This window comes from Setaria italica, chromosome V, assembly GCF_000263155.2.
Source record: "Setaria italica strain Yugu1 chromosome V, Setaria_italica_v2.0, whole genome shotgun sequence".
Taxonomy (NCBI): Eukaryota; Viridiplantae; Streptophyta; class Magnoliopsida; order Poales; family Poaceae; genus Setaria; species Setaria italica.
The window spans coordinates 19,434,661-19,505,510 of record NC_028454.1 but is presented as its reverse complement, the minus strand read 5'-3'; the positions used below and the strand labels follow the sequence as shown (position 1 = coordinate 19,505,510).

General features: G+C 47.6%; 1 protein-coding gene across 7 annotated transcripts; it reads right to left on the bottom strand.

The window, feature by feature from the left end:
- Positions 1-27,715: 27,715 nt before the first annotated feature.
- On the bottom strand, positions 27,716-63,461 carry LOC101781232 (piezo-type mechanosensitive ion channel homolog). Of its 7 annotated transcripts, XM_022826938.1 has the most exons (24): positions 63,151-63,461; positions 61,796-61,981; positions 61,146-61,226; positions 59,874-60,033; positions 59,588-59,733; positions 58,722-58,878; positions 58,449-58,635; positions 57,594-57,709; positions 48,746-48,830; positions 47,825-48,040; positions 47,568-47,745; positions 46,960-47,088; positions 40,721-40,894; positions 37,973-38,209; positions 35,661-37,205; positions 33,000-35,551; positions 32,483-32,878; positions 31,865-32,023; positions 30,886-31,398; positions 30,661-30,796; positions 29,965-30,109; positions 28,520-28,601; positions 28,094-28,260; positions 27,716-27,977 (listed from the first exon to the last, which is right to left on the bottom strand). In XM_022826938.1, exons 2-23 carry the CDS (start codon positions 61,854-61,856, stop codon positions 28,159-28,161), a joined length of 7,557 nt encoding a protein of 2,518 aa, XP_022682673.1. In that variant the 5' UTR covers positions 61,857-61,981; positions 63,151-63,461; the 3' UTR covers positions 27,716-27,977; positions 28,094-28,158. The 7 variants fall into 7 exon arrangements, with proteins under 7 accessions (XP_022682673.1, XP_004968794.1, XP_004968795.1 ...); XM_004968737.3 differs by lacking the exon at positions 61,796-61,981; XM_004968738.3 differs by lacking the exon at positions 61,796-61,981 and having other exon boundaries at positions 28,094-28,230.
- Positions 63,462-70,850: the final 7,389 nt, after the last annotated feature.

Here is a 70,850-nt window from a genome sequence, read left to right as displayed (position 1 = left end):
CAAAATGCATATTACTTTATCGCAAGACATGGTTGGATAGCCACCCTTGATTGATATGAACATTCCTTGTTGTCCTATGCTTATCTCTAAATATGACTCGCTCTGTTTAGTTGATAACCGCTGCTAGAACGCTTAGGAATCTGTTACTCAAATGCAATCATTATCACAATGGTGTATTCGGAAAATCAGAGGTGTGTGTGTGTGTCCAAGTAAGAGTAATGGCTTTTGGGTTCGGGAAAAAAGGAATGTGAAGACGGGATGGATGGGTGTTCCTTGTGTGGGATGCCCAGTTGTTGTGCTCGTACCTTGGTGGTTGAGCAATGTTGGCAGATATCCATCTGGTCGTAATTAAGGACCGAGTTAATGTGTCATCTTGCCTAATTCCACTATCGTGCAACCACTCGACCGTTGTATGGGCAACGGCTTAGCATAAATCCCACTAGCTGGATGGTTAGTCCTCAGGGGTGCTGGTGAGCAATGGAAACCCATGGAAAAGGAGTAAGATCTTGGTGACTTGAGTCCCGGTTACGGTCTCCTGAATCAGCCGTGGACCCCTTGGGTGTTCCGTGAGAACTAGCCAGTCTTAGCTAAGGTGGGTAATGGCTTTGTTAGGATCCGTACCGTCACTAAGGTGATTGTGCTACGGTACCCTACTTGTGGGAAAAGTGTACACCCTCTGCAGAGTGAAAACCTATCCGGGTAGCCATGTCCACGGAATTGGACGAATTACAGCCTGGTCACATAACTAGTGTTTGGGCAAGAATGTCATGAGTGTGTGTGTGTGTGTGTGTGGAGTTTCAGAAGAGTCCGGCAGTTGTGCCGTGCGCTATGACGGACGGGGAGTCCGATAGCGATAAAAGCTTGGATCCTTTGTGTAGGATCAACCCCACTCAGTATTTCGGGTATAAAAGGGAACTTTACAAAAAAACTTTCCGAAAACGATCCCCTGCATGCGTTAAAAATTAGCTTTTCCGCTAAATAAACCTTAGCCTACCCTTGTTATACTTGTGCATAATCTTGCTTGTATCCCCTCCGTGGATGGGGTTGGACTTGTTGAGTACGTTAGTACTCACCCTTGCTTCATTGCTACAGAGGAAGACCCTGAGTTCGTCGCAGAAGACCTCGAGTAGAGGTTGTGTCCGCACCCGACGCTGCCTGTGGTGTTGCCCTGCCCAAGATGCTGCTGCTGCCGTGTAGTCCCGAGTGCTGTCTTTTGGCAGTCGCTTGGTTAGCCGCCGTTATCTATTTGCTGTTTATCGCTGCGTGGCTTTCACGCCCACTCCCTCGGGAGTTGTACGGTAACTGAATTATCTGTCGAATAAATGTGTTATCAGCCTCCTGGGTCTGATATTTGTATCACATTTAGTCTCTACTTATGTGGGGACGCTTCAGGTGGTATCAGAGCCGTCGTTGGCTGTAGGACGTGACCTTAGGACCGGATTAGCCCTTTTTGACCAAAACAAAAGAATTACAAAATTTCTTCCTACCTTTGCTCTATTGTAAAACTAATTTGTGCCCCGGATCTTTTCCAGATGGCCGAGGAAGGATGGGTCAACAGCCACTGCCTGGAGGAGCCCGGTTTTCCCAGATTGCTGTTCGCCTGCATGGACCGCCTTGGGATTTACGAGCGTCCGGAGTACACCAGCAGGGAGTACGAGGACCGCGGGACCCCTCGGTGTGAGATGATTATCTACATCGGGCGGAGCAGCCGCCATCCGGATATCCAGCCATGGAACGTGACCGCCACCGGCTTCCGACACAAGGATACCTATCAAGTGGCAGCCCGGAAGGCCCTCCGTTTCCTGTGCCAGATCTATGAGAGGCACATTGGCCGCACTCCGATGAGGTTCTACCCGCCTGTCAAGAAGAACCGCCCGGTTTGGCTGGCCCGGGTTTGGACCTTGGAAGGACGTGGACAGCGCGAGGATGACCCCACTGTGCTACACATGGCTGCCTACCTTCTCACCTTGGATGAGCTCTACGATGAGCAGGCTGCTAAGTTGAAGCAGCAACTCCGTAGGGCCGAGGACGCAGAAATCATGGTGAGGAGGCTTCAGGTGAAGTTAGCTGCTGCCGAAGCCCGAGCCGCGGCCGCTCAAAGCAACGAGGCCATTGCCGTTGAGGCTCTCAAGGAGGCTGAGGATCGGCACTCCAAGGAGCTGAAGGATGCCCACCTCACCATTCGTGCCAGAAGGAGGATGGTGGCCATCGAGGATGACGAGGCCCCGATCCTCGAAGGGATCCCCATTGCCCCAGGACCCAGTAAGCGAAAGAGCCCGGACGCCACCCCGGCACCACCACCTTCAGAAAGGAACTCCGAGGTGTCGGATGGAGTGGTTCCTGAGACCCCTCCCACGGGCGGGACTCTGAAGGATGAGGTGGTGGCCCTTCTCCTTCCAATGGAAGACCACTCAGTCCAGGGAGAAGACTCGCCCCGCGAGTAGTATGCCCAACCCGGATTGCCCGAGGAATGAAGCCGTCATGGTCCGCAGTTAGAGTTGTACCCTCCAGTGGTGTCATTGTAACCGGTCGTGTAGTGCGTGTTTTGGCCTTACCCCAGCAGTGTTGTACCCCCGTGGCAAAATAAATAAAATCGTTTGTGTTTGTTGCTTGTTAGTCTGTGTGTTTGTCGACAGGAGGTGGATTCTGTCTCTTCGAAAATGCGAATTAACCACTTTAAAGATCACTAAAATCCAAATCATACTCTCATAAAAAGGTCTCACTCAATCTGCAGATGCCGCCCAAGCGTGCCACCAGGACTTCCCCAAGCTAGGCCCATGCCACCCCTAGTGCAGAGAGGCAGCCAGAAAGGCAAGAACTGCCTCCGGCAGTACTCCCTGAGGAGCAGGAAGTAAGCCAGCCAGAAGGAAGGGGAGAAAGCCAAGTGGGAACACAGCAGCCACCGCCCCCACCGGTCATCGATCTGGTTCAAGTGATGAACAATCAGACCCTTCTGCTGGAAGCTTTAGCCAACGCCGTGACTCGCCAGAGGCCCCGCGGGCAGAATATGAATGAGAAGTTGACGGACTTTCTCCGGACCAAGCCACCTACTTTTGGCGGGTCTGTCAACCCTCTGGACGCGGATGACTGGCTGCGCGTCATCCAGAGGAAGCTGGAACCCTTTGGGTGTGAGAGTAGGGACAAAGTTCTCTTGGCTGCCCACCAGCTCACTGGGACTGCCCTAGCCTGGTGGGAGAACTACTGCTCGGCTGCCCAGGATGCCTCCACTATCACCTGGGATGAGTTCGTGATGGAATTCCGTCGCTACCACATCCCCGCCGCCACCATGAAGCGCAAGGCGGATGAGTTCCGTGAACTCCGCCAGGGCAACCGATCTGTGGAGGAGTACACTTTCCAGTTCATGGAGCTGGCCCGTTATGCACCAGAGGAGGTGGTCAAGGATGAGAAGAAGCAGGACATGTTCAAGAAAGGCTTGAACGCGGAGTTAAGGACCCTGCTCACTCCTCAGATCTACCCTGACTTCAACACCTTGATGAACATGGCCATCTTGACTGAGAGGGCCAAGGCAGAAGAGCGGAGGGACAACAAGCGTCGGTTCCTGGAAAACAAGGCACACCAGCAGGACCGATTCCAGAAGCCAAGGAGCTTCGGTCATCCCTTGCCCAGATCCCAAGCTCCCATGCATTATCGGACCCAGTCCCAAACACCTGGCTCACATCAGACTGCTGCCCCATTCCGGAGCCAGAACTCCATTAAGGCCCCACAGAGCAGCGCCAGTCAGGTCACCAGTAATGGTAGGGCATGCTTCAACTGCAGAGAGCCAGGGCATTTCATCGCCAACTGCCCCTATGCCAACAAGCCAGCAGCATCAGCCTTGTCCAACTCAGTAGCTGGGCCCAGGACCGCATTGTCAGGAGCCAACCGTGTGCCAGTCCGCAGCAGTGGCAACCCCAGCAACAACAACATCCAGCAGATGAGGCCACCCCAGCAGTCATTTGGTCGAGCCCGCATCAACCACATCGGCGCGCAGGAGGCTCGCGACGCTCAGGGCGTGGTACTCGGTGAGTTCCTAGTCAGCTCAGTCTTGGCAACAGTACTTTTTGATTCTGGAGCATCACATTCCTTCATATCCTCAAGTTTTGTGGAGAAACATCATATACCTACAGTACTACTAAAGTTACCCCTATTAACCCGAACCCCTAGGGCCGACATTCAGTGTCGACTAGGCTGTTCCCAGGTAAGGATCAATTTAAGTGGGGTAGAATTTCTGGCGGATCTAGTAGTACTTAAGTCTAAGGGGATAGATGTGATCCTTGGAATGGATTGGTTAAGTCTACATGACAATCATATAGGGTGTGCTGATAAGGTAGTGCACCTGACCAATCAAGATGGTGTGCAAGTGACCTGTCACACTAAGGGAAGTGGCCCAGACCCCATGGTGTTCAGCATGGAGACTAAAATCTTAGGAGAGGTCCCGGTAGTGAGTGAATACCCGGACGTCTTTCCTGAAGAATTACCTGGAATGCCCCCTGACAGAGACATAGAGTTCGTAATTGACCTTGTCCCCGGAACCTCCCCTATAGCCAAGAGACCCTATAGAATGGCAGCCCCAGAGTTAGCCGAGCTGAAGAAACAGTTGGGAGAGTTGCAACAGAGTGGTTTTATCAGGCCCAGCTCATCCCCGTGGGGAGCCCCCGTGCTTTTTGTCAAAAAGAAAGATGGGAGTATGAGGATGTGCGTGGATTATCGCGCATTAAATGAGGTCACCATTAAGAACAAGTACCCCCTCCCTAGAATAGATGACTTGTTTGACCAACTAAAGGGAGCCAAGTATTTCTCCAAGATAGATCTGAGATCGGGGTATCATCAGCTCAAGATCAAGGAGAGCGACATCCCGAAGACCGCCTTTGTCACCCGCTATGGTCAATTTGAGTTTACAGTGATGTCCTTTGGATTGACCAATGCACCTGCTTACTTCATGAACCTCATGAACAAGGTGTTTCTGGACGAATTAGATAAGTTTGTCGTAGTCTTTATCGACGACATACTTATCTATTCCAGGAGTGTTCAAGAACATGAACACCACTTACGGGTGGTCTTGGAAAAATTGAGAGCCCACCGACTCTATGCTAAATTCAGCAAGTGCGAATTTTGGCTTGAGAAAGTGGCATTCTTTAGTCATATCTTGACCGCGGAAGGAGTAGCAGTTGATCCTAAGAAGGTGGAAGCCGTCTCCAACTGGCAGCAGCCCACTAATGTTAGTGAAATCAGGAGTTTCCTGGGTTTAGCTGGATATTATCGGAGGTTTATTGAGGGATTCTCCAAGATAGCCCGGCCCATGACCGAGTTGCTCAGGAAGGACAAGAAGTTCACCTGGACCGAGTCATGTGAGCGGAGTTTCCAGGAGCTGAAGAGAAGATTGACAACAGCCCCAGTGCTGACCTTGCCAGATATCCAGCGAGACTTCGTCATCTACTGCGATGCATCTCGACAAGGATTAGGCTGTGTCCTCATGCAGAATGGGAAGGTCGTGGCATATGCTTCCCGACAGCTTAAGCCCCATGAGCAGAACTACCCAACCCATGACTTAGAATTTGCAGCCGTAGTGCATGCCCTCAAGATCTGGAGACATTATCTGATTGGGAATAAGTGTGAAATCTACACCGATCATAAGAGCCTAAAGTACATCTTTACCCAACCCGATCTAAACTTAAGACAGAGGAGGTGGCTAGAGCTGATAAAGGACTACAACCTGGAAATCCATTACCACCCCGGCAAAGCTAATGTGGTAGCTGATGCCCTAAGCAGAAAGTCCTATGGACAGCCCGGACCCGAGAATGCCCGACTACGAGAGGAAATGGCCCAGTTGAATGTGCATATCATTCCCCAGAATGCTAGCCGTAGGCTAAGTGTCCAGCCCACATTGGAGGATAAAATCCGAGAAGCCCAGAGTTCAGACCAAGATCTAGTAAAAATCCGCAAGCAGACCGGAGAAAATAAAGCCCCGGATTTCAGGGTAGATGACAAGGGAACTTTGTGGTATAAGAACAGAATTTGTGTCCCTAAGGACGGAGAATTCCGGCAGACCATCATGGATGAAGCCCATAACTCAGCATACTCCATTCACCCCGGATCCACTAAGATGTACATGGACCTAAAACAGAAATACTGGTGGAACGGGATGAAGGCAGACATAGCTCAGTTTGTCGCCCGGTGCGATACCTGCCAAAGAGTCAAGGCCGAGCACCAGAAGCCAGCCGGCTCGCTACAACCCTTGCCTATCCCGGTGTGGAAGTGGGATGAGATCGGCATGGACTTTGTAGTAGGCTTGCCCAGAACCCAGAAGGGAAACGACTCCATATGGGTAATAGTGGACCGACTCACCAAGGTTGCTCACTATCTGCCCGTACGGACCAGTTACGGTGGGGAAAAACTGGCTCGACTCTACGTCGACAACATAGTGAAGTTGCATGGTGTGCCCAGCCGGATCGTCTCAGATAGAGGAACTCAGTTCACCTCTAGGTTTTGGAGGAGTTTGCATAAAGCCATGGGCACCAAACTGGATTTTAGTTCAGCCTATCACCCTCAGACCGATGGCCAAACAGAGCGGGTAAATCAAATCATGGAAGATATGTTGAGGGCGTGTGTCCTCACCTATGGAAAGGATTGGGAACAAAGTCTACCCTATGCAGAATTCTCATACAACAATAGTTACCAAGCCAGTCTAGGCATGTCACCATTTGAGGCCCTTTATGGTAGAAAGTGTCGGACCCCTTTGATGTGGTCAGAAGTCGGAGAGCGTTCCCTGGTCGGACCGGCTTTTATCAAGGAAGCAGAAGACCGTGTAGCAGAAATCCGAGAGAAGTTAAAGGCTGCACAGTCCAGACAGAAGAGCTACTCTGACAAAAGAAGACGAGAATTGTGCTTCAATGAGGGAGATTTTGTCTACCTCAAGGTATCCCCGATTCGGGGTACGCGAAGGTTTCAGGTGCAAGGAAAGCTAGCCCCTCGGTACATTGGACCGTACCAGGTGTTGAAGAGAGTGGGAGCCGTAGCATACCGTATCCAACTGCCCGAAGAAATGTCGGATATACACCCGGTATTCCATGTCTCCCAGCTAAGAAAATGCTTGCGAGTACCGGAGGAACAAGTACCGGTGGAAACAATAGACCTACAAAAGGACCTTCGGTATCAAGAAGTACCTGTCAAGATTTTGGACACTGTCACCAGGAGGACAAGGAATACAGCGGTCCGGATCTGCAGAGTACAGTGGAGCAGGCATGGCGAAGAAGAGGCCACGTGGGAACGCGAGGACGCGTTAAAGAAGGAATTTCCCCACCTCTTCAGGACTCAGTCGAATCTCGAGGACGAGATTCAATTTAAGTGGGGTAGGTTTGTAACGCCCGCAAAAATCACTAACTAAAATCACCCGTTAAAAACCGTCTTTAAAATCTTTTACCGCTGAGCTCCCGAAAATCGGAAACCTCCCCGGCGATTTCGCCGTCCCGGTACCCATGCCGACCCCCACCTATCTTTTTATCTGTGCCCGCGAATCTCGCCGCGTGCCGGTGTCAGACGCCGAGCGCGTGCTCCGACCGCGTGCCGCGAGTGCCGCCGGTCTTCCCCTTTTTCTTTCTCTTTTTCTTCCCCTTTCTCCTTTTTCTTTTTCCTTCTTTCTTCCTCCTTCTCCTTTCTTCTTCCTCCCTTCTTCTCTCTCCTTCTCCTTCTCTTCCTGGCGCCACTCCTGGCCGGCCCCAGCTCATTACTCCGGCGCCCCCCCCCGTTCCCTGGCGCCATACCGGCGGCCGACCCGGCCAGCCGCTCGCCAGGGGGGGGCCCGCCGCCCACGCCGCCGCCCCCTCGGGCCGTGCGCCCGACCCGGCCCCCGGGTCACCTGCGCCGCCGCCCCGGCGTCCGGTCGCCCGGTCCCGCGCGCCACCACTCCACGCCACGCCTCCGGCCCCTACCTCCCCGCCCCGGCACGCCACCGTGCCGTGCCGGCCACTGCCGCCGCCGGCCCCAAGCGGCACGACCCCGCGCCATACCGCCGGCGCCCCCTTGGCCCGGACCCCCACCCGCCGCCGGGCTATAAAAGCACCATCCTGCCGGACTCCAACCGCCGCACCCCCACCGCCCAGCTCGCCACCGCCGCCTGAATCGCCGCCGCCGCCGCCGCCGCCGCCGCAAGCCGCCGCTTCCTCTCCGCCCGAAGGTCGACGCCGCCCGGCCGCTCCTCTCCATTTCCCCCCAAGGTGAGGGGCAAAACGGGCCCCCCTCCTCTTCCTCCACCGCCCGCCGCCCCCGGCTCGCCGCCGGCGACGCCCGGCCGGCCGGCCGCCGGCCCACCTTCCCTCTCTCTCTCCATCTCCAAGTTCCTGGAGAAGAAGGAGAAGATTGCCTTTAATTTTAGATCTAACCCCCAAGTTTCCCCAAATTACACATAAGCCCCTCCACTTCCGAAAGAAATTACAAATAGGTCCCTGGTTTATTAAAAATCAGCCCTAAACCTCTGTTTAAGCCCCTAAACCGTGTTTAACCCGTCATTTCATGCGCCAAACTTTCTCCATTTAGCCCCAAATTTTACCACGTCATCCTCCAGAATACTTTCGCCGATCTATATCCAAATTTCCCAAAAATAATCCCTCTATCTATTTTCCGTTCGCGTTTCCTGTTCGGAGCTCACGGTTAAAAATCGTTTTCTCTTTTATTTATTCGTGTGCCTGTTTGTGTGTGCCGTAGATCGCAGATTGCCCGAGGAGGAGCCCGAGGAGGAGTTTGATCGCGAGCCCAAGCCCGAGGACCAGTACCGCGAGCCGGAACTCCCGGAAGGCTTTGAAGACGGCAAGTCCAATCTCACCCTTTTGATGCATACTTAATACCTAGTTTTTCAAACACGACCCATTGGCCTGTTTTACAAAATGCATATTACTTTATCGCAAGACATGGTTGGATAGCCACCCCTTAATTGATATGAACATTCCTTGTTGTCCTATGCTTATCTCTAAATATGACTCGCTCTGTTTAGTTGATAACCGCTGCTAGAACGCTTAGGAATCTGTTACTCAAATGCAATCATTATCACAATGGTGTATTCGGAAAATCAAGGTGTGTGTGTGTGTCCAAGTAAGAGTAATGGCTTTTGGGTTCGGGGAAAAAGGAATGTGAAGACGGGATGGATGGGTGTTCCTTGTGTGGGATGCGCAGTTGTTGTGCTCGTACCTTGGTGGTTGAGCAATGTTGGGAGATATCCATCCGGTCGTAATTAAGGACCGAGTTAATGTGTCATCTTGCCTAATTCCACTATCGTGCAACCACTCGACCGTTGTATGGGCAACGGCTTAGCATAAATCCCACTAGCTGGATGGTTAGTCCTCAGGGGTGCTGGTGAGCAACGGAAACCCATGGAAAAGGAGTAAGATCTTGGTGACTTGAGTCCCGGTTACGGTCTCTTGAATGAGCCGTGGACCCCTTGGGTGTTCCGTGAGAACTAGCCAGTCTTAGCTAAGGTGGGTAATGGCTTTGTTAGGATCCGTACCGTCACTAAGGTGATTGTGCTACGGTACCCTACTTGTGGGAAAAGTGTACACCCTCTGCAGAGTGAAAACCTATCCGGGTAGCCGTGTCCACGGAATTGGACGAATTACGGCCTGGTCACATAACTAGTGTTTGGGCAAGAATGTCATGAGTGTGTGTGTGTGTGTGTGTGGAGTTTCAGAAGAGTCCGGCAGTTATGCCGTGCGCTATGACGGACGGGGAGTCCGATAGCGATAAAAGCTTGGATCCTTTGTGTAGGATCAACCCTACTCAGTATTTCGGGTATAAAAGGGAACTTTACAAAAAAACTTTCCGAAAACGATCCCCTGCATGCGTTAAAAATTAGCTTTTCCGCTAAATAAACCTTAGCCTACCCTTGTTATACTTGTGCATAATCTTGCTTGTATCCCCTCCGTGGATGGGGTTGGACTTGTTGAGTACGTTAGTACTCACCCTTGCTTCATTGCTACAGAGGAAGACCCTGAGTTCGTCGCAGAAGACCTCGAGTAGAGGTTGTGTCCGCACCCGACGCTGCCTGTGGTGTTGCCCTGCCCAAGATGCTGCTGCTGCCGTGTAGTCCCGAGTGCTGTCTTTTGGCAGTCGCTTGGTTAGCCGCCGTTATCTATTTGCTGTTTATCGCTGCGTGGCTTTCACGCCCACTCCCTCGGGAGTTGTACGGTAACTGAATTATCTGTCGAATAAATGTGTTATCAGCCTCCTGGGACTGATATTTGTATCACATTTAGTCTCTACTTATGTGGGGACGCTTCAACCGCTCTTTCTCAATCCTGTGATTCAGAATCCCTTGTAGGTTAACTCTTAATCGTACGTAGCATGGCCATGCATTTTCGGATCCGATCACTCGAGGGGCCCATAGATATCAACCTCAATCAAAGAGGGGCAAATCCCATCTTGATTGACCATGTCTCACAGCATGCTTCTTGAGAAACCCGAAAGCTACCTTTTTAACTGCCCTGTCATGGTGTAGTGTTTGATAGCCCCTAAGTAAGTCGATCCACATCTTGAGTACATGCGACAATCTCAGGTCTAAGGACAAAGCGTACATGTTGTGTAAAGAGAGAACTACTTCTCGTGTTGGGTCAGTCCTAGCACATGTCTCCACATGTGTCTACATTATTAGTTTGACATCTCCATGTCCATGACTTGTGAAACATAGTCATCAACTAATACATGTACTAGTCTAATATTCATGTGTGTCCACACATGAACTCAGACTAGGGACAACTTTTAGAATAACCATACAAGTAAAGAGTTCCACATACAATTCACATAATTGCAGATCAATTCAAGTAGCCTTTAATGGATATTCAATGAACACATTATACAAATCATGGATACAATCAGACATCATCATCTCTATGATTGCCTCTAGGGCATACCTCCAACACATGGAGCCCTCAGCTATAACATCTTTGCTCCAAGGAGACACAACCATGGAGCCCCCATCTATAATATCTTTGCTCCAAGGAGACAAAACTGCCATTCTTCATGCTCACCTTAACATAGCTATAGTTTTGGATCCCGGTCCAATATTCCATGACCCAGCCTCGTGCATCCCCAAGGTTTTGTCCCTATTCATTTGCCTCTTTTTTATTGCACCTAGAAGTTGAAACTTTTAAATCCCTCACACATCAATCTACATGTAGGAGAAGGAGGTGCACAAACCACTTGCATCTTCATCATCCCGTGGTGATCCTTATGGGAAAGTGACATGTCAAACCAACTTATTTTAGTCAACCCCCCATGTCTACCTCTCATTTCCTGCCCATGGGTGGCAAGCTTCCCACACGAGGTGACAGCTCAACTTCGACAATCTTCCCCCGCCCTAGTCGTTGCCTAGGCGCTTCTCCACCACCCTTCAGTGAAGACCAACACCAAAACCCTGAAGGGTTAGAGAATTAACAACTTGGCAAAGCTAGTGGGGAAGACATGGCCCCCAGTTGGAGCTTCGAGGTCAAGGGGCGTCACGGGTGATGTGTCGCGTGGTCGGTAAGATGGAACGCGTGGGCCCCCACCTCATCCGGTCGTGTTGTGCCAAGTCACTAACAAAGATCGGTCGCATCATCGCCCAACTCTTGGCACAGTGACTTGTACTCCCACCTTGATCGGAGTTGAGCCAAGGATGATGCTCGGGTCACGCTTGAGTGGAGCTGGGAGAGATGCTAGGAGGGGGACCAAGTGGACCAAGCCTCGTCAGGGTCCACCACCGAGCATTGCTCCCAGTGCGAGGCATGGACTTACGCCGATGGAGACAACGACATCGGACCCTACGGGGTAGGATGCCAGGCCTTCACATCTGACCTCCGTTGGGTCAACTGCCCGATGAAGTTCCAGCACAATATCCTTGAGAAATGTGATGGAGCTATCAACCTAGATAAGTTCCTCTAGATCTACACCATCGCCATCCAGGTGGCAGGTGGAGGCTCAAAGATCATAGAGAACTACTTCTATGTATCCCTACTTCCATTGAGCTCAATCGAGTCATGGGGAGACTTATGCAATGAATTTGTGGCCAACTTCTCAGGTTCATTCTCACGGCCCGGGATGGAGAGTGACCTTCACATGGTCCACCAGCACGATGGCAAAATGCTACATTAGTCTATCCAATGTTTCAACCAAGTTCGCAACTCCATCCCCCACATCACCCCAACCTTGATCATAGTTGCCTTCTGTCATGAGGTGACCGACCAGCGCTTGCGGGGGAAGCTAGGGATGCACAATGTAGAAACCTTCGGAGAGTTGTTTGCGCTGGTGGAAAAGTATGTGCAGGAGGCTGAAGCTTAGGCTTTTCCTCCTCCATGCGATGCATCCCTGTTGATGCTCGTTATTGACATACTTTTAGTGCTATTTAGCTAGTGTTTTCATGCATATTCTTATACTAACCCTCTACTTGGCACCTGAAATAACCCCATATTCGCATATGTGTTGTGTTTTGGACTATATTGCAAAATCATAGGAAATATAACATAAATGAAGGATTTTTCTACAAGTTGGATTTGAGCCCAGACTTTGGATATTGGAAGGCCCAAACACAAATATTGACCTGGAGGAGGACCTAAAACTTGCATGAGCCATATCTTCCTCCGATTGGGGTGAATTTATAGGGAAAATTGCATGGCTCGACAAGATCTACAACTTTCGTATGAAGCGCTTGGGCATTGGAGGCCAAAATAGGGCAGGCCGATCGGCCTATGGGGTTCCAGGTCGATCAGCCCGGCCCGTTTTCAACTTCGTTCGACATCCCCTTTCACCAGGAGGAAGCCCACGACGTTCCTTGGGTTTTCCTCCAGATACTTCACCTCGAAGACACCCCAACCTACGCTGCTAATTATAAATACCAAGGACATTCAACAAGAAGGACAATCCTGACGAGTTTAGATCTAGCCGCCACCACCACAAGAGAAGAAATAGGGTTTATATCTAATCAGGAGCTTCGTCATGGAAGGGGACCTCTAGAGGAGGGAGGAAACCCCTAGGCCGATCGGCCTAGGGTGCTCAGGCCGATTGGCCTGAGGCCCTCGTGGCTCCCCTCGTCTTCATCTTCGGTTAGGGTGTTCTCCAAGTGCTCCATACCCCTTTTGTGCATTAACATGTGTAAGATCATAGGGGTAAAACCTCTATTCACCCATAGGGTTGATATGTTCCTTGTATGTAACTGCTACATGTTCTTTATGCCAATTAATGCATCATGATCTATGTCGTTGCAATGCTTCGTTTACATATGTGAGCTCTTGTTTTATATAACATAAGATCTTAGTAGAGTTTTTGGTAATCGTGGTGATTAGCTTAACTCTGCAGATACTTCAATATAGTGTGTGTGAGCAAGGTGGTTGAGTATCCCTGTGTAGTGACAGTATGCGGGAGGGAAAAGGCCAAGCGAGCACATAATTGCTGTGATAGCTAGAGAGGGTAGCACCCATCTGTGTAGTAGATGCATATTCTTGTGAACCTAGATCCTTGGGAGGGAACACTTATATCTATCTCTATCACCTATCTTGTGTTAATCTTTGCTATATTATCTCAATCTTTGTTATTAGTTTAGTTTGTCTCTTTACAGGATACATACAATCAGTTTCGTTAGCAAGATTGGTATAAAGTGAGAGCTAGCAATCCACTTGTTCCACGGATTGATAAGCCTTGGGAGAATACTCTAAGGGAAAAGCCACAACTGATCATTGCGCTTGCAGTTCACGAATTGGCATGCTATCTGCCGTCAACAAGCTTTTCTGGTACCGTTGCCGGGGAAGAAGTCAGTTTGCTGTGTTTGATCTTTGTATTGATTTTGTTAACCCACTAATACTTAACTTTCATGTAGATCTTTTTATTTTTATTTTCCTTTTTAGTGTCTAGATGGATCTGTTTGTCATACCATTGGAAAACGAAGAAATGTTGCTAAGGAAATTAGCAATGCCATCATCAGGGCACGCGGCTCGCCTGAGGGCATCATGTAGGCGACCATTAGCCGCATCTTGCTCCTTGGTTGAAGTGGTAGGCTCCTGCCTCATGATCGTCGGCGGCACACTTTTGGGTGTCTTGGTCAGCAGCGCGCATGCAGCGAAAGGGAAGTTGCACGCGGGGAGGAGAAGCATCATGATTGGCATGCTAGACAGCGGAAGGTGGTGAATCTGGTGGAACCTAGACTCGTGATACCATAAAAGAAACGGAGATTGGGTGGGAATAATAGATTGATTGATTGAGAGATAGAGGTTGCATATATTTAGGAGGAGGATATTTTGAGGTTTATAGAAATAGAACCAAAACAAGATCTCCTCATATCTCTAACCAACCATATCTAGGATCGGTCGAGCATTAAGCCCACGGGCACAGGACCCAAGCACGCAAGACACATATACTGCCTAACATGCCCCTGTAGTCAAAGGGTTGATGGATCGAGTGTTTAGCCTGGACCTAAACTCCATGAAGACCGAAGAATGCAGCCCCTTCATGAAGACATCAGTGAGCTGAGATGTTGTTGGAGCATGGAGAAGATGGACATCACCAGGAGCAACACACTCCTAAGAAAGTGTAGATTGATCTCCACATGCTTGGCCCGCTAGTGCAGAACAGGGTTTGAGGACATGTAGACTATACTAATGTTGTCACAATACACCAATATGGCCTGCCACAAGGGAGTATGCATCTTACCCAAGAGCTAGCGCAACCAAGTTGTTTCCACGACGGTGTTAGCAACAGCTCGAAACTCAGCCTCAGCACTAGAGTGAGGCAGTGTTCTGACACTTGGAAGACCAGGAGATGATGTTGTCGCCAAGGAACACAACCATAGCCTGCAGTAGACTTGCGCATGTCAGGACAAGTAGCCCAATCAACATCAGAGTAAACCACCACTTCCGACTAAGATAAGGGGTGCACAAGCAGTCCAAGGTGTAGGGTGCCACGGATATACCAAAGAATACGCTTCAAGGCAGCAAGGTGAGGCTCTTGAGTATTATGCCTGTGGAGGCAGACCTACTGAACAGCATATATAGTGTCTGATTTGGTGAAGGTGAAATACTAAAGAGCTCTTGCTAGGTTGTGAAAATCTGAAATGGGCACGCCATTTGCTGATAGCTTCGGATTCACATCCACCGAAGTAGTGCAGGGTTTGTAGTCAGCCATCCCAGCACGATCCCGAATCTCAAGCATGAAAGAGAGAAGAAGCCCATCATGATGAGGACATGACATGCTTAAATACGACCATTCGTGCTAAAGATAAGGTGAGCTCGTTCCTATGTATTATTTTTTGTTATTTTGAGAATAGATTACTACCTAAAGATATTACTATAATTAGGAATCAAAGGAGAAGTGGTGTTGCAATTGCAAGGTTCGGATCTTGCTGATTAGAAGAAAGATCATTAGTGTTGCTTCTCCACCAAATCGAGAGTTATCCTCACCTGATGGAAGATCGGGCACCCTAGTTCCCATCACATCACCAGTGCGCTGAACATGAATCCCTAGGAAGTGGTGTAGCTTGTTGAGGTCTTTCAGGGTGAACTGCTGAAGGGTGCCAATGGTACTGCGAAGTAGGGTGGTTGTGGAGGCGGTCAGTACTATGTCATCCACATACAGGAGGAAGTAGATCATGTCGCTACCACTGCAATAGACGAACAGGGAGGTGTCGGTCTTTACCTCCACAAACAAAAGCTGAAGCAAGAACGAGGAGAACCTACTATACCACGCTCAGGGCGCGTGCTTAAGACCATAGAGAGAGTGATTCAGCCAACAAACGAAATCCAGATGTGTAGAATCCTCAAAGCAAGATGGTTGAGCACAACAGACTATCTCGCATAGGGTACCGTGAAGGAAGGCATTCTTCACATCGAGCTGGTGGATCGGCCAACGACGAGAAAGAGGCAAGGACAACACTATCCGAATTGTGGTAGGCTTCATAAGTAGGTGGAACATCTCTGCAAAACCAACACCTGGGCATTGCATGAAGCTGCGTAGAACCCAACGTGCTTTGTAGCGCTCAAGGGAGCCATCAGCCTTGAACTTGTGGTTGAACACCCACTTGCCAGTGGCCACATTAGTGCGGGAAGGTCAAGGGATGAGATCCTAGTATTTTTCTCCTGGAGAGGATATAAGTCCTCCTGCATGGCTGCCCAATTGGGGTCGGTAGCTTCATGGAACTGGTAAGAGGAGCGCAGCCTAGAACAGGGTAGGCAGGCGAAAACCTAACTTGGTATGGGTCATTATGGCATGCTAATTTACCATAGTACAGACCGCAACCACACCAAGAGGAAGACGAGGGGCACCAACCAGTCCCGGCGCATGCACGGGGATGCGAACAGGCGAAGGACGCGCTGCCAAGGGCATTGGTCCATGGATTGGGCGCTTGGAGTAGGCCAGGTGTGTGTCGAGGTCGAGGGATAGTAGCTGTGGCCGCTGGGCCTCCAGCCAGTGATGGGGTGGGCAGCCAGTCAAGAATGGGTCGAGGCTGACAGCGAGGTGGTCGGGGCCGGTTGGAGGGTCACCGAGGTTGGCTGAAGAGCGGCCGGTGCTAGCTGTCGAACGGCTACAACCATTGGAGGAGTAGTCCCAGCCGGCGGGGGAGCAGCCATGGGCGGCAGCAATGCAGCAACAGCCAATTGACTTGGCTGCGTGGGCATGCCAGGGAAGGCAGCGCCATGGCTAGCCGCACTGTTGGGTTACGAGGTAGGCTACACTAGCGCAAATCAAAATTTCTACCGCGTAAAACTAGGAAGAACTGCCGTATAAGGATCACGGGATTACCACTCGACGCACTACTGGTGCGTAAGATGTAGATTTGCGTCAATGCAGTGAAGACGATCAACGTAGTTGTACGTAGTCGATCAACGTAGTCATACGTAGTCGATCACGTCAACGTCCAGCAGCTCCTCAGCAGCTCGTCCACGTGCAGCAAGATCGCCCTCGTGCCGCGGCTCGTCTTTGGCTCGTCGTGGCTCGTCGGCGGCTCGTCCAAGTGCTGCAGGCGCAACACCTCCAAGGTATCCACACGTGCAGGGAGGAAGCGTCGCAAGCCGGACTGCTAGATCCGCTAGTTGCAACAGGCGAGGGCGTGGGAGGTGCGGCAGATGTGTTTCGCCAAAAGGTGTAAACCCTAGGGCGCCCCCACCCCCTCTATTTATAGAGGTTCCTAATGGGCCTCTGGGTTCGAGGCCCATTAGTACTTCTAAGCCTAATCAAACTCGGATCAGATCAGAATTGGGCTTCCAGCCCCTTAAGTGTGTGACCCTATGGGTTCGGATACGTATAGACATGGCCCGAGTACTCCTACTCAGCCCAATAGTCGGCAGCGGCCTCTAGCAAGACGTGCCAACTCCTATACGCACACGAAGATCATATCAAACGAACCATCACAACATAATATACATGCTATTCCCTTTGCCTCACGATATCTGGTCTAGCTTCAAGCCGACCGCTCTTTCTCGATCCTGTGATTCAGAATCCCTTTGTAGGTTAACTCTTAACCGTACGTAGCATGGCCATGTATTTTCGGATCCGATCACTCGAGGGGCCCAGAGATATCACTCTCAATCAGAGAGGGGCAAATCCCATCTTGATTGACCATGTCTCATAGCATGCTTCTTGACAAACCCGAAAGCTACCTTTATAACTACTCTGTTGCGGCGTAGCGTTTGATAGCCCCTAAGTAGGTCGATCCACATCTAGAATACATGCGACAATCTCAGGTCTAAGGACAAAGCGTATATGTTGTTTAAAGTGAGAACTTCTTCTTGTGTTGGGTCAGTCCTAGCACATGTCTCCACATGTGTCCACATTATTAGTTCAACATCTCCATGTCCATGACTTGTGAAACATAGTCATCAACTAATACATGTGCTAGTCTAATATTCATGTGTGTCCTCACATGAACTCCGACTAGGGACAACTTTAGAATAACCATACAAGTAAAGAGTTTCACATACAATTCACATAATTGCAAATCAATTCAAGTAGCGTTTAATGGATATTCAATGAACACAATATACAAATCATGGATACAAATGGAATATCATCATCTCTATGATTGCCTCTAGGGCATACCTCCAACACATGGAGCCCTCAGCTATAACATCTTTGCTCCAAGGAGACACAACCATGGAGCCCCCATTATTCAGATCAGAAATGTTCAGATCCGTGTGTATTTTGCATATCTTGATCTCACCCCGGTTAACGAAGTCTCGATTACGTGTTTGTTCTTCTGGTGATTCCTTGGCTCCTTTGCTTGCGCAATTGCCCCATTATTATCACAGTAGAGATTCAATGGGCTAGACGCATTCGGGAACACACCAAGCTCAACGAGGAAATTCCTTATCCAAACACCTTCCTTCGCGGCTTCCGAAGCCGCGATGTACTCGGCTTCTGTCATAGAATCGGCCACCGTCTTCTGCTTGGAACTCTTCCAACTAACAGCACCACCATTTAGCGTGAACACAAATCCTGATTGTGACTTTGAATCATCTCTGTCGGTTTGGAAACTAGCATCGGTGTAACCTGTTACAACGAGCTCCTCCTCACCTCCATAGATGAGGAACATATCTTTAGTCCTTCTCAAGTACTTAAGAATATTTTTCACTACTGTCCAGTGACTCTCACCTGGATCAGATTGGTGTCTGCTTGTCATACTTAGCGCATATGAAACATCTGGGCGAGTACTTATCATTGCATACATGATAGATCCAATAGCCGAGGCATATGGCACTCTACTCATGCGATCCCGGTCATCAGCGGTCGAAGGACACTGAGTCTTGTTGAGATGTATGCCATGTGACATAGGCAAGAACCCTTTCTTTGCCTCTTCCATGCTGAACCGCTTCAACACTTTGTCAATGTAAGTATCTTGGCTTAAACCTATAAGCCTTCTCGATCTATCTCTATAGATCTTAATGCCCAGAATATATGCCGCTTCCCCTAAGTCCTTCATCGAAAAACTATTTTTCAGTGAAGTCTTTACGGACTCAAGCATAGGAATGTTATTTCCAATCAGTAATATGTCATCCACATATAAGATTAGAAATACTAAAGAGCTCCTACTAACCTTCTTGTAAACACAAGACTCTTCTTCGTTCTTGGTGAAGTCAAACTCTTTGACCACTTCATCAAAACGAATGTTCCAACTCCTAGATGCTTGCTTCAATCCATAAATGGATCTCTGAAGCTTGCATACCTTTGCAACATTTTTCGGATTGACAAAACCCTTGGGCTGTATCATATACACGTCCTCAGCTAGGTTTCCATTCAGGAAAGCTGTCGTGACATCCATCTGCCATATCTCATAATCGAAATATGCAGGTATAGCTAGAATAATCAGAATGGACTTAAGCATCACTACGGGCGAGAAGGTCTCGTCATAGTCAACTCCTTGAACTTGTCGAAAACCTTTTGCGACAAGTCGTGCTTTATAGATGTGAACATTTCCATCCATGTCCTTTTTCTTCTTATAGATCCACTTGCACTCTATGGCTTTAACACCATCAGGCGGGTCAACCAAGTTCCGAACTTGATTGTCTCCCATGGACTCTATTTCGGATTGCATGGCACTCTGCCATTTTTCGGAGTCTGGGTCATCATTGCTTCTGCATATGTCGCAGGCTCATCATTGTCCAACAATAATATTTCCCGCATTTCGCGGAGCCTTGCTGGCCTTCGTGGTTGTGGCGGTGCTTCTCTTGCCATGGGTATCTCAACTTGTTCTGCTACGTTAGCATCACTCATTGATTCTTGCCCGATCGACTCACCTTGAACTTCTTCAAGATGCACTGTCTTTCCACTCTTTTCTCCTTTGAGAAACTCTTTCTCTAGGAAAACCCCGTTCCGAGCGACAAACACTTTGCCTTCTGATCGGTTGTAGAAATAATATCCCAAAGTTTCCTTTGGATATCCCACGAAAATGCACTTATCCGACTTGGGTGTGATCTTGTCCGACTGAAGTCACTTGACAAACACTTCACATCCCCAAATCTTTAGAAAAGACAAACTAGGAACCTTTCCAGTCCATATCTCATATGGTGTCTTAACTACGGCCTTAGATGGTACCCTATTATGTGTGAAAGCTGCTGTTTCTAGAGCGTATCCCCAAAATGACAACGGTAGGTCCGACTGGCTCATCATTGATCGAACCATGTCAAACAAAGTTCGATTACGTCACTCGGATACACCATTTCTCTGAGGTGTTCCAGGCAGCGTAAGTTGTGGAACAATTCCGCAACTCTTTAGATGATTGCTAAACTCGTGGCTCAAATACTCGCCTCCACGATCAGATCGTAAGGCCTTAATTTTCTTGCCACGCTGATTTTCAACTTCATTCTGAAATTCCTTGAACTTTTCAAAGGTTTCAGACTTGTGCCTCATCAAGTAGACATAGCCATATCTACTGAAATCATCAGTGAAAGTTATGAAGTATTGGAATCCTCCTCTAGCCGTCGTGCTCATTGGTCCGCATACATCACTATGTACGAGTTCCAACAAGTCTACTGCTCTCTCAGGAAATCCTGTGAAAGGCGTCTTGGTCATCTTGCCTAGCAAGCAAGCCTCACATGTCTCATCTGATTCAAAATCAAACGAAGTTAGAAGTCCATCAGAATGGAGCTTCTTCATGTGCTTTTCAGTTATATGACCCAAACGATAATGCCACAAGTAGGTAGGACTCAAATCATTAGGCCGAGGCCTTTTAGCACTTACGTTACACACAGGTGAACCATCAAGATTTAAAACAAATAATCCATTCACAATGGGTGCAAAAGCCATAAACATATCATTCTTAGAGATCACACAACCATTGTTTTCACTCGCAAATGAATAACCATCCTTCATCAAGCATGAAGGAGACAAAATGTTTCGACTTAAACTAGGAACGAAATAACAATTATTCAACTCCATAATAAATCCTGACGGGAGGTGGAGTTGCATCGTCCCGACGGTCAACGCAGCAACTCTTGCATTATTGCCCACGCGGAAATCAACTTCTCCTCTTTCCACGCTTCTACTTCTTATCATTCCTTGCATCGAATTGCAAATATGAGCAACCGATCCGGTATCAAATACCCAAGAATTAATAATTGTCTCAGCGAGAAAAATGTTGTCTATAACATTAACAACAAGCGTACCTGAGGTAGAAGTACTCTTACTTTCGCCATTCTTCAAGGAAGCTAGGTACTGCTTGCAGTTTCTCTTCCAGTGATCAAGTTCATAACAGTAAAAGCACTCTTTGTCTGGAGCAGGTCCAGGTCCAGCTTTAACCTTGGGCGTTGGGTTTGGCTTGGACGTTCCAGGCTTGCCCTTCTTCTTCCAAGAATTTCCCTTCTTCTTAAAGCTTGGCTTGTTCTGTATAGCCATCACATGGCTGGTACTAGCGCTTTTCTTAATGTCTACCTCTGCTGTCTTGAGCATACCACACAGTTCATTCAGACCCTTCTCCATCCCATGCATATGGTAGTTCGAGATGAAGTTCCCATAGGTAGGCGGAAGAGATGAAAGAATGAAGTCAGTGGCCAACTCTTTTCCCATTGGGAAGCCCAGCTTCTCCAATCGCTGAGTGTAACCAACCATCTAGATTACATTAGGTTCTACTGCTGCGCCTTCTGCTAGCTTGCACTACAGAAAGGCTTTGGACACATTGAACCTTTCAGTCCTAGCCTGTGTCTGGAACATGTCTTTGAGCACCACGATCATATCGTGTGCCTCATGATTTGTTTCGAACTGCATCTACAGCTCGGGTTCCATGCAAGCAAGCATAAGGCAGCTTACCTCAAGATTAGCATCAAATGCCTTCTTGTAAGCAGCCTTAACGGCAGCAGATGCATCATCAGCAGGTACTGGTGGTAGTGGGGTGTCTAGAACATCTTCCTTTTTATCGGCCCTGAGAACAATTCTCAGGTTACGGATCCAATCCGAGTAGTTTGTTCCATTCAACTTGTCCTTCTCAAGGACCAAACGCAAAGCAAACGATGTGGTGGTGTTGCTAGGTGTCATTTAATCTACAACAAAAGTAATACAAAATACACTAAGACAAACGTATCCATGATAGAGCAAATCACATTAAGCTATTTTAACAGAATCTACTCCCACTAAAATCAATATCCCTCTATTGAGACTTAGTGATTCAGGATCCACAACTAACAAGTCTACTAGTGAGCTTTAGCATCACCGCTAGCAAACAAGGTAGATTTGTAAGCAACTTTTGCTAATCATATCACATATAACTCCTGTTGTTGGGTGACATCTCTATGTCTCGGCACCCAACCTTTATGCCCCAAGGTCCTTAACCGTTAAGATAACCTTGTTAAGCAAACCAACCCTTATGCGCGTAAGTGTCCGACACAAACCCGTCTAGTCAAGGAAAACTAGTGGTACCCTAATTTCATAGACCCACCACTAATTGTACAAGACATGGGATGGTGCAAGTTTTAGTTGGGAGGGCATACTAACTTAAACTTTGTGAGGGATCATTCTACTTCTAACATCATAGCATGCAGAAAGTAAAACATAAACAGAATAGCATTCACACAGTTGTGACACAGTATGACCCGTTTTTCTTATGGTGATCTCCATCTCCATAGAATCTGTTCACCATGGTGATCTCCATCTCCATGTTCCATGTGCGCCATCCTCCTGGTGATGAGTCCTCCAAGAACTAGAACATGCTATTACGCCTAATAGCTAGTAAAGAAGCTAGTAATGAAGATTACATAGTTGCTTGGATCATCACAGATTGGTACGCAGACCATTAAATACATTAAGGTGACAACACATGTGGCTCCTGCCGTGTTTCCGTACGCGCGACACGCAGGTCACGAATGAGTTACACACATGCATCACATACACAAAGGGGCCATACTGATCACAAGATATATACATACATCCTGCAAAATAGAGTTAGGCGTTCTAACGTTCCAAACTTCGGATGCCTGAAACTCCATCTTCCAAGCCGAATTTGGAAAATCTAATTTTGCCAAAAACGGCAAAGCCATTGAATTTTATGTGTAACTTTTTCTGTAGATCAATTTTCATATAAAATTCGCCCCAATCCGAGATCGTACCGAAAAGTTACGGCTGATTTACCGAAGCATACGCATACGGCAAAAATCCTGACCCCGGTAGTAGATCCCATCTACTTTTGCACATCTAATGCGCCTGGCGTATGACCCTGGATTTCAATTCGACCAATCATATTGATCTTCGCTCACTGCAACTGGATTTACGTGTATCACTTAACTCCGATGGCGGAAACCGACCGGTAGGAGTATGTCGTTACACTACCATTGCAGCAAGAGTACGAAACCAGGACATACATCAAACTGAAAACTCGCATATCTCCATTTTCACACATCCGGAATCCAAAACTAAACAGCTACGGCTCTGATACCACTGTTGGGTTACGAGGTAGGCTACACTAGCGCAAATCAATATTTCTACCGCGTAAAACTAGGAAGAACTGCCGTATAAGGATCACGAGATTACCACTCGACGCACTACTGGTGCGGAAGATGTAGATTTGCGTCGATGTAGTGAAGATGATCAACGTAGTCGTACGTAGTCGATCAACGTAGTCGTACGTAGTCGATCACGTCAACATCAAGCAGCTCCTCAGCAGCTCGTCCGCGTGCAGCAAGATCGCCCTCGTGCCGTGGCTCGTCGTCGGCTCGTCGTGGCTCGTCGTGGCTCGTCGGCGGCTCGTCGTGGCTCGTCGGCGGCTCGTCCAAGTGCTGCAAGCGCAACACCTCCAAGGTATCCACACGTGCAGGGAGGAAGCGTCGCAAGCCGGACTGCTAGATCCGCGAGTTGCAACAGGCGAGGGCGTGGGAGGCGCGGCAGATGTGTTTCGCCAAAAGGTGTAAACCCTAGGGCGCCCCCACCCCCTCTATTTATAGAGGTTCCTAACGGGCCTCTGGGTCCGAGGCCCATCAGTACTTCTAAACCTAATCCAACTCGGATCAGATCCGAATTGGGCTTCTAGCCCCTTAAGTGTGTGACCCTATAGGTTCGGATACGTATAGACATGGCCTAAGTACTCCTACTCGGCCCAATAGTCGGCAGCGGCCTCTAGCAAGACGTGCCAACTCCTATACGCACACGAAGATCATACCAGACGAACCATCACAACATAATATACATGCTATTCCCTTTGCCTCATGATATTTGGTCTAGCTTCAAGCCGACCGCTCTTTCTCGATCCTGTTATTCGGAATCCCTTTGTGGGTTAACTCTTAACCGTACGTAGCATGGCCATGCATTTTCGGATCCGATCACTCGAGGGGCCTAGAGATATCACTCTCAATCAGAGAGGGGCAAATCCCATCTTGATTGACCATGTCTCATAGCATGCTTCTTGACAAACCCGAAAGCTACCTTTATAACTACCCTGTTACGGCGTAGCGTTTGATAGCCCCTAAGTAGGTCGATCCACATCTAGAATACATGCGACAATCTCAGGTCTAAGGACAAAGTGTATATGTTGTTTAAAGAGATAACTTCTTCTCGTGTTGGGTCAGTCCTAGCACATGTCTCCACATGTGTCCACATTATTAGTTCAACATCTCCATGTCCATGACTTGTGAAACATAGTCATCAACTAATACATGTGCTAGTCTAATATTCATGTGTGTCCTCACATGAACTCCGACTAGGGACAACTTTAGAATAACCATACAAGTAAAGAGTTTCACATACAATTCACATAATTGCAAATCAATTCAAGTAGCCTTTAATGGATATTCAATGAACACAATATACAAATCATGGATACAAATGGAATATCATCATCTCTATGATTGCCTCTAGGGCATACCTCCAACACGCACATGGTTGTGCAAGGGATGCTCCAGGGTTCCTGCAGGGAGAAACAACATGACACTCCTACTGGGGCTAGCACATCAATAGTAGAATTGTTCATGAACTCAAAATCCTCATGAGTAGGGGAGATGTGTCTTCGGAGAAGGGAAAGGAGAACTCCTCAAAGATGACATGTCTCGAGATGATGATGCGGTTAGATCGCTAGTCAAGACAACGATATCCCTTATGGTGTGGAGAATAACCAAGGAAGACCAAAGACATGAAGGTGCTCATAGGATTGGGAAGTCTAGAAAAGAGCATAATGGGGCATAGACAAGCCAAGTGTCTTGGTGGGCACAATGTTCAGGAGGTACGTTGCTGTGCTAAGATCCTCAACCCAATAGGAGGGGGGATGCTGGCCTAGACCAGGGATCGGACAAAATTGTTAGTGCGAATAATATGCTTGGCTTTACCATTCCGAGGCGAGGTGTAAGGGCAAGACATGAGAAGATGAATGCTGTGGCAAAGGAAGAATGCACGGGCGCGGAAGTTATCAAACTCATGGACATTGTTGCATTGTACTCCCTTGATCATTATGCCAAGTTGTGTATACACATAAGAAAAAAAAGTTAGCTAGAGTGGCAATGGTGTCAGACTTGAGGCGCACAAGAATATCCAAAGATAGTGCGAGCAATCATCAAGAATAACTAGAGACACTAATAATAGGCGATGTCCAAAGGTCATATAGAGACACTAATAATAGGCGATGTCCAAAGGTCATAATGTATTAACTGAAAATTATGACTAGTTCGCGATGACGAAGTATGAAAGGGAGACGAGTATGACGCGCAAACTGACAAGCATGAGAAAGAGAGTCGCTAGGACTTTTATTACACGAAACCACTAATGATTGTGCTAGCCTAGACAAAGGTTCATGACTAGTAGGCGCCGGAGTGCCGGACAGTGGCCCCTACCCCTACCCTTGGATCGCAGCCCACTGTCCCTAGCAACCTGCCAGGAAAGCCTGGGGTTGCTGGACTGGGCCAGCAAGACGCATGCGAGCGGATAGGCCCTTTGCTCCAGGCCACACGTGGATGGACCCGGACCAAGGGTTCTGATAGTGGGCCAGGAGGGGCTGGGAGCCTGGCCCGTCTCCAAAGGTTGGCCTACGCCGCATGCAACGGAGCTGGAGCTATCGGTGTTGCTGTCGCTGCCCTGAGCCTTGCCACCGGTGCACTTGCCACGCTTGCCGCCCCTGGAGCTAGTGGTAGGCTGTTGCGGCTGCTTGGGTTGTTGCAGCGTGGATGAAGAAGATGGCGACTTACCACCACCTGAACCGGAGAGGGTTGTTGCAGCCGGAAGAGAGGGTTGTTGCGACTTGCTTGGGTCGATAGCGAGCTGCACCGCACAAGTAAAGGTGCCGTGCTCCAGCACAACGTTGGCGAGGTCAGCAGTGATGGCGCTAATGAGCCACATCTTGACGACACAGTCCATGCGCTTGAGTCGGGGGTGGCCGCATCGGTGAGGACGTGATCCTTAAGGGAGTACTTCCCAAGGATGAGGAGGAAGGCCTCACGCTAGCAGGGTAGAAGGAAGATGACACGTCGAGGATGAGCTCGTGGATATTCTACACCGCAATAGCTTGCACATGTAGATTTATGACAGCAACGGCTTCACGGATTAGCAGGGCGTCGAGGACGTTGGGCTGCTGAGGGACGGAGACCTGTGACGCATTACTGTCCTCGGCATCAGGGACGTGATCATCATCTTCAGGTGGAGTGGCGGCAGCGCGCTTGCACAAGGTGTACAAACACCCATAAGCCGCGTCCTGCTCCTTGGCCGCGGTTGCGACCTTCTGTTCGGCCGCAAGGGTGGCGTTGTGGGCCTCCTTAGCCACGTGGAAATGAGCCTCCTTGGCCTTGCGATCGTCGGTGGCGTGCTTCAATGGGGCTAGTCGGCAACGCGCTGCGCGTTAGCAGCAGCGAAAGGGGAAGATTCGACAGGCGGCGAGGACTCATCGACCATGGTGTAGCGTAGGGAAGGTGCGCATAGGGAGGAGCAACGCCAGGATCAACGCGCTAGACAACGGAAGGTGGTTAATCCGATGGAAACCAGATACGTGATACCACGAAAGCAATGGAAATTGCGTGAAAATAATAGGTTGATTGATTGTGCGCGAGAGCGTAGGATGCGTGTAATTACTCCCATCATCAGTATACCACCGTGCGTATATCTACATACTTATTTATCACTTTGAGTATGTTCACACACTAATTCTAGAATACTCCAAAGCAAAATATATATGAAAAATTTCAAAAGCACCCCTAGTTTTTAAATATATTTTGATTATACCTAGTTTTTAAATATATTTTGATTATACCTTGTTATTAGTATATAAAAAATTGTACATTGACACTATGTATGATCACATACTCAATGTATAAACCACCACCGATGGTCTACTATCATCACATACTAATATGTATGTACTTTTCGTTGGGTGAGATTCATCCTATATACGCATGTAGAAGTAGCTACACACGTGTATGTGAGGAGATTTTGAGGTGTATAGAAATAGAACCAAAACAAGATCTCATATCTCTAACCAACCATATCTAGGGCCGGGCCGGGCACATGACCCAAGCACGCAAGACACGTACACTGTCTAACATAGACCATCCAAACAGATGTAATTGCACCAATGCAACTTAAAATCAAATGAAATGTTCTTATTTCAAATTAACATTCAGCACACTACAATAATGAGCACACCAAGTTTTCCAAAATTATCTCAAGTTTCTTCGTAACTATCAGAGATAATTCTTCAACCTTTTGTCTTTTTTTTTTTGGGAAAATCATTGGATAACTTTTCCACACGATTAGTGCAATAAACACGGTAGACAATTTTAATAGAGCTGGCAGCATGCATGTGAACTAACCCAGTAACTCAAAATGAAAACCTCCAACCAGACCTTATGAATCGCAATTTGGAACCACATCCAACAGAATGTACACATAAAAGGCACTGCAATCTACATCCATTTGACTAATATTAGGTGTAAATACAGAGTTGCATCAACTAATCCAAACTCTTAGTATTAGACTATCAAGATACACATCAACCATGGATATTTCAAATTTGCGGCTACAACTCCATGTCTCAACCATTCCACATCAACCATGGATAGTATTGAAGCACCGAAAAATGCCTGCATTCATAATGAGATGTATATATGAGCAGCAAAATCAAGAGAAACATATTGAACAATGATCAACGCGAATTTCACAGGCATATAGAACAGAAAATCAGAAAATCTTGGCATACCTGGGTAAATGAACTAAGATCTGAAGATCATGCAAATATATCTGAAGACATTTTGTGTTGCTAGATCATGGCATGGATTCTTTCTTCACAATTTCTAACGCATTTTGGTAGCTTGAGATAACTTTCACAATCAAACTCTGATGTATAAATTTTCCAAACAAATACAACTGTCAACCATATATACATGTTAGCAAAAATAAACGGATAACTACAAGGCCTATTTGCATGATCTTGTTCTATGAAACGTGAAAGCAGAAGGGTGAGGACTATCAAACTAGCTTCCTTGTGATATTCAAAGGAAAGAATGTTAGTCTACTAGTACAGTACTTGGAGAATATTTGCGAAATCACTTCCTTTAAAGGACAGGAGGCCCTAGTCAGGTTTTGTGTATTCAAGCAGCATATGTGGTGATCTGTATATGTTTACCAATGTCCAATATAGGACTTCTTCCACTTCTAACTCGCCTTCAGCTCTTGCTGCATAAATGCCTTCACAGATGTCGAGTAGCCTACAAAAGGCAGGTATATCATTCTTAATCCTAGAAAAACAAACATTGGCCATAAAATACATTCCAAAAATGTGTCAGTATGTTTGTACTGTGACCATTTGAATTTTGTTTTGCAGCCTGTTCAATTTGTTTGGTAGAACGCGAAAAAGATTGGCTTTCAACTTTATCATTTCCGCAGCATAAATTTGCACATCAGTAACGCAGAAAATTAGGGCTTCAGAGATGTGCATATGCCTGAACTTTTGAATTAGGACATAGTTTTGGCCTTTTGGGGCAAAGTTATCTCACGTCACCCCTAGAATCTAACATATGCTGCTATAAGGTGTGAACAGATGCCATCTGCAGTCACATCTGTGGTTCTGGGTGAACTGATTCAGTCAAGGGGAGGGTGTGGTGCAGCAATACATGGCAGCACCAAAGACTAGTGACAACAGAGACGGCTGGAATAACAGGACACCTTTTAACACATGGATGTTATGGTGACAGCTTGCCATTGTGGACGGTGCCAAGATTTTCCTCCTCTACTGTGCACTCCTGGCAGCCACCATCATGCTCTCTGTGCAATTGATCTCTCACAATGATGATTACAAGCACAAGCAACTTATTAGAACACTGTTGCATCGTGCCAGCAGTTGAAACAACAATGTGAAAACTTAGCATCTGATGCAAGTTGATTTGGTGAGAGGAGCTTGGAAGTATGAAACTTCCTCTTATTATTGTGGTTGTCTAGGGCCTATTTCGATCGCAAGAATAGAAAAAACACAAGATTTTGCAGAATGCAATTGGGTAATGAAGGATAGAGAAATCAAATGATCATTTGCAGAACTGGATCAGTTAAACTTTTATCCATGAGGTTGGACCTCATCTAGAAATACTCCAAAATTCCTATACAACAAGCTAGTCCAAGATGAATTTCATAAGATTGTGATTCCAATCCTTTGTTCCAAATGGCTTGATAGGAAACTTTCCTATGGGAAATGAATCCTTCAAAATTTCTACATTCCCGAAAGGAGGCTTTAGTGTTCCCATTTAAGAGATAAAAAATGAGGCTCTAGTGTTCCCAAATCAAAAGAATGGAAGAGGAACTGGATGAGGATAAAGAAAGAAGTAGGGGAGGTCGTACATTTTTTAGATGTTGACCCCCAACATTAGCATGTTATGGAGGAATTTTGGAATCAGTTGGATAAACCAATTAAGGAAAAAATTGATGGTAGAATTAGAGATAGATTCTTTCCCAAAAACATGAGACCAAATGTTACACAGATACTTGTTCAAATTTTGACCTTTTTCCACTGTTGTTTACTTATAAAGCTCTCTCTATACCCACAAAATAAAGTAGAACATTCTCACACATCTGAAATACCTGTCACAAGATGGAAGATTCTCATATGGTATTCTCATTCTCAAGTCTGAGCACTGCAGCCTAATAAATCTTGCAACAGCTAAAACAAAAGTAATGTATAAACTCCATATGCTAAATTTGCTGAGTGTTTCACCAATAATGCCCTCTGAAGAGAAAAAAATATACGTAAATTGTTAGGAGGACGATGATAGCAGATAAAGTTTGTTCTGATAGAATTACAACTAAACTATTTAGCATACATTTGAGTTCATATGATAATGGAAATCAATTAAAAATAACAAACTAAACTAAAAAAATGAAATATACAGAAATCTAAGTTAAATCTCTGCCAACAATGAAAACCATTGGATCACCTTTTGTGTGGGTTTGTCATCATACCTAAATCAAATAAGCCCAAATTTACGAACTCATTGTAAATATGAAAGTCGAGATGTGCTGCTAATTTTTTTTCAAAGTTACACCACATCATACAAATGTCATGCATTGAAAGCGCAAGAAAACAAAAGCAACTGTCAGTATATCAGACACAAGTTTGAGGCAATGCCAGAGACGAGTAGCATTACTAGATATTTGTGTTTGTTAAACGATCAATAATTCAAACAATGCTAACTTATAAATCATTTTTATCAGCTATTATTGGCCATGCTAGAGTTGGCAGGGAACTCATCAAATTTGAGATCAAGGATAGATACGTACGAGGTGTCTCCTCAGACACAACTATGGCCATGGGACCATTCAACCCTTGACAGCCTGCCAAATCTGAGGGGTTTGTATAGAATGACCACCAAGAAGTACCATTATTCAATAGCAGTTCACCACTTACTGAATCTATCTGCAGTTATGGACATAACATAACAAAACAATTTAGCTTTTGTTAAGGAAAGCTAACAAAAAATGTAAGTCCAGAATTTTGCTGCATACCGCTGCTTCTAGTCGTCGAACTTCACCTGATCCAGTAACCCGAAAGTACCTAGGGTAAGCATCAATTATGCTGAAGCTGTTTGTAGTTCCATTAAGCACTTGTTTAACATCATCTACACTCGGGCAGTGTTCAATAGGGGATTCATATCGCACTAATTCCTTCCCTTTTGGTCGAGCTCTGAGAAAATCCCAATTTAAAATAAGTTCCATCTTTTCAAAAAGTGTTTCTCTCCCAAGGGATTGGATAAATCTGCTTTGGACTGGAGGAGGTATCAACCACATTGTTGATGCATCAGGTTGACAGCAAATCAGCTGAATGTCATCGACATTATATGCCCCTAGGTAACCTAGAGGATCAACATCACCGTAGGCCTTCAAGTACTTCCAGGGTATTTTTTCACAAGCGGTGGTCTTAAACAAGGTTAATCTTCCACCAAGTGCCTTTATATCAATCTTAATACTTACATCAATAACAGGGTTGGCAATATTTGTAGGATTACCGCTACTGTAAATCTGAAATTTTGGAAGACAAAGAAGCATCCTCAAACATTGCAAGAGCTTATACAGGTTAGACTGGGTATACAAGAACAAAATTTGAATTCAGGGAAGTCAATGGTAACCATTTGACCAAGGGAAAAGGGGAACAACATAAATGCTTGAAATCGTTAGCTTTCGCTATTAGCAAAGTAAGTATGCACAATTGAATCATATGGTAGAGAAAGGCTGTTACTGAGGTATATCTTGTTTTCTCTACTCAATGGAAAGTATATTTGAGGAACAAAATGAGGGACATTGCTCTATGGTTTGTTAAAACCATAAAAATAAAGATACAGATGCAACAAGTATCCAGTTAAACAACTAGTGTTTGTGTTGTCATGGAAAAGGAAATGCGACTGTAAATAAAAGGAAATGTGACTGTAAATGAATAAAAAAATACAAATAAATGTAACTATTGTGGAAGATTGTTGTATGCACATACCAACATAGGAGCCCAAATAACACAAATAAGTACAAAGAATAAGCATATCCCACTACAGAACTTTGTCAGTTTTGTTTGCTTTTCTCCTTGTCGATGATTTGCTCTATTCAAAATTGCATCGCATTTCACAAGAAACAAGCTTGCATATATGTCCTCCAACTGTTCAGATGAATAAAAGTATCATATTGCAACATTTTATGTAGCAATGAAAACAATACTGTAAAGGACAAATAAATAAATTGTTGGAAATGGGGTTTCCAGAAAAGGAGAGAAGAGAAAGAGAAGCTAGGGGGTCCTTTGGGTCCTTTACCCATCTCATGACCCCTTTGGGTCCTTTATAATAAGATAGTAATAAAGTTTGTTCAGCTATTTGTAATTCGTGATTTAATCATGAAACATGCTACGTTTAATGTCAGATTGCTAAAACAAAAAGGTGGGAAAGGAACCATTTGCATGGGAAATGCTTCAAGAAGTTATGTAACTGTGCATCATTCACAACATACTAAGACACATATAGTGGTTCAACATACTTTAAGGTTTGTTTCAGGGCCTATATCCCAAAAAAAAAGTGATGATTAACCATGTAACCACAAAAGAATATCGACAATCAATACATACCTTTAGCCAATCATACATGGTTAATGATGTGGTTGTGCAAGACCAATCAAGCACACACCGCAATTCATACAAGAATGGTAAAGCTCGATACAGCCGGAAGCCCAAGTAATTCACTTGTGTTACTTTGCTAGTCAAGAATTGTCTATATAAGTTGCTCTTGTTTGGAATGCCATATCTGATCTGTAATGCCTGCAGTGCTAGGGAAATTGATTTTGTAAGGTAGATAGCACGTAGTACAAGTCCTCCAACATCCCTGTGAGCTAACTCCATTCCCCAAGCATATTCAGTGACTGAATATGTGAAAAGCACAAGGTTAAAAAGATAGAAAACAACTTTCCCGGTGGCAAAGGACCATAGATATATAATGCGGTCAACCACTATTAAGAAAAAGAGAACCTGCAAGAAAGGTAGTACAGTTACTAAGGGAGGCAAGAGCTCATAAGATGAAACTTAAACAGTAAATTACTAAATTAGCTTGTAAGTACAAATAACAGTGTTAATGGGAAGGTGCGCTCACCATTAAGATGAATACAAATTCTTTCGGGAACTGATCCTCCAGCTGGTAAACTTCCAAAAACTCACTCTTATTTTTTAGGACAGATTGATAGAACATCGCAACAAGGAAGAAAACTGCCAGGTCAGCACCAAAATAATATGCGTAAAGATCGATCTCTCTTTTACCCCCACCTATCACTGAGACAATTGGGTAAGGAAAATTTATTTCATCAAAAAGTCCAGCTTTCTGTGACTCATGAATCTCCCTTTCTACATCAGCTGCTGGAGTGAGTGATTTGTACCATCCTGCTGGTTGGCATTCTAAAGGAGCAGCGTAAACAACTTCTAGTACAGCAAGAGCCATATTAGAATTTTCTTTGCTTTTCTCAATACTTTGAATCCGGACTTTGCTACAACAGTGGCAAGAGGCAGGCAAGTTAGCCTGGCATCTTTCTTCATGTGCAATAGCAAGCACCCTATTTATGGCTGACTCTATCCTCTCTGGCTGGATTCCATCTTCTGGCCAATGGTTTACCTCCATTGTAACTTGCACAAAATATGGTGGCGATTCTGCTCCATGTGTTAATGACATCCAATATCTAGATAAGCCTCTAATGATCATCCTTAAGAGATTCATTATGGGCAAGTGCAAACTTTTTAGCCTCTCTCTCCAACTGTAAGGGATACAGCGTTTCTCTTCAATGTTGTTTCTTGTGCTGAGAAAACTGAATTCTGTTACCGGAACCCATTCACCATCTTTGGCAGTAATAGAGCTCTGCAAGAGAGTGGATATATAGACTAAAAAGAGAGGCAATATGCTGACAACAAACGATGCCTTTATTTTATCGACAGGGAAACCTAATCTCTGGAGAAGTGATAAATGTATATTCAAACCACAGTGCTGAATGATAATCTGATATATGTACTGTGACAGAATGTTGAGCTCAGTGTATATCAGAATGATGACCCAAAACAAGTAACTTGGGCCATAGTTCACACAAAGAGCATATAAGAAAAGTGCCCCAAGGTACACCATGGATAGCAAACTAAAATTCCACAAAAAAACCAGAACAAAACAGCAATAGCAAACATAATCATAATTACTTCGCATCTGATACCATATATACCGAAAGATCACACCAATTGGCATGCTTGATTTCACTTTAGTCCCTGAGGTGTCTGAAACTGAATGTGTTCTCGGCAGCTGCCCATCTTGTGTTTCTGTCTGACTTTCAACAACATCATAAATGTCACCTTCTGCAGGATGCTCATTGGAGTGTGGTTCATCTGGATCAATGTTCAAGAAGCTAACAATATTTGTGACTGCCTGGTTTCCAAATGACTGAACTTGGGAGACACCATCACCAATCAATTGTACAGCTGATTTTAGTGGGTTTTCCTTAGGTTGTCCCCTTGCCTTCTCCCATTTGGATAAATTATAATTAACTTTTTCATCACTCTCCTCAAACTCAGTGATCTCAGGTGTCGAACCCAGGGAATTTCTAATATTATCAGTGAGCACAAATTCGTCACTTCTCCCCCTGATTGGTGATCTCATAGTATCAGATGAGTGCTGGAACATCAAATCTCTCATGTTCTTCTGTGTATCTGCTATAGAAAATTCAAAGGACTCTGCTGACTCTGTGCTTCCAATCTTATCTTGCTTTGTTGGTGATCCAGTCTCATTATCTTCATGTAGGGTATCAGTATCGCTATACAGCTTAGTATTCCTCCTCCGCCTCAGGCCCTCATTGTGTGATGTATCATTTATTGGCGTGAAAGAGTTCATTCTGTTAAGCTGACTTTGTAAATTGTACATCTCAGACTTCATCCTCTCCACTTGCATGTTCCGCTGACGTTTATGCTCCTCAGACCTGCGAAGATGCTGCAGCTGCTCGGTTTTCTTTAAAGCTTTTTTTTCCTGCTCGCGGACCATAGCACCAATTTGCTCTGCTTCAAGGTATCTTGACACATAATCAAACTCACCAGAGCTAAAGATGTAGGATTGAACAGACACCAATAGGAAGATCACTATTTCAACAAAAGCTGACCGTGATGTTATCTTAAAACCGTAGTCATACTTGTAGAATCCAATTATTTCATACAGGTAGTCAATTTGATCACACATGCCAGAACTAAACTGCCCAACATAAGGAGATTGATAGGCAAGTGACAAAACAATGAGAGCAAAATTATACATCCTTAAATACTTGAAAATCTTATTCTTCTTCTTCAATATTTCAAGTCTCATTCTAAAGAAAACCAGAGCAAATCCAAGGTAGCCAAGGTGCAGAACATCATACTCTAGTGTACCGGTGATAGCGATTAATGCCAAAACTATGTCTAATAAATGGCAATAAGCATAAAGCCGTACATAGTCAAGAAATGTCCAAAAGCTTTTTGTTTCCAATGAGAGGTCCCTCCAAACTACTGCATTTTTCCTTTGGGACATCATCTGGCGATATGTATCTGAGTCTGAGAAGACTGAGAAGCGGTCTGAGCGAAGCTTAAAAGAGGAAAATATAAACACAACGTAGTAGCTAATCAGCATTCGAGGGTCATCGACAGTTATCCCTGCATCATTTAGATGCAGAAATAGTTAGTAAATGTTCTGATTTAAGCGGAACTTTAATATAACATCTAATAGCATTTAGTTACAGCAAAGAAAGGCCCAATGACATACCGAGCCAGCATTTTGAGCAGTAGTCAAAGAAAATCCTTGAATTCTTCCAGCATTCACGGCAATTGACTTCAATGTCATTGATATCATGAAACCAAGGCATCACATCGTTCCAAAGAGCAAAATATTCGAGTATTAGGACAGAAGCAAACAGAAATACAAAAAGGGGCCACACTTTCTGGATTAGATCTCTGTTCATAAGAATGCAGACTACGAGGCACACGATATAGAAGATCGATACCACATTCAACAATGTAAAGCTTGCCAATAATAACACAATCATGTTAATTTCCAGACCTCGCAGTTTGAAAAGATTTTCTATCCAGAACTTCATGTAACATTTGAATGTTATTTTCTGAGTTTCAAATCTTTCTCTTTTCAGAGAAATAATTCTTTTCTTATCCCAGTTGTGACTTTCTTTTGACAATCCCCAAATCTTTGCAAAGGAGTATCTTTTGTCCACATCTGAACCTTTGATGGCATTATCAACATACTCTGATTTCTGGGAAGTGTTGCCTAGACCCAGAGATGAACTGGAGCTGCTACCTATAAGACCTTGAACTTTAGAAAACAGCGAAGTAAACCTATTTGATGAATGACTTGCTTCATTGCTTCTCACAGGACTATAAGGTGAATTGGATGAGATAAACAGCTGGCAGGGCTCTTCCCATTTACCATTATGTACCAGAGATGTTGGCATCAAATCTAACCAATGGAAAACATTATACTGAATGGTGCAGGCCACAATCACCAAAACTTTTCCCCTAAGCCCATATTCAACACCCCAAAACCCAGAATCATAATATTTCAGACCAAGAAACACAGACAAGCCATAGAAGTGCTGATCAGGACACATTCGTGCAGGTTTGCACACCATTTGAAAAAGATATTCAGATGCAGCAAGTAAACCAGTGTAGACAAGGTAAACCTTTGAAGGAATTCGAGAAACTTTTGGTAACATACAAAACACAATGAGGCCTAACAGGTAAATTAGGCCAGATAAACTGATGGATGATAGGCAAGCATAAAAGACACTAACTGATAATATCTTATCACTGTGCCAAATCAGAAATCTTCTTAGGAACCCCAGAAGTCCAGATTCCGAAGCATCAGATACACCAAAGTTCTTGTCACTATTTTGCCTTCGTTCATAGCTGTAAAGTTGCATTACCACTAGAACAGCCAATGATTGCCAAACATTTTCCAACAAAGAAGCTTCAGGGTCAAATCCCAGATCAGGATATAGTTTAACAAACTTTGAGACTAATTGTGCAAAGATCGGTGAAACACTCAGGCTGTAGGTAAAGATAAAAACCACCGCGGCATATACTTTTAGCGGAAACCACAGTCGCCTTTTTGTCTTTTCCACAAGCTGCCTTCCAATTATCCAAAATAGAAGGAAAAACAGGTAACCAAATGATATATAATTAGGGGTCACCAAGTATAGAGTCAAAAGAATTGTCAGAAAAGCCACATAAGTTCCATATGAACGGTACACTGACAGAAATTTCTGACCAATTTTACTGAGATATGATGCAATTTTTTTCTCTGCAAAAAGAACAGAAAAAGGAAATAGCATGTTATGGATTTTCAAAAATGGCACCTATCTTGTATCCAAATCTGCATGTAATCCGACTTCCCTACTAGAAAGTAAAAAGGCAGACACCCTAGATGCTCTGACATACATCTTGTTTGGATTTGTGCTTGTATGAAAAATTGAGCCCAACAAGCCCACAAGAAAGAAAAACAAAGAAAAGGCACTACAGACACACTCCATAGTAGCTAACAATCAAATTGAACTTTTATTTATTTTCTGAACGAAGAATAGGTAAATGAAGCTGCAACTTAACCATCGTTATATTATATTTGAGAAAAACATAAACATCTTCCAAAATTTTAATAAATGTTTTTCTTAAATGTAGTGCCTCTACTAGGCTAATATGGAGTTTCAGTTATCCAAATAAGAACAAACCTATAGAAAGTGCACTTAAGAAATGCAAATCTTATTAAAAAGATATTATAAAATGGTGAGCAACAGGAAAGTTCTGATGTGACCAAAGTTTTATACGAAAAATACATTAGCCTTTCCAGTCATACTATTACACTACTAAAATCAGCACTGCAGGAAAAAAATTATATTTCTTTCTCGAACGCGCAGGAGAGCTGCGTATCATTCCAAACTCTCGCCATGACGTTCAGGATTAATGGCCGAAGGATAATATTTGAGGAACTTCAATTCTAGGAGAACTATACATGTTACATGCTTTAATTTAGCAATAAAAAGAGTCAAAATGCAAAAAACAATGAGGTTATACCATGTGAATTACGGCGGTCTTCATCATTTCGCGAATTTTGCGAACTATAAACTGATAATAGAACTGACTTGTTCAAACCAGCCTTAAGAATTGTGAATCCAACAGGTGGAGAAGGTGTGTGCCGCAGAACTGCTGATAGTGAAAAGAGCATCTTAAAACCATGACTATGCACAGCGCAGAAGCACACTATTGAGCCTATCCCTACGAAGTCCTTTGTTGTGGCATTATTTGAGAGACCTGCAAGATGTATCAGGGAGCAGATTAGGATAGGAAATTAATCATTCACTTCAAAAGAACAGCATGTCAATTTTTATGCCCATGGTTCACCATGTAACATATAATCACTTCATTAGAAGGAAAAATAACAGACAGATAAAACAATTGGGTCTTCTGTGGCAAGGAGGTTGTGTGTATTTTGGCCGTGGCACTAGTGTGAGTGGGGTGTGCGGAGAGAGGTTTTTCTAGCCTCTTCCGTTTCCTTGTACATTTTGTATGTTTTCTTCTTCTTACACCCCGTTTGGATGTAGATATTGAAGCATAGAATTGGGAATTCGTATTGAGTTCCTCCAATACCTGATGTTTGGATGGATTAGGAATTGGTATTGGAAACGCTCCCCAATGCCAAGCGGTATTCAGCCCCCTGCAGCACCCTTACCCGCAATACCGACCCCGATCCCTCCGTATTCGCTAGAATTGCCTCTCCTCCTCCACCACATCTCTCTGTCTCTCTCTCGCACCTGCCGCTTCCCCTCCGGTGCAAGCCACGCCGCCCCTCCGCCAGCCATGAAGCGACAGCTCCCCTGCACCCCTCTGCCGTGACCCATCTCTGCCTCCCTCCACTGTACCTAGGCGCGACCTGGCAATGGCGCCGCCGCTCTCATCGTCTCCATGGGCGGTGGAATCCACAGATGCAGCGAGCCCCTCGTCCACGACCGCAGTGGTGGCTATTGTCGCGAGTGAGCTTGGAGCCTTCGAGCTTGTGCGGCACGGCCTCCAGGTTCTCCGTTCCACCAGTTCTCGTGCCGCTGGGCACAGATCCGTGCTCTCGTGACGCCGGGCACACATCCTTCCACCCGGAGCATGATGCTCATTCGATTTCATCCTCTTTGTGCCTCACGGCCGTTCCCATTGCTCTACTAGTACTGGTACTGCAGAACCATTCAATCTTGGATTGGCTTCCTCGTGTACTGGTATGCGCTGACCTCCCTGTTCTTTTGTGCAAGAAATTAAGCCCAAATCTTCTCCATGTGATGTATGTTCAATCCCAGTCCTCCAACTCGTAGCCAGTGAACAAGGGTTGGAGTTGTGGAGCTCCGCTTCCATGGAGAGGTGATGGTCAATTTTCAAATCCACGATATGCACATCCAAACATGAATTAGTATTCATCATTTTATTCGATTCCAACTAACAGTTCCATCTGCCTCCAAATAACAGATTTGGTATTGAAACCCATTTCCAATACTAGTCTGCTTTGGTATTGGTACCCAATTCAATTCCAGCATCTCAATATGTACATCCAAACGGAGCCTTAATGAAATGACAAGCAGTTCTCCTGCGTCGTTCGAGGGGGAAAAAAGATAAAACAATTGGAGTGAACAATCCAGAAAAGCCTACTTCTGCCAATGTGTAACCTGGTTACACATGTAAGATCCCAGTGCATTTAAATGATCATTTTGGGTAACCTTATGCACGAGAGCATGATTCTCACCATTGTTGTTTTATCAAGTTTAAACAAGGATTTAAAAACACAATTGTAACTGGCTATCCACAAACTGTATCTTAGATTCTTTCAGATAATCTGGTCGGTTATCACATTTTTATCAATCGATCTCAGATTTATATTTTGAGAAGAGACAATTTATTTGATTAGTATAATTTATCTCCCATGGCGGCAACTGGGCGGGCAGAAGCGGTGTCCAGGGAAGAACAGGCGCAGGGGGAGGGTGGGGGCTGGTACACAGGGACAGCAGGAAGCCGAGGAAAGTCCCGTCTGATACCAGATGATAGGCAACAGATACTGGACTTTATTAGATAGCAATGGCGCAGGGGCAGAACACGTTCGCCCTCCCTGGGAGGCTCTGAACAGATGAGTTCTACTTCTGCTTACCCTTCTCTAATGAGGCTCGGCTCATATATATAGTCCGGCCCTGTTACAGATAGAGACCTGATCTTAACAAACTCAAAGTCATCTAATCCTTATCCTAACTAACTCTGCTAACAACCTGATAAGGTCAGGAGCAAGGATTAGGCCCAGCAACAGATGCTGGCGCCTCCTTTTTCCTGCGGCTGTCTACCTTGCCCACAAAAGAGTCCACAACATTCCTACTTTTCAATCTTCATGCCCGACCATGAGGTTCATGTCTCAGGTCTTTACGCCTTTCAGAATCATGGTAAAGTTTGTAGATAAGATGGATAGAAACCCAACATCAGGCGATTTAGTATCATTCCACTATGTCAAGGAGCTTCATTTAGGCCTAGTGCATTTTACATTTTTTTTCCTTCTTTTTCCTTTATAAAGCCATTCTTGGCTGGATATGCATGCCGCAGAGCCTTCGCTCCTTTGGCAGAAACCCATCACATTGCCTGATATGCGGTTTGAGATGCATTGCCTTGCTGTGTGCCTCACCCAAGGACCTAGGTTAACAGCTTTATTGTTTAATAGCACTCAGTAGCCATTTACGGTATAAATGACACACAAAGGTACCTCTACAGAGAAATGGATACAACACAAAATATAAGAGTGCGCACCTAACTGTGAGAGTACCTCCATTGTTAATGAACCACTGCGCTCCAGAGCACTGGACACTAGCTCAAGCTGAAGAATGTATAATATTGAAAAATGAACCTCGCAGAACAATACTAAGATCTGGCGTAGTCTCTTGTCGATTGAATGATTCACCAAAAACACCAGGAAAAAGCACACTGAGACAGAAGTAGATTAGTTAGAAATGGTACAGATCAAGTATATTACCAACAGCAATGAATTAATTTTAGGTTCCACAAAGTGATTAGTAAGATGAAGAACCAACTACAAATATAAAGGTTACAATGCAGAACATTGCACTTTTTGCAGGCCTGACTTGGTAAACACAAATGAGAGGACACATAAAGAATAGAATAATAATGTTAAAGGACATTGAAGACAAATACTTAGAAGAATAGGACCATTTTGCATGCCTAGAGCCTACAGCTTACAAGTTGCACTTAAGGCTTGCGAATCCTGGGATAACAAAAATAAACTATAAGAGCATCTGCTATGGAGACATCACAGTTTGATAGCATAAGTCATGTGTGTGTTGGGTGTAGTTGGTGGTGCATGTGCACCTTATAAATCTATGTAGTAGCTACTTATTCCTAAATTACCCCTGCTACCTACACCCTGCCTTATCTCTATATGTACCCCCCAAACTGCAATCTATGAGTGGTTAATGCGAAAGAGATCATTTGGGCCAATAATTGGTATCAGATCCTAATCTTTCCCTACCAACCCCTCTTCTCTCCCGTGCTCCCCACCTCTCCTGAAACCCTAGCCCAACGGCAGCGCGAGCCCACCCCAACGCAGGCGCACCCTCCCCGGCCAGACCCGGCCGGCGGACACCCTCCCCTACCCTCTCCACGTCTGGATCCAGCGGCACGGCCCCTCTCCCGTGCAGATCAAGCGGCAGCGCGCGTGGATCGAGTAGGGGCGCGGGTTGACCCGGCGGCTCAGGCGGCTCCCTCGACCTTCTTCCTCTCCCCATATGGGGCTCCAGGCGACAACACTAACCTGCGGGCGTGGCGGACGGCACTGACCCGCGAGCGCGGCGGATGGCGGCGGGTGCGCAGGGCGGCGCTGGCGCGACTCCGGCGGCATCCGTCCGCACACATGCCTCCTCCCGTGCTTCCTCTCGCGGCTCGATGACTTCCAACGCGAGGAGGAGGGCAGCGGTGGCGGAAGACGAGGCGGCTGCGGCGCGACGCGCGGAGCGGCGCACGGCGCGCCAGGAGCAGCAGCAAGAGGCGCTGCTGGAGGAGGCAGCGGCGAAGCAGCGCCGGGCGCGGCGTGCTACTGCTGCGCGCGAGGACGTGGAGCGGCAGGAGGAGAGGCGTGCGCTGCGAGGCGTGAGGAGGCCACGGCAGCGGCTGCGTGATGCCAAGGCACGAGAGGTGGCTGCAGCTCGGGCAGCGCGCGCAGCGGCTATGGAGACCGCGGCTACGCGTGCAGCCGAGGCAGCCCGCCTAGCCATGGAGGAGGCACAGGCGGCAGCGGCGGCTGCTACCCAGCGGCGTCCGGAGGCGGACCGGCTGCGGAAGATGGCGGAGGCGACGCGCGAGATGGCGCGGGACGACGCGGAGAAGCTAAAGCGCGCGCCGGCGCCGGTGCCAAGGCGCAGGGTGGTCGTCCCGAGCCGGAGGAGGCGCGGACGGCGGGCGTCCTCGGAGCAGGAGGAGCTCCGTCCACGAGTCCGGCCTCAACTCCAACTATGACTCCAACCTCAACTCCGGGCACCGACCCCCGAAGGTTGTGAAGACCATCATTCGTGAGTCCGTCAGCAACACACAGTGGCTGATGTTAACGAAGACCAACTACATGGAGTGGTCCTCGGTGATGAAGGTGAAGCTCTAGTGCGGGAAATGTGGGACGCGGTCCAGTACGGCAATGTCGACTGCCACGCGGACCTGCGAGCGCTCGAGGCGTTGCTCGCTGCGGTCCCGATGGAGATGGCGGCCAGCCTCTCAGGGAAGAGGACCGCAAGGGCCGCTTCAGACGCTATCGCTGCGGCCCGAGTCGGCAGCGACCGCGCCCACAAGTCCACTTTGCAGAAGCTTCAGCAGGAGTGGGATCATCTGGCTTTCACGGGCAAGGACGTCGACGACTTCGCCCTCTACCTCTCCATCCTGATGCAATGGCTGGAGCGGTACAGCGACGACAAGATCAACGAGGAGAAAGCCGTTGCAAAGTTCCTGCACGTCATCCTGAAGAAGTACTCGCAGCTCGCCATCTCCATCGAGACACTGCTTGATCTCTTAGCGTTGTCGATCAAGGAGCTGACAGGGCGGCTCAAGGCGCTTGACGACCGCTAGGAGCTGATGTCCAGTGGCTCACCCCCGCTAGAGGGAGCGGAAGAAGGGGAAGCCTTCTTCCTCAACAAGCGGCTGCAAGCACGAAGGCGCTGAGGGCGGCGCACGTAGGGGCGCCCAGGGCGGTGCCGCCGGCACGAGACGACACGTGCTACAACTGTGGTAGGACTAGCCACGGGGCCAAGGAGTGCCGCCAGCCAAGGCGCGGCTAGGCCCACATCGCGTAGGCTGCGGAGGAGCCGGCTCTGTTCCTGGCTCACGGGAGCATCGAGCTACTTCCACCGGCATCGGCCGCGACGGCTCTCCTCCACCTCGACGAGCCGCACGCACATGTCTTCCTCGACGACGACAAGATCAACAGCTAGTTCCTCGACAGTGGTGCCACGCACCACATGACTGGGCGCCGGGAGTACTTCTCCGACCCGAACGTCGACGTATGCGGCTTCGTCAAGTTCGGCGACTCTCCAGCCGTGGACATCAAGGGCATCGGCTCCGTCATCCTCGTCGCCAAGACTGGCGAGCACCGACTCCTCATCGGAGTCTTCTACATCCTCGCGCTGAGAAACTCGATCATCAGCCTTGGGCAACTGGATGAGTGGCTCGCGCGTAGAGATCGACGGCGGAGTGCTCCGGATCTGGGATCGATGACAGCGCCTACTCGCCAAGGTGGAGAGAGGGAGCAACCGCCTCTACGTCCTCTACGTGGAGGTGGCGCAGCCTCTCTGCCTTGCTGCCCGCCTTGATGACGAGGCTTGGTAGTGGCACGAGCGCTTCGGGCACCTACACTTCGAGACCCTGCGGCAACTCGGCACCAAGGAGATGGTGCAGGGCATGCCATGTGTCGACCACGTCGAGCAACTCTACGACACCTGCGTCATGACGAAGCTGAAGCGACGACCCTTCCCTCGCTAGGCGAGCTTTCGAGCCAACGAGAGGCTCAAGCTCGTGCACGGCGACCTCTGTGGGCCAGTGACACCAGCTACTCCTGGAGGGCAGCGCTACTTTCTTCTACTCGTCGACGACGTCTCCCGGTACATGTGGGTGGTCCTCCTCGACACCAAGGGAGCTACTGCGGATGCCATCAAGCACATTCAAGCTGCTGCGGAGAATGAGTGCAGCCGCAAGCTACGCGTGCGGTGCACTAACAACAGCGGTGAGTTCACGGCGGCAGAGTTCGTGACGTACTGCGCCGACGAGGGGATCCAGCACCACTACTCCGCGCCGTACAACCCGCAGCAGAACGGCATCATTGAGCTGTGCAACCAGACGGTGGTGGCCATGGTCCGGGCCCTCCTCAAGTAGAGGGGGATTCCGGCCATCTTCTGGGGAGAGGCAGTGCTGACGGCCGTCCACATCCTGAACTACTCGCCCACCAAGGCTCTCGACGGTATGACACCATACGAGGCTTGGCATGGGCGCAAGCCGGCGGTCGCCCACCTCCGCGTCTTCGGCTGCCTCGCGTACTCAAGGAGCTGAGCCACATCGGCAAGCTCGACGACAGGAGCACCCCAAGGGTGTTCATTAGCTACACTGAGGGGGTGAAGGCCTACCGCATCCTCGACCCGGAGACACAACGTGTGCGCACGGCGCGCGACGTTGTGTTCGACGAAGGGGAGGTTGGGTGTGGGGCAAGATGGTGGATGATGGCTCGACTCCGACGTACAACGACTTCATTATCGACTATGTCCACTTCAAGGGAGTTGGGGGAGTGGGCAGTTCTTCGCCAAGCGTGCCTACCTCAATCCCCGGGTCTCCACCGACTCCGGCGAGCTCTTCACCTGCTTACACTCTCCTACACTGGCAGCTACTTCTCTAGGCACACCCGCACTAGCACCTGCTCACGATGAGGACCGTGTCGACGCGTACCACGACGGCGAGCCTCTGTGGTACCGCACCATGGAGGACATTCTCGGCGACCAGTCGGTGCCGGGACTCGTGCCTCACGACTTGGAGGCGGAGCTGCACCTCGCGTACAATGACGGCGAGCCTTGCTCCTTCACTGAGGCTAAGGGACACGTGGCATGGCGCGTCGCGATGAAGCTGGAGATGGAAGCAGTTGAGAAGAACCGGACCTGCAGCTGGCTGATCTTCCTCCCGGTCACCGCGTGATCACCCTTAAGTGGGCGTACAAGCTGAAGAAGGATGAAGCTGGTGCTATTGTCAAGCACAAGGCTCGCTTGGTGGCACGCGGGTTCGTGCAGCAGGAGGGGGTCAACTTCAATGATGCCTTCGCTCTTCTTGCACGGATGGAGTCTGTGCGTCTCCTCGAGCTCGTAGCCCAGGAGGGTTGGCGCGTCCACCACATGGACGTCAAGTCGGCGTTCCTCAACGGCGACTTGAAGGAGGAGGTCTACATCCACCAACCACCGGGATTCTTCATCCCCAGCAACTTCATCCCCAGCAAGGAGGGCAAGGTGTTGCGCCTGCACAAGGCCCTCTACGGCTTGCGGTAGGCACCGCGAGCTTGGAATGCCAAGCTAGATTCCACCCTGAAGACTATGGGCTTCGAGCAAAGCCCACACGAGGCGACCATCTACCAGCGGGGCAACGTAGGCAATGGCTTGCTAGTGGGCGTCTACATCGATGATTTGGTGATCATGGGTACCAAGGACGAGGAGGTGGAAGCATTCAAGGAGGAGATGAAGGCCGCCTTCCAGATGAGCGACTTGGGGCCTCTCTCCTACCTGGGGATCGAGGTGCACCAGGATAACTCCGGCATCACACTCCGACAAACCGCCTACGCTAAGCACATCGTTAAGCTAGTTAGGCTCACCGACTGCAATCCGGCTCTCACTCCGATGGAGGAGAGGCTGAAGCTAAGCCGCGACAGCACAGCTGAGGAGGTGGATGTTACATAGTACCGGCACCTTGTGGGGAGCCTTTGCTACCTCGCCCACACGCGGCCAAACTTGGTGTTCTCCGTTGCCTACGTCAGTTGGTTCATGCAGCGACCGACGACGGAGCACTAGCAGGCCGCCAAGAGGATCCTCCGCTACGTCGCGGGAACTCTCGACTACGGCCTCCACTACCCAAGGTGTTCCGAGGCAGTACACTTCATCAGCTATAGTGACAGCGACCACACTGGCGACATCGACACCAGCAAGAGCACAAGCAGAATGCTCTTCCTTGACAAGTGCCTCGTCAGCTGACAGTCGGTCAAGCATGGCTTTGTCCAGCTATGAGGCCGACTACATCGCTGCTTCTTCCACTTCGACTCAGGCTCTCTAGCTCGCTCAGCTGCTCGGTGATCTCCTTGGCAAGGATGCTGAAGCAGTGGAGCTCAGGGCGGACAGCAAGTCCGATCTAGCTCTGGCGAAGAATCCCGTCTTCCACGAGCGAAGCAAGCACATCAGAGTGAAGTACCACTTCATCCGAGGTTGTCTGGAGGAAGGGAGTGTCAAGGCGAACTACATCCACACCAAGGATCAACTCGCCGACCTCCTCACCAAGTCTCTTGGAAAGGATCAAGTTCCAGGAACTTTGCTCTAAGATTGAGATGGTCCAGCTGCCACTGAAGACACGCAAGACTTAGGGGGAGATTGATAGCATAAGTCGTGTGTGTTGGGTGTAGTTGGTGGTGCATGTGCACCTTATCTATCTATGTAGTAGCTACTTATTCCTAAATTACCCCTGCTACCTACCCTTGCGTTATCTCTATATGTACCCCCCCCCCCCCCCGCGCGCGCAACAAACTGCTATCTATGAGTGGTTAATGTGAAAGATGACATATATGTGGTATGCATGCCTAGTAGCCACTCAGAACAGAACATGAGCTGTTCATAGATAAATAAATCAAGAATCTAACATTTTAAGATGAATTGCATAAATTAGTGCTGGATCAATATTTTTTCACATTTTATAGGACAACATATAAATACTACCATGAATTTAGAAAGGCAACATAGAGAAGGAATGTTTCACCATACTGTAAACAGCATGAATAAATCCCCGTTTCATCACAAGCAGAAAGAGTAATGTTAAAGTTATTGCACGTGAAAGCTTGCGTAGACCCCATGCTAGTGTTGCAACAATCAGAACCATCGTATCTTCCTTCTCTGCAAAGAACAGGCCACAACAAATCAGAACAGAAATCAACGACATCATACGGTAACTTTGCAATATAAAACATAGGGCAGTAAGGGCACTAGAGCTCCTGTGCAATCCCTTTGCAGTAAACTCTCAAAATTCACAAAATTAGAAATGTTATAACATATTGAGACAACTTTCAAACTCGCCTACAAAAATGAAAATAACCCCATAAAAACCTAGCCAAGCTTCAAAGCCAAGACAACATGAATAACTTGTATTATTGGTTTCGAGCAGAACTTGAAGAATCATGAGTTCAATTTGTTTCCTTCGGCAATAATGATGCAATAATGACAGGGTAAGGAATGCAGGACTTCCAAACAGATACTGAAACTTAAAACCAAAAGTATCTGAAATCTATGGAATTTGATGCAGTTTATTCATAGTGCTCAACTATCAGCTATGGCAGGAAGGAAAATCTTGTTCATGACAATATGATAAGACATACCATCAATGAGCTGATCATCACTTGAGGAAGGACCACCCTTAGGATTCACGTAAAGGAAAACAGAATTGTTAACAAGATTACACAGTGCTACAAAGACTCCAAGGCAGAATTGGGCAAGTAAAAATAATCCAGGAATAGAATAGTGCCAAAGCCCAACAGTCTCCCAAACTTTCATATCCTGCAACATTGTTTGATAACTTCTCATAAATATTGATAGATAAAATAACTACTGGTGGACTTGTAGCTAAATGCGGTACCTTTTGAAATCTTTTGTTGAAGAACGTGAATGCCACATTGAAGACATACGTGCTGGCTGCCCAGAGCAGAATGAACACAAGAAGTGACCCATTCAACCGATGCATTTCAAACAAGGAAGGAAAAGCATATAGAATGTATCCAACATATGCTAGGAGACCAAAAGCACAAATACTAGTGAAGTTGAAACTCCAGAAGGAAAGGGCAAGCAGCAGGACCTGCAATAATCGAAGATATTTTTCCTTGCATGAGAAGGGGCCATTGCCATAGGAAAAAAGGAGAAAAGACATAGCAATAAGACAACTGCATATTTGCATGCCTTTGAATGAGACTGACATCACTCTTTCAAAGAGAGGAGGCACTAACATGATCAACTAACAAATCCTTGGAACATAAAGCCAAGATATAAAAGCACCCAGACTTATCAGCTTAACTTAACAAATATGTCTTCCTACAGAAGTTTTTGTGACAATGCTAAAGGTGACTTAGCAAAAGCTAAAATACTTGGGCAAACTGACTGATGCATCCCTTATGCCGCTTCTTGCCATTTGTGCATCCTTTGCAGGCTACAATAGCCACAGTGGTTTAACTAGGATGTGCCAGGCGCAACACCAGCTCAACCGCAACACATGAGCCACTAGCTCCATGCATGCCTCACTAAATGCCTCTTGGAGTGGCTCATTTCATGCTTATCGTATCTTTCAACATGTCAACCTGAATATAATGGATCCTACCATATTTGTTCATATGTGTTCCTTTAATTCGTATGTTTGTTCCTGACTATGTTCTCCCATCATCAGTGACTTTAGGAACATGGCAGAAAACGGAGGAATGGTTGGCCCAGCCAATCATAATAAGAATGTCAAAGTCTACGACAGTGAATGGAAAGGTAGAGTGAGAAACAGAAGATTAGGGAAGAATACCGGGAATCCATAAGTGAAGAAGTTGATACTGAAAGTTCTGAAAACCGATCCCCTCAGTAATATGTTAGTATGCCTTTTGCTATATCTGAGGTAGAGAAAAGATAATTAGCGATAAACTATCATTTGAAGTGGTAAATCTAGACTAGAGTACTAGCAGTCACAAATAAACAACACAGAAGTTATGCGGCTCGCTAAAGTCTATTAGAACATTCTGTTAAAGATGCAAATTGATGAGCCTAAGGGTATCCACTGACCCTCTTTAGTTTCAGCCAATAGTACTAGTTTTTTTAGAAAATGCTTTTTGTAAAACTACTATTATTGGTTGAACTAAAAAGGGTTGATGGATACCCCTAGGTTCATCAATTTACACGCCTAGATTCTGCAGATGACATGTTTCTGTTGGCTGGAAAATAATGGAAACACAATTAGATGACTTGCTGCATCAAGATTGAGAAAATGAGTAAATTAAGGAACCCAAGTAGTCAAAAGTTAAGACACTGTCAAGTTACAAAGGGTAAAAGGTACTTTTCCGCTTAAGCCTCCATATAGCATGTGTTCACTTGGGTCCCTCTACTTTTCAAACAGCTAATTTGACCCTTCTACTCCCTCCAGTCAATATTATATGATGCTGAAGTTTGTTTGCTAACGTACACGAAAACTTGTCACTGGAGCAGAAAAGAATAGTAGCAGCCCAGTTATGCCCTTGACCAATTCCATCAGCATTCAGCAACACAGTGGCAAGCTTAGCACTCACTGAGTTCAGAAAAACACAAAAAAAAAACAAGACGTTCAGCTGTCCAGGAGCAAGACACGGTGCCGGCTGGCCACCGCAACTCCTTCCTCCCGTAGTCTCCGTTGCCCGCACAGGTGGCTGCTGCGCCTCCGGATCCGGCTAGCCGCAGCAGGGGCAAAAGAGGTGAATCCAGTGGCAGGGAGGTCGATCTGGATATAGAAGAAATCGACTAAGGCGTGAAGGAGTTCGATATCAGCACGAATTCAGATTCCATGCAGGTATGAAGTGCATTGATTGATTTGGGAGGGTGGGGCCTCGATCTTTCCCAGGAATAAGCTATTTTTACCTGCGATGCTTATTTGGCTGTAGTGAGGTCAATTTGGGCAGCAAGCAGCTCGATTGTGAAGCTGCTATGGACAGCGATGGTGAGCTTGGGAAAGAGCAGTTTCAGGAGCAGGAGAACAACTACAGAAGGGTCTCAATTCTCTGATTATTCTGGGCGCATGGATCTTATGGAACCACCGAAACAGGTGTGTGTTTGGTGGTGTATCTCCTAACCTAGCTAGAGCTCTAATGCTCGCTGGTGAGGAATTACATGTTTGGGGTTTGGCCGGGGCCAGAGGTATTTCCTACTGTTGGAGTATGTGTGTATTATGGCCCAATAAGGCCCATGTATGACTGCTATATAGCTACCCACTAGGGTTAGCCCAAGAGATAAGATTTACACTCTAATATGGTATCAGCCTAGGTTAGGGTTTCCGCCGCCGCCGCCGCCGGCCGTCGGCGCCATGGCCGGTGCACCCCTTCCCCCTCCTCTCTCCTCCTTCCCCTCTCTTCCTTCCTCCTGGGCGCAAATCGCCTCGGGCCGGCCTCCGGCGGCTGCGGCACTGGCTGCCGTCGCCGGGCCCCCCGACGGGGCTCTGGACGGCGGGGATCCCGCCGCCGCCGCCGCTGCGGCTCGCCGCGCGGGCGCGGGCGGGCGTGCGGGCGGGGCTGCCGCCGCTGGGGACCCTGCCGCCGCCGCCGCTACGGCTTGCCGCGCGGGCGCGGGCAGGCGTGCGGGCGGGGATCCCGCCGCCGCCGCCCTCCACCAGGCCACGGGCGCCCCTGGTCTTCCAGCGGGAGCACCTGCTTTTCCAGCGGGTGCCCCTGGTTTTCCAGGGGACGGCCCTGCTCCTACTGCCCCTGGAGTTCCAGTGGGGGGGGGGGGGGGGGGGGGGCACGCTCGCCTCCCCTTCCCTGCACCGCCTCCTCTGCCCCTCCACACAGGAGGACCTCCCGAGGTGACTCTCGCTGCGGCCCTCGTCGCCGCCCGGGCTGCTGCTGCCGAGGGTCAGGCACGCCTGCGCGCAGCAGCCCTGACCTGGGAGCGCGAACGTGATGCGGCCGACGTCTTGGCCCGTCAGATCGCCGAGGCGGAGCAGCTCCTCGCCCACCCAGTGTCCCACGACAGCACTGCCACCTCCTCGGGTTCCGGTGCTCCCCGTCCGCCTGTGGTAGCCTGGACCGACCCGGCCGATCCACTCGTCGCGCAGCTCCACTACCAGGCCGGGGGCGTCCAGAACATCAAGAGCTTGGTCTCCGTCGTCCTCGACCCTGAGTCGACCTCCTACGCTCGTTGGCGGGACATGGTGCTGCTCATCCTCCGCCGCTACGCCCTCGACGACCATGTCCTCACCGACACCTTCCCTGCGGCCCGGACAGCTGCGTGGGTTCGCATCGACAGCATCGTCCTGTCGTGGATCTTGGAGACCATCTCCCTCGACCTCCACGACCTAGTACACGACACCCCAGACACAACCGCCCACCGGGCCTGGCTAGCGCTCGAGGGCCAGTTCATGGGCAACGCCGAAGCCCGGGCACTTCGTCTCGATGCGAGCTTCCGCACCTTCGTCCAGGGCGATCTCTCCGTTGGCGAGTTCTGCCGGAAGATGAAGACCATGGCGGACTCCCTCGGTGACCTTGGCTGGGCCGTGGAGGACCGGATCTTGGTTCTCAACGTTCTTCGCGGCCTCAACGAGCGCTACGCCCACCTCCGCACCTGGATCACCCGGCAGCGGCCCTTCCCCACCTTCCTGCAGGTCCGTGATGACCTTGTCATGAAGGAGCTTACTCAGGGCATCCAGCCTGGGTCCCTTCCTGCGCCGGGCTCCGCGTCTTCCTCAACCGCTCTTGCTGTGACTCCACCGCCACGACCCTCCGCTTCGCCACCGTCGTCCCTTCTTGGTCCTCCTCCTTCTGGGCCGAGCGGGGGTGGGGGGGCCGTGGCGGCCGCCGTCGCCGCGGTGGGGGGCGCGGTGGGGGCACACCGGCGCCTCCACGGGGCTCTCCCTGGCCGTCCTTTGCCAACCCATGGTCAGGGCGCATCTCTATGTGGCCCTTCCAGGCCACCGGAGGCGAGCCTCGTCCACCGACCGCCATGCTCGCTGGCGCTGTCCCGGCTGCCCCGTTTACGTCGCCGTGGGCTCCACCTCCCGGGGCTTCGCCTGGGCCTGTCGGGTGGGACCCGACCGCCTTGGCACGCTCCTTCGGCACCATGGCCCTGACTCCTCCAGTCGGTCAAGACTGGATCGCCGACTCGGGTGCCACTTTCCATACTACACCCGACCCTGGTATACTCTCTTCCATTCACCCTCCTTCTTCCTCCCATCCTTCGTCCATCATGGTCGCAAATGGCTCTTGTCTTCCTGTCACCTCCGTGGGTACCGCTCACACTCCCGGTTCTTTTCGGGTTTCTGATGTTCTTGTTGCTCCCTCCATGGTTCACAACCTTCTTTCTATTCGCCGTTTTACCACTGACAATTCCTGTTCTGTTGAATTTGACTCCTCGGTCTTACTGTGAAGGATTTGGCTACCCGGCGACCTCTTCTCCGATGTGACAGCACCGGGCCCCTTTACTCCCTTCGGTTTCCTGCGTCCACTTCTTCCGCTTCGCCCTCCGCTTCTTCAGCTGCTTTTGCCACCACGACTTCTTCCACTACATGGCACCGGCGTCTTGGTCATCCTGGCCGTGATGTCCTGACACAGCTTAGTCGTAGTTCCGACATACCATGTACTCGGGCTCATGATGAGCACCTGTGTCAGGCGTGCCAACTAGGCCGTCATGTTCGCCTTCCTTTTCCTACCTCCTCTTCACATGCGACCCATGTGTTTGATCTTGTACATTGCGACCTATGGACATCGCCTGTTCTGAGCATTTCTGGCTATAAGTACTATCTTGTTGTGGTTGATGATTTCTCTCATTATTCTTGGACTTTTCCCTTGCGTGCCAAGTCTGATGCTTTCCCCACGCTTCTCCACTTCTTCGCTTGGGTGTCCACTCAGTTCGGCCTCACCATCAAGGCCGTCCAATGTGACAACGGCCGTGAGTTTGATAACACCACCTCTCGTGCCTTCTTCCTCTCTCATGGCGTGCACCTCCGCATGTCATGTCCCTATACCTCCTCCCAGAACGGTAAGGCTGAACACATGATTCGTACCACGAACGACACCATGCGCTCTCTTCTGTTCCAGTCTTCTCTCCCTGCCCCCTTCTGGGCTGAGAGTCTTCACACCTCCACCTATCTCCTTAACCGACTACCTTCCGTTGCCTGCCCCGCTCCCACTCCACACCACGCTCTTTTTGGTACCCCCCCCCCCCCCGCTACGATCACCTTCGGGTCTTCGGGTGTGCGTGTTATCCTAACACCACTGCCACCGCTCCTCATAAACTGGGTCCCCGTTCGACTCAGTGTGTCTTCCTCGGGTACTCCCCGGATCACAAGGGGTACCGTTGCTTTGACCTCTCCTCTCGGCGGGTCCTCATCTCTCGCCACGTGGTGTTTGACGAATCCGTCTTCCCTTACTCCACCACTTCCCCACCTCCTTCCACCTCCGACCCTGATCTCTCCTCCCTGTTTCCTACTGACCCGGTGGACCAGCCACCGCTGCCGTTGTGTCCTGCAAGTACTGCTCCGCCGTGGTTTTCACCGGGCTCGGCGTCCACCGGTGCTATCCCTGACCCTGCGCCCAGCGCGGTCCGACGGCGCCAGCCTCGGGTGCTGCCTCTACCCCTTCGCCCTGCGCGGGCCCGGAGGTACCGCCCGCAGCACCTGCTGCCCGGTTCGCGCAGCCCGTGCGCGTCTACCAGCGCCGGGCGCGGCCGGCTCCCCTGGACCAGCAGCCGGCCACGCCACCGTCGTCGCCGCCTCGGTCATCGCAGGTGGACTCTTCTCCGCCGGCGACACCTACACCACCACCACCTCCGCCGGCCCCGACTGCCCGTGTCGCGCTGTCGGTGTATCATCCGCCTCTCCTACACCGGCACCCGCGTCACGTTCACCCCATGGTGACGCGCCTTGCGGCTGGTACCCTGCAGCCCCGGGCTCTTTCAGCGATGCCCGGCGCGCCGCAGGTTTCTCCTGTACCCTCCTCCGTCCGCGGCGCCCTGTCGGACCCTCACTGGCGCCGCGCGATGGAAGAGGAGTATGCGGCGCTCCTCGCCAACCAGACTTGGGATCTGGTGCCCCGTCCGCCTGGCTCCAACGTCGTCACCGGCAAGTGGATCTGGACACACAAGCGGCGGGCTGATGGTACCCTCGAGCGGTACAAGGCTCGCTGGGTTCTCCGAGGTTTCACTCAGCGCCCTGGTGTCGACTACGACGAGACGTTCAGTCCGGTGGTCAAGCCAGCTACCGTCCGGACTGTTCTCTCACTGGCTCTCTCCCGCTCCTGGCCCGTGCATCAGCTCGACGTCAAGAACGCCTTCCTGCACGGCACTCTGACTGAGACTGTTTACTGCAGCCAGCCAGCAGGTTTTGTTGACTCTTCTCGGCCTGACATGGTCTGCCGGCTCAACAAGTCACTTTATGGCCTCAAGCAGGCCCCTCGAGCTTGGTATTCGCGGTTTGCTGCCTACCTACTGACGCTGGGTTTTGTGGAGGCTAAGTCCGATACTTCACTGTTTATCTATCACCATGGTGCTGAGACTGCTTATCTGCTGCTCTATGTTGATGACATTGTCCTCACTGCCTCCAGTCCGTCCCTCCTACGGCGGATCATCACCTCACTTCAGCAGGAGTTTGCTATGAAGGATCTGGGAGTGCTCCATCACTTTCTTGGGGTCACCGTCGAGCCTCGTCCGGCTGGCCTCTTTCTTCACCAGCGGCAGTATACTCTTGATATCCTGGAGCGAGCTGGGATGACTGACTGCAAGCCCTGCTCCACTCCAGTTGACACTCAGGCCAAGTTGTCAGAGGCCGACGGCACTCCTGTGACAGATGCTACTGCGTACCGGAGTCTGGCTGGGGCCCTTCAGTACCTCACTTTCACCAGGCTGGATATCACTTATGCGGTTCAGCAGATCTGCCTCCACATGCATGATCCCAGGGAGCCCCATCTCACTGCTCTCAAGCGCCTACTCCGTTACCTCCGGGGCTCTGTGGACTACGGCCTCCTCCTTCACAGGTCTCCCTCCACTGAGCTCGTTGTCTACACCGACGCTGACTGGGCCGGGTGTCCGGACACTCGACGCTCTACCTCCGGCTACGCCGTCTTTTTGGGCACCAACCTGGTGTCCTGGTCGTCCAAGCGTCAGCCGGTGGTCTCCCGCTCCAGTGCCGAGGCGGAGTACCGCGCTGTCGCTAACGGCGTGGCCGAGGCATCATGGCTTCGGCAGCTCCTTGCCGAGCTCCACACCCCTTCTTCCCGGAGCACTCTTGTCTACTGCGACAACGTCAGTGCGGTGTACCTCTCCACCAACCCTGTTCAGCACCAGCGGACCAAGCATGTGGAGATTGACCTTCACTTCGTCCGGGATCGGGTCGCCATCGGCGATGTTCGGGTCCTCCACGTCCCGACCACCTCTCAGTTTGCTGACATCTTCACCAAGGGCCTCCCGTCACCTGCCTTCACCGAGTTTCGCTCCAGCCTCAACATCACCTGTGGCTAGTTGCGTCTGTGGGGGGTGTGTGTGTGTCCTTCTTTTCATGTCCAGTCTGCAACTCCGCTGCGTCGGTAGTTCAGACTGCGGGGGAGTGTTGGAGTATGTGTGTATTATGGCCCAATAAGGCCCATGTATGACTGCTATATAGCTACCCACTAGGGTTAGCCCAAGAGATAAGATTTACACTCTAATACCTACCTCCTCGCCCTTGGACCGGATTAGGTGCTGGAAGTGTCGGTCGCTTTTTTGTTTTACCAGGCACGCTTTTTTCCTGTAAAACTTTGAGGGTGTTGGTGTGTGTGATGTATGGGATCTTCCCCTTTTTTCTTCTTAATATAATGATACGCAGCTCTCCTGTATGTTCGAGGGAAAAAAACTCGGGAGATAATTAATCTCCCATTACTCCCACATTTCCTCATTGCTCTAAATTTACTAGCAAATATGCCGGTGTGTTGCTACGAGTTGTAAATATAGAAGACTCACTATGTGAATTCATCAATCCTCTCCCTTCCTTTTCCGTCCCGACACATGGGCCCAACACCAGTCTCCTATTCTACATCTTCTCGCTCCCGTTCCCTCTCTCCTCACCTAGTAGACAATGATACGATGTGGATCTCGACAGTTATCCATCCTTCCTCTCCCAACCAGTGCCTCAACAAGGCCTCCTCCCTTCGAGGCACTCCATTGATTTGACCTTGGCAGCTGCGGTTCCTAGTTGGTGGGGAGAGAGGTGGGCCGCCTCCCTCCTCCTGGTCCGGCCTCTAACCTCCACCTCTCGTTGTATCCAGCTGAAGCTTCCTCAGGTGCCTTCCTAGAACAGATGCCAGTGGTTTCTCTACCGGAGTGGCCACAGGCGATTTGGAGGCAGATGCCCAGAGCACCCCGCGATGGAGCTCCCAACTTGCAAGGCTGAGGCTCTGGAATTGTACTATGTTGAAGAGCCCGTTGATACATACGATCGAACATATGCAAGCTCTCAAGATTCAATGGCACTGGTGATGTCATGTTGATGTCGAAATCCATATCATTTTGGGCCTCTTACCCACATGCATTATACAAGACTTTTGGGACAAAGCTAGGAAACTGCTGCGTGTTCCTTGTTTCCTTTTTATAGGATCGGCTTCAACGATTGGAGAGGCACTTAGGCTGGCCATCGCTGCTGTGGTGAGCTTCACCGAGCACGTCAGTCATCAAACAGGCAAGCTATGCAGCTAGCCCTCCTGCTGTAGGCAATATCCATTTGGTGATACGCAGCTGGACTGCAGCCTTGATCGGCCTGCTGCTCATACTGACGCACATGTAGCAGGGAGCGCATGCGTGGGAAGCACGCAGTGGGCCAGGCTGCAGCGTTAGCAAGCGACTGAGCGTGTGGGAGCAAGCCTGCTCCCGGGTGGGCCCAGCAGGCAGCAGAGGATAAGGTGCGCGTGGGATTGGCCGAGCGCTAGGGCGCAGGCAATGCACTGTTTTTCTTCAGTTTTCGTGGCACCAGCACAGAGAAGAGAAGAACAATCCGCTTTTCTCCGGTTTATGGCACGCAGGGAGACCGCAGTTTTTCACGGTTTTGATCCCTGGAGGTCGGTTTATGCACAAGGCGCAATTCCTTGTGATGTACAGAAGTCAACGGGCAGAAGCGGTCTCTTTAAAATAGGACAGATTTCGCACCAACCACATAGAACAGATTGTTATGCGAATAATATAAGTGTATAACTGAACCATCTGGGTTAGGTGTTGAGTGTGAGATAGCAAAAAGGCTTAGAATTGTCTGTGCATATGGAAGTCCTAATCAACAAACGAAGAAAGATCCCAACTGAATTGGCAACCTACCATGCCTCTTGTTCCCGGTTCTAAATTTAATCCTGCTATCTCAGAACTGTACTTAAACCACTAGAAGCTCCAAAAGTTGCTTCATGCCCTCAACAAGCCTGGCAAATGTGAAATCATTCCTTTTTGGCCAGATCATGTTGTGTCAATTTCATATAAAAGTTGGCAAATATCTCAGCCACGAAATAACAATTTGAATGTATTGATGGTGTTTATCAACAAAAGTGTGATTGTGATGTCATATAGCAGTCACAATCCTTAGCAGTGCTAATCTCTAATTTCCTTTCTGTGGTGTTGTAAGATAACAAGTGACACAAGTCCGCGTGTGAAACCAACTCAGCAAATTAACAGGAAAAAAATTGTTTGCATACCGAGATTGACGACTGAAAAAAGGATTTCTAGAAGGCAGTAGGTCTTCCGTTAAGCTGTCATCTTCTAGAGATATAAACAAATCCATTTCCTGTATGTCTTGTTTCAACGATGACAACTACAGTAAGTGGACAAGAGCCAGTATTAGAAGGAAGAGGTTTTTTGTGTACTCAAAAGTTAGAATTTTAGCAAAGCTTCCATTTAATGGCAGAATTGTGATGATAGTTTGACTGCTACTTCGAACTAATAGAGTGCAACGCTTGATAATTTTTAATGATACATAATGCATTATTACTTCAGTTTAGTTTGGTCAAATGATCAATCCATTATATCTATCTAAACATAAGGTCCACTGCATTACTCGACTGAATACTAAATGCTATATTTTGGGTAACACCTGACAAGGCATTCAGAGAAGTTCTATGCCCTTTCCCACATTACTACGATAACCAACAGTGCAGTTGATCTCACAAACATAATTTATTCCACTTTAAATTCTTACTTTAAGCTCTGCCTAATATGTAAATGACTAGAGATCCAGATTCACAGTAGTCTGGGTTTTCAAGAAAGAAATGGACAATGATGCTACTGTGAACACTCCTCTGCATAATGCTCAATATAATGGACTAATGGCTACAACAGCATTGGAGCAGAACAAAGATACTTCAATAAATTATATGTGAACATTATTAATCCCAATATGCTAAATTCAGCTACTGGACAGCTCATCCCAATAAGTTATAACAATTTCATCCACCTATATTATCTACACAGATCCTACCGCAAGCTAAAGCATACAACATGAATATCGTCCTTCACATTGTGCATGCTGCAGAAATTGATGCTTAGTTGCTTACCATTAAGTAATACACCAGAAGAGAAATACCAGAAGACAGCTCAGGCCATTCTGATTTCGAGGAAACTTTGAACAGCCCAACAAAATCAGCAAATGCTAGAACAAAATAGGGAAACTTCACAGGCAATTGGTAGATATAAAGCAGAAGAATACTAAACACCGAGTATATCTCAAGTAACCTCCACCATCTTCACAAAACATTGAAAATAAAATTAATACCCTAAAAAGCACATGTACTAAGCTAATAAACCAATGCTCACGTCAAGGAGCTTACCGGAAAAGACCAAGAAAGTTGCTTGTTAATGACCAATCCACAAGGCCAATGCAGCTAAATACAAAGAATGGTAAAGAAATCCACGAAGGATGGCTAATACTGACAACTAACTGGGCGGCAGGCAGTAAAACACAGCATGCTACCCGCAAATGGTAACCTGCACAGAGTAAATGCTTTTTCAATGTACAGTACACAATATGTTGTGAACTAGTGTGCCAACAATTCTTATGGCATACAGTATTGCAAGTCAAAGATGGGGACTATCTTAAAAAATGAAATCATATCATTTCTAAATGGTCTTTTTTAAATATATCCTTTTTTCTCGAATACGCAGGAGAACCGTGTATCATTGCATTAAGGAGAAGAGCAAAACATTTACAAGACACCAGACACCCACTCCACACCAAAATATATCCATCATAACATCACTGGTTTTGCAGTGGTCTGAAGTCTGAAGTAATTATTGCACAAGTCAGATTTTAATGCACTACGTTCTCAATTCTTATCTGTTTGACATTTTAGGAGTTAAAAAGTGTTCTCATTTTGTATGTTATAGGTTTTCAAAACGATGAATACCTACAGTGCCCCCAACACATTTATTTTATCTACATTTTAGTACTATTTTACAAGAGACAATCCTTTTGTACATTGGTCACAATGGACGGTTTAGAAGACAAAAAAGTTAATGAAGTAGCAAGAGACACAACCTTGATTTTTCCACAAATTTTAAACCATAAAGAATAAAATGGAGAAATAATTCAAGGTATATCAAATATAACTACGAATTTAAAGGTAAAGAAAGAAGAACTAAATGTATTTTTTGTCTAGACCATGTCCATCCACAGTGCTTAGAATAGAAAACAGACCTATTTGCTCAAATCCAAAAGAGAAGTTCAGCCAACATGAATCACGATGAAGCCTGCTTCCAAGGACTTCAACCAAAGCAATGAATGTAGCAGATAGCTGTAAGGCTAGAAAATATATAACTGATAGTGATTCCGAAGGCTGGTCCCTACATTAACATGCATGGTTAGCTGCAACCAGACATGCCTGCACGGGAAGAATCTACAAACAGGTGGACAGATGGATATGTGCACATACACGAGAATACAGAATTAACGTGAAGAAAAGGATTGATGCAAACTTATTTACCTTGCTAAACCCACCAGTTTCACCCACCAAGAATGAGCCACAGACCATCCCATTCCCTCAATGCACCAGATTATATGAAATGTAACTTGTGCTAAAATAGCAAGCACTGAGTAAATAATCGTACACCACAACAGAAGGTAGAGCCTCCAAGTGTGAAACCCTTTGAAATGAGAAAAAAAAACATTTGTTGTTTAGGATATGCATAAATAATCAGTGTATGCAGTTTGTAAGTAATACAACTAGGAGAAGCAATTCCTCATCTAAAAGTTGCAACAAGAACCATTCCAAATTTAAAGGACAAGTTCATTGAGCTCCTTACATATATAAAGCTGTAAATAGGCATTTAACTTAATTACAAATTAAGAGTTAAATGATCTCACATGATATGATGGTGAAACCTATAAGTTACCTTCAAGATATGTACATCAAAGTATTCAAAGGGATGAATTTGTTCCAACCAAAGGCAACTTTCCCAGCTTTATTACAAAGCGTAACAGAGCAGATACAATGATCAATTGCTGAGGCACTTACCAATACAAGTCCAGAACCGAGACAGATATTAAAAGCTAACAAAGTTTAACAAATTCTCTCAGCTCAAACAAAACCAACTCAACTCTCACTCAATCTAACTCGACTCACTAGATGACACTAACCAAGGACTTTCCAAAGTGGAGACGGGAGCAACAAAAAGGATCAAAAAGAAAATAAGGGCTGAATCAAAGTGATGCAAGATGATCCTAAATGACAAGAGATGGCATGCCACATCCTAATTATATTCCTGCTAATATTTGAATCCATTTCTAAAATATCTCAGCTTTATAAACCACTTTGCCAATGCTTTAGGTAGTTCATAAATCAAAAGAAATAAAACCTCAGCCTTTAGGTTACGCAAATGAACACATCAAGTTTTGACAGTAAAATTCAAAAATATTTTAACTGTACTATGAACCAACAGAAACACATGTAGTACTCCTAGTTGTTTATAAATTAGGATCCCTAAATACTGATGGGAAAATCAAATCCATGCTATCCAATATCACATCAAGACAGTAAAATCAGCCAATTAAATAGTTAATAACATAGCAGTAGAACCAGTTGGTGAACCACATGTCACAATTTTAAGGACAGTGAGACTTTTCAGTTTAGCAACACGAATTTAGTTCTTCAAATGGTATGCAATCCAACCAAAACTGCAGTCTAGCTTTACTGAACAAATATAATTGACACTTGAGCAATGCACAAAAAAAAAGGTATCAGTCATCACAGACATACCTCTTGTTGGAGCAACAAATCGAATAGCAAAAAAGATGATCATATTAATTAGAGAAATCAAGTTCCAATCAAGCAACGAAGCTGCAAAAACACAGATTCAAAGTTAACAGCAAGAACAAAAGGAAACATATATGCTGAACAGTCTTGATGCTGAAAAAAAGGATCAACTTTTGGTGGTTTGAGAAACAGTTTTAAATAGCCTTATGGACCAGGTTGTAATTGCTATGCTACGATGCAAAACAGGGGAAACAAACAGACAAAGACAAAAGACATGGACATCAATTCAAGGCCATAATCAGCAGGAAGGTAGTCTTCTAAATCAACACAGAGCTTCAATGACCCAGAATCACGAGGTGAAGAGGTCACAAGGCCAAAGGGGTAGTATCACTTCCAATCGGCCATCATCGTCACAATCACAGAAGCAATGCTGAGCCCTCAGGGCATAAGGTCTAGCTGGCCAAAGGATCTCGTTGCACTTTAGCAGGTCACATTCCTAGGGTCCACAGGTCAACCAGACAGAGAAATAAAAAAACTCGACCTGCGGGGGGTAATACAGCCCCCAAGCTTTTGCTAAGAGAAGACCTTCAAACATCTGCCCCACCCTTACACAGGGCCCGTAACCCATGTGAGACTATCGAGGAATTGCTCACCTCCTCGCCCTGTTGCCAGATGGATAGGCTTAGAAGTCTTCTGGTCAAGTTGTTTTTTCATAAGTTAAGGGTAATAGAGTGTTGAATGTGTTGTGGTTTCTTCAGGTTTCCCCCCTAAAACCTGTGTAATGGTGACTGGAGTTCTACACCCTTCTTCTTCTTAATATATATAGATGCGTAGCTCTCCTGCGTGTTAGAGAAAAAAAAAACCTTGTGAGACTACCACTGACCTGGCGACCACTGCAACTAGCCCCAGGTAGGAGGGCCCAAACCAACCACAGCTACGACCTAGGTCGGGCCTTGACCTGTGCTTTGGGTTATGGTGACGGACGAGGGGATTTTTTTTAACCCCAACCTAAAATTCGCTCCCACGGGTAGTCGAACCCAGGACATCTAACCGATAATTTCAACTAAATAGTCCACGGGAAATACCCAAAATACTTATGTGTTGAAACCCTTGGAACCTTTCTATCTGTACTACTTTCGAGTTTCTGGTTCTATAAGTAAAGCACACACCAGGTGGAAAACAGATATGCATGTTCTGAAAAATACTCACCAATTTTCTACCATGTCCCCTTTTTTTCCCACATCAGGCTCTACATTCTTCATACACCCTTTGAAGCTCCATATTCTATGTTTAGTCGTGTAAATACCAAAAACTAATTAAACATGTGGTGGTTGAGCCTGATGGGTACTCAGAAGTCCTTATATTTATGAACAATTATGTTGAAATTTAAATGCTAGAAGTCCTTGTATTTGTTAACGGGGGGAGTAACATCTACGATACCCAGTAAATGCACTATCAAATATATCGGCGTAGATTTAATGAAACTACCTTGATGTTGCAGATGTTGGTTTATTTTTCTACAAACCTGTTCAAAAATAAAGAAGTTTGACTTTGGGAAAAACTAAAAACCTTACATTTTGGAACAGAGCAAGTATGTCGTAAACATACAGATAGACATAAGTCGCAATGTATGCACGTGAAATGTTTCAGAACATGAGCCATTTCAGAAAGAGCAAAACACTGATAGATTGCCTAATTGAACTATCAATGCAAATTAAATGGTGCTAAAATGAATGGAATTCTGCTCTCTCCAACAGGCACCGAGTTTCCCATTTTTGGATGAACCATCAGGGTGCCGTCAATGGCTTACCTAGCATACATTTTACCTTCTCAACCTATTAATCTTGCCACGCAACACAGAAAACACTCGCAACTAGACATCACGGGCAGCAAAAATCGACGCACGGCGCCACAGAACACCCACCCTAATCGGCAGCGTAACCCGTGCGGAAGACACGGGTACGCATTTCCTGGCGTTGTCGGATCGGAGGGGAGGTAGGAGGCGCACCTGCCAGGAGCAGCAGCGGCAGCAGGAAGTTGCCGGCGCACCCGCCCGTCCGCCTCGCCATCGCGTGACGGCGGGGCCGCGCTTCTCGCCTTTACGCTTGGGTTCAGTCCGACCCGGCCGCCATCTCGGGCGCGCACGCGAATCGGATCGAGAGCGCCGCTCGTCCTCCGCGCCGGGGAGGGAGAGATTGCGGCCGCGAGCGGGCAAGGGGGAAGATCTCACTGGGCAGGGTGGGTTCCTTCCTTTCCTCTCTGATCTCCGCTATGCTCTTTTGGCAAAGTTTCGTTGTTCCGTTACGGGCCGACGGGGGCCAGCGTGCGTCTGCGTGCACGGGAACGGAGCGCGACACCCGAGCGCTGTGTTCGCTGACGATTCGATTGCTCCGTCCCGGTTTGGAGCTTCCGGTCTCGTGTGAGCCCTCGACGGTCGACACAGGGGGCTGGGGAATTTTTTTTATTTTTAAACTTTTTTAAATTTATTTTTAAAAATAATATCAGCCGAAGTTTATTCGCAGCAGGTGACCCTTTTGCCCGCGCCAGACCACCAGGCGCGGTAGGAAGCCTCTACCGCGCCACATGCACTCGCCGCGTCAGGTGGGCGCTGACCTGGGCGGGCACTTGCCGCGCCAGGTGGGCGCTGACGTGGGCTTGCCGCGCCATCCCGCCTGGCGCGGCAGCGCCCATCTTACATGCGCGCGTCGGCTCCTTCCTCCCTCCCTTCCTCCTTTCTTCTTCCTCCAGACACCCGCGCCCCGAAGTTCTTGCTGCCGCCGCCCGCCGCCCCACCCCCCAAATCCACCCAAAATCCGGCGATTTCGGTGGGGGAAAGTTGAGGATTGGTGACCACTTTGTGTGGAGGGTATCCCCTACTTTTTCTCATGTTTTACCGCTGCATTTGGTAGATCGGAGAATGTTTAGGTGACTTAGGGTTAGATTGATGATTTCAATTTTGAATGAAATGCAATGGTGTTTTGTGTTAGATGATGTGTAGTTCATACGCAATTGAATCTCTACCCCCGATATTTACGTGTAGAACTTGTTGAATGCTTCGATTTAGGTATATATTCATCCAATTGTGTAGTTTACATGACATGTATATTTTTTTTATATGTTCAATTACTTTGTCTCATATTTTTTCCTTAATATAGTTGATATGGTTAAGTATTTGTATTTTGTAGATGGAGTGTTTGCATTTTTTCGAAATGATATATATAGTTCGTATGGATTACGTGGGTAAAGTTTATTTGTGTATTAATTTTGTGGCATTTGATGTCTAGGTGAGATGACGTCGTTTGGTTGGCCTAGGTGGTATGTGCGTTATGTGGGTGAGTCCAATGTTGCTGGTCTTGTACCTCCTGCTCTTCCGATACCTCTTTGTAGATGTGGCGTGGAAGCAGAGGTGAAACAATCAAGACATCCAAAGACAGACGGAAGAACATAGAGTGGACTTTTAATCCAATGCCTGTCGCACCTTGTGATTTCTTTCAGTGGATCGATGGATCCGACAAATATGATCCTAGGATTCGCCTATTCCCATATCATAGCACAGAGCTTAAACCATACCATCAGTTTAGGTGTTGGGTTCCTACTCCACCAAACCCACCTAGGATGACCGAGGAGGAGAAGTAGAAGGCTGCTTGTAAGCGTATGAGGGATCCTTGTTGGAGGTATGCCCTAGAGGCAATCATAGAGATGATGATATTCCATTTGTATCCATGATTTGTATGTTGTGTTCATTGAATATTCATTGAAGGCTACTTGAATTGATTTGCAATTATGTGAATTGTATGTGAAACTCTTTACTTGTATGGTTATTCTAAAGTTGTCCCTAGTCGAAGTTCATGTGAGGACACACATGAATATTAGACTAGCACATGTATTAGTTGATGACTATGTTTCACAAGTCATGGATATGGAGATGTTGAACTAATAATGTGGACACATGTGAAGACCTGTGTTAGGACTGACCCAACACGAGAAGTAGTTCTCTCTTTAAAACAACATATAGGCTTTGTCCTTAGACCTGAGATTGTCGCATGTATTCTAGATGTGGATCGACCTACTTAGGGGCTATCAAACGCTACGCCGTAATAGGGTAGTTATAAAGGTAGTTTTCGGGTTTGTCAAGAAGCATGCTATGAGACATGGTCAATCAAGATAGGATTTGCCCCTCTCTGATTGAGAGTGATATCTCTGGGCCCCTCGAGTGATCGGATCCGAAAATGCATGGCCATGCTACGTACGGTTAAGAGTTAACCTACAAAGGGATTCCGAATCAAAGGATCGAGAAAGAGCGGTCGGCTTGAAGCTAGACCAAATATCGTGAGGCAAAGGGAATAACATGTATATTATGTTGTGATGGTTCGTCTGATATGATCTTTGTGTGCGTATAGGAGTTGGCACGTCTTGCTAGAGGCCGCTACCGACTATTGGGCCGAGTAGAAGTACTCGGGCCATGTCTATGCGTATCCGAACTCATAGGGTCACACACTTAAGGGGCTGGAAGCCCAATTCGGATCTGATCCGAGTTGGATTAGGTTTAGAAGTACTAATGGGCCTCGGATCCAGAGACCCGTCAGGAACCTCTATAAATAGAGGGGTGGGGGCGCCCTAGGGTTTACACCTTTTGGCGAAACACATCTGCCGCGCCTCCCACGCCCTCGCCTGTTGCAACTCGCGGATCTAGCAGTCCGGCTTGCGACGCTTCCTCCCTGCACGTGTGGATACCTTGGAGGTGTTGCGCCTGCAGCACTTGGACGAGCCGCCGACGAGCCACCGACGAGCCACGACGAGCCAACGACGAGCCGCGGTACCGGAGGCGATCTTGCTGCACGTGGACGAGGTGCTGAGGAGCTGTTGGACGTGATCGACTACGTACGACTACGTTGATCGACTACGTACGACTACGTGATCGTCTTCACTGCATCGACGCATATCTACATCTTCCGCACCAGTAGTGCGTCGAGTGGTAATCCCGTGATCCTTATACGGCAGTTCTTCCTGGTTATACGCGGTAGAATTTTTGAATTGCGCTAGTGTAGCCTACCTCGTATCCCAACAATCCTCCCATGTGCAAGTGTGGTGTTCCTGCTAAGCTTATGCGTCCTAACTTAGGGGTTCCACCTAAGTTCACTCCATTCTTTCGATGCTCGCTAAAGACTCATGTAAGTTTATTATGAGAATATTAGTATGTTGTGTAGCTAGCAGTTATAATTTTATTGATATATGGTCACTTATAATGTCGTCACTATTTTTTTATAGGATGGGTGGCCGTTGTGTGATTTCAATGAGTATATCTACGACCCAAAGGTAATGTGACCAACGGAGGAGCGAGTGCAGGAGTTTGAGAGTGGAAAGGCACCATGGCTATGTGTGTCCTCTCCTAGTTGTAAATGCAAGTGTGGTATGTTGGCAATAGAAGGTGTGGTGCCTTTTGAGCTTGGATATGGTTTGTTTTGTGGCAATGTATATGGCGATTACTGGGTTAGTAACTACTAGTCTCTTGTGTGTTATTAAGGTTGGAACTTGTTTCAAATTTGTAAGAATATGAAATTGTTGTTGCAGGAGGGAAGGACATGTGATTGGGAAGATTTTTCTGGTTGTTGTGATTTGTTATTAAAGTTGGGTAATACATAGGAACCATGGAAGTCAAGAAAACAACAAGAACTGATAGAAAAGATTAGAAAGGAGTATGATGTGCCTATCCCTGACGGCAACTTGCTTTGGGGGAAAATATACCAAGATATGGTTCATGAGACTGGAGTGGAGTCTGAAGGACTTTATGCGAGGGAAACTATTATTAAGTATTGGAGGCAGAACAGATCGAAGTATCCACGACATCTAACTGAAAATGAGAAGAGAGAAAATAGGAGGAAGTTGCAGGAGGAGAGGGAGTTGGAGAAACAAAGGTTGAGGGAGGAGAGAGATCTCTTAGACTATGTGGTTGATCCGAATGCGAAATACCCTAAGGGTTCATGGGAAGAATATTTGCAACAGGTTAGGGCAAAAAAGAGAAGGATTGAAATGGAAAAGTTACAATAAAAGCGGAAGATGCACAGATGGAGACGATGAAGGCTCTTGTTGCCGATTTACCTATTGGTAAGGTTAATGTCGATAATAAAGGGAAGAGAGTTGTTATTGCCGGGGATGATGATGATGATGATGACGAGTTACTATGTGAAGGTGACTCGGACTAGATGAACGTGTTGATTTAGCTGGATCATGTTTCTCTTTAGTTGTCAAAGCTATGTTCATTTATGAGATAACTATGTTTATGTTTATTGTGAGAACTACGATTAGTTGTGAGTTTGCGTGCATGGTTGCGGTTAATGTGTTACTTGCATATACTATCACAAGACTAGCTATTCTCGCTATTCCAATTTTGTAATGGGTATTCGCCTCTGACCATCAATTCAAATGTGAATGACCCGGCCTCCTCCCGTAAATTTTATTATGACATTATATTTTTTTCGTCCATTACCTTTGAGGATCAGTCGTGGTCACCTTGACGTGGTGGAAGTAACGAGTCCTTTTCCTTTAGGTTCTCTCCCAAATAGTCTGAATTTTCCTCCAGGGACCTAAAAGATCGACCGTATGGAAAAAGGAGGGGGGGCTATCGCGCCACTCCTCCTAGCGCGGTAGTAGTCAGCTGCCGCACCAGCCTCCTACAAATTTCAGTAGGTTCCGGGGGTGGGGTGGGGGTTGTCGTGCCAGGCAGATTGGCGCGGCAGGGGTGAGCTGCCGTGCCAAATCCATAAAACTTTCAGTAGGTTCCGGGGGTGGGGCGGGGACTGTCGCGCCAGGAGGATTGGCGCAGCAGGGGTGAGCTGCCGCGCCAAATCCATAAAACTTTCAGTAGGTTCTGAGGTGGTGGCAGTCGCGCTAGGCGGAGTGGCGCAGCAGGGGTGAGCTGCCGCGCCAAATCCATAAAACTTTCAGTAGGTTCTGGGGTGGGAGCTGTCGCGCTTGTCCGCCTGGCGCGACAGCAGTGAGGTGCCACGCTAAAACCGCCCAACTTTCAGTAGGTTTTCTGGGCTGCTGACTCCTGCCGACTCAGCTACCGCGGCAAGCACTTTCAATAGGTTTTCACAATCCGACTGATGAAACTAAAATAGCCTTTTTTGTTCTGATTTTTCTGAAACTAGTTTGAACCATGAAATTATTCCCTCTCTCCTCTAGTATGCGGTAGCCTACCAGTACGAACATTTACTAAAAAGTACACGAAGCACAAGTATATCACGAAGCAAACATATACCATTGTACGGACATAAATGAAACTAACATCCAACTTAGTCTTTTACACACGTGACAGTTCCAACAGTCTTGCACACACAGATAACATAAATTGCAATATAGTCATGCAGTATTGCACACCTAGTGCATCACACTTGAGACATGCAACTTTCATTGTCGTGGCCGCCGCTGAACCGGAGGGCCAAAAGGATCTCTTGGGCGACGCTCCCTCCTTGGATGCGTGGGCAGCACATTGACACTGCCAACATCGGTGTGGTCCCGGGAATGACGGCGCCGGTGTAGCATCCGGGTACGAGGTGCAGGTTCCTACGGAATAATTGGGTAGAAAGCATGCCGGTGTATGACACTTCGGGAAGTGAACATTAACAATCTACAATTGAATTTGGAGAAACTGGTGAATGTACCTGGCTGGACTCTCCCTGCGTCTGAGTCACAGGTGGAGCATCGATCATGCCGGAAATCTCCAGTTCCTCACCATATGTAGGGTCATCATCCTCAGACTGCTCACCTTTAGTGTCCTCGCTTGCCTGAGGGGATGCGGGTGCCTTGCCTCGTGACCTCCTGCTAGGATCTGCAGCAGTGGATGGTGTTGCAGCCCTAGGGGGAGTCGCCAAAGGAGTCTAACGTGATCCTGAAGAAGTACCCTGGCCATTGCTCCCGTGGTGCACATCTGTGGATGACATGCAGTTCATCCTCATGGCCATTCTCCTGCAGCTTTTCCGAACCCTCTGCAACATGTAAGCAGCATATATTCACGACTATGATATTGATAGGGTTACGAAGGTAGTACGGGCATCAGTGGAAATTAGGTTGGGCTTGTATCTCTGCGAACTGATGAAGCACACCATCACCAGATCCGACTGCGCGCTCCATGATCACGCCCGCCTCGTTTGCAAGCCTTGCAAGCTACTGTCCCTGTACGTATAGTTTTCATCCCATGAATGCTCAATGTTATGATACTATGATTACAAAATAAAATCTTACCATGTAGTCATGGAGAGGTGCACGCTCATGCTGTGTCCCATAGCGTGTCATCGTGTCGTACATGTCAGCTATGTCATCGGACGAGTTGGATGGTGCATCCTCAATGGACACATTACTCTAAGATGGTTTCATTTTAGTTCTCGTCGAAGCACAGTACCATCGTATGTACTCATTGTTTGGTCCTGCTCGCCAGTACGGCCCATCTTCAGGATCGCATCTTTGCCTATTCTCCCACTGGATGAGGTACTAAGCATGCTTCACCCTCCAATCATTCTCCTTATATCTCTTCCTGCGGTCGATCCTGCATCACAAATTAGTGAAGTATTAGTATAACATGTTAAGTACATGTATCGAATAACCTTCAGTAGTTATTGATTCCTGCATACCTGTGCAGCTGCTGCGAAGTCGATAATTCCAAAGGAGGGCAAGGTTGCATCCTCCCAAAATGCCGCATCACCCTATGCGGCATATGGAACTCTACGACGTAGTACAAGATCATTGGAGTCGTGCACCTCCACAACTCTCTGTCTCTGTAGCACGTCGGTGAAAATACGATCTGGTTTAGCTGCTGATGGTCGTACGGTTTCCATTCAATCTTCAAAAATTTGTACGTAATACTTATTTCATCTGTCATTATACGGAATAGAGCTTAAAAAACTCTGGTGAGCAAATTACCTGGTGCTGTGTGACAACATCCAACTTGTTTGTGTAGGCCCTGTAGCGCCTATCGGGATTGCCACGAACGGGTTGCACATGCTTCCACACATGATAGAATGTGGGATGAGCATCGTTTCGATGCCATGGCTGCAATTGCAAGTAAGTCCAATTGGTCACATGATACAACAGTTTTGTGAACATTAAAGCAGAAAAGGGAAGTAGCCGTTGTGACTTACATCGACACGGAGACGGCAAGGTCGACCCATGGGCATTCGCTCCCAAATCCAAATATGTTGCATATAGGTGCACCCTCCAACATTTGAATCCCTAGCAGTGCGCCTGCAAGCCTCACATAGCTGCCTGTACAGCTAGGCAAGAACTGCTGAGCCCCAACTGTAAAGAGCTATGTTGTCCCAATGCTGACCCAAAATTGGGAGAACCATCCAAGACACCATGTTCCCAGCTGCATCAGGAAGGAGGAATGTGCTCACAAAGTGCCATAGCAAAACGCGAGCGTATCGCTGCACAACTTCGTCATTTGCTCCCTGCGGAAAAACGTTGAAGTGCTCTCTCAACCATGCAGAGCTCATACCGGGGGTCTTCTTGGAGTTGTCTCCGTCCTCTAGCTCTGGTAGCCTAATCCCAATATGCATTGCTACCATGTCACGCCAATTCTCGTTTTGTATAATTCCCGTTACAGGATGCCCCTCCAGTGGAAGACCGAGTATCATAGCAATGTCCTGCATCGTGATGGTCATCTCTCCGAACGGGAGGTGGAAAGTGTGAGTCTCCAGAGGCCACCTGCTG

Coding starts and splice junctions, on each gene's coding strand:
- LOC101781232 (XM_022826938.1), bottom strand. CDS start 61,856: ATGAAAAAACAACTTGACCAGAAGACTTCTAAGCCTATCCATCTGGCA. Junction 40,895..46,959: donor ATTTATTCATGCTGTTTACA/GTATGGTGAAAC, acceptor CTTCTGTCTCAG/TGTGCTTTTTCCTGGTGTTT. Junction 38,210..40,720: donor GGAGGTACTCTCACAGTTAG/GTGCGCACTCTT, acceptor TACATCTTGCAG/GTCTCTCAAATAATGCCACA.